We start from the raw sequence: 72,089 nt of genomic DNA, 5'->3' as shown, positions 1-72,089 counted from the left end.
CAGAGTTCATAGCCCCCAGCTTCTCCTAGTAACACGTTATTGTCAGTTTGCGCGCACCATTAGGTTAGAGGTCCCGGCTCCTTAGGTAGCCCCCTCCATGTTTCCGCCCCATTTATGACATATTCTGTAACGTTTGCATCACATGTCTATGTATACGCCCCTGTTACACCCATTTTCACCCTTATCTTTCGCGACTGCTATTGACCACACCCACTGCTCCGCCTACTGTAATTCATTGTAATGTAACTGTTTTAGTATACATATTTGTGCACTGTTATTAAATGTTATGCCGATTCTGATCCTGCCCCCGGCAGCGCTGCCATCCTGTTCCCGTGCAGGTTGTCCTGTTCCTGTCCTTTATGCTGTATTAAACCTGCAAACTCCTACTACCTCGAATCTTGACTCTTATTTATTGAGCTATCTGTTATTGCTATGTCCAGTAAAACCTAGATCCGGTATTATTTATTTATATACCACAGTAGCCACAGGGCCATTTCTGCCCTTACCCTTACTTGGCATATAGCTTCTTTTAAACAATAGTGTTTTTGTAGCTTAATTTAGATTAGTGTAGTTACAGGTATAGTGTAGAGATAGTGATTTTAGGGGTTATTTTAGGAGTGGGTCGCTTTATTTAGTATGTAGGGGTCCTTTCGTTTAATTGTTGGTGAGAGGTTGATGTGTTTAGATGTGAAATAAAAAAAAAATCATGAAATAATTCCAAAAAAGTATATGATTGTTTAGATTAATATGTGTAAGAATAAGAATATATATGTGTAGGTAGTTGATGTTTATGTGTAGTTCCTGTTGTCCTCGTGTGAAGACATGACTTAAGGGGGGATTGAGGTTTATTATGTTGTGCTAAATGTGTAGAGTAAGATAAGTTAAGATCATTTTTTATTTAGTAGATAGGCTAGAATAGTGTAGGATAGGATAGGTAGTTAGTATAGGGTAGATAGTTTTTTTCATATTCAACTTTTCTATTTGCATACATTTTTATTGTTTGCTACATACAGGTGTGTGTGAGTTAGCATGTGAGCTCAGGTAAGGTTTTGTATGTGTCTGAGTCTTTGTCTGCAGTGTCTGGCAGCATGTGTGAGTAGTTTTCCTTTCTATGGACAGGAATCTGTCTGTCTGGCTATACCTTTACAGCATCTTACAATGAAACATTGTTGAGCAGTGGATCTGGCAAACATGAATGTTGACACTGTGCTATTCATCTGTTCACATACAATGTCTATGTGTGGTTTGCTAATGCAACAGGATTCGGAGAGATGTTGTAGTCTCAATCATTTGCCCCATTAATTTGCCACATTATTAGTTTTTTGTAATCATACACTGAAGGATGCCCCAGACCCTCTCACACTTGCAGCATTTACTTGTCAGGCCAATGTGGTATGCTTACAGTAGACATGGGTGGACCGTGCATTCGGTTAAACTTGATACTAGCAAAATTGATTAAGCACTTGCTAGTCATCACGTAAATAAGCATAGTAATTTATGTTACACTCTCACAGCCTAGCGTTGTCCCGGGATCAACGAGTCATGTGGTCCTTTGGCAAGTAGTTGTTGTAGTTGCCTCCCAGAATGGGCACTGGTCAACGTGGTCCGGACTCCTAGAGACACACAACACACAGGTAGTAAATATTAGTGTTTTTATTTACAAGTGCAAATTTTTAAGTGGCTCCCAACAAAAGGCTATAAACAACAACCCCAAAGGATGCTGAGAGCCAGTGGATGTCTTGACAGAGTCCATGTGGGGAACATGTCATGGTTTGTCAGGAGGATAACATAACATAACATGTGTATTTGTAAAGCGCACGTACACCCAGAAGGTGTCCTGGTGCTGAATAATAGAGTTTTTTTTGTTACCCAACTCAATGGATAACCACAATGTCATTAGGGAGGATGAACCACATAGACAGTCCACAAAAGGTCAAGGTGAACAGGGCGATGTCAAAATGAGGACAGTGACAGCAGATGTTCCCTGGCATGTAGATCAGCATAGGGTTAAGGTTACACTGGCTATGTGGCACAGATGCATGCTACCGCAGACTTGTGCGATGGAAAGAGGTACCTTCCACATCTTTCTCTTCTCTTGTGTGTGGTGTCTTCGGTGAAGGTAGTGTTGTAGATGTAACAGCTGAGGGAGGCACTCACACATCAGGAGCTGAAGATACGGATCCCATGCCTTAAGCAATGTTTATCAGTGCCAAAATGTGAGACATCACTGCAGCGAGGAGGAACTGCTGGCTTTGCAACACAGCAGCAACTTTGTGGTGGCAGGCAGCTATGGCAGCCATGTGGGAGTCCTGCTTCTACTCCATGTACTCCATGATGGCTCTGAATGCCCCTAACTCTTTGGCCACATTGCTGGTGCCACTTTGGTAGTGCAGTTGTTGATGCCTCTACCTCATGACACCAGAAATGTCCGTCAGGGACTGCCTGGAGGCCACAGAGCAGAGAGTAGGTGCCTCTGATGGCAGTAGTGTTGTCCCTTTTGTGAATTAGGCACCCACAGACTCCCTCTACAGTGGCTGCCACAGTCTCTATCCCCACCCGCAGCTGATCTTCCAACTCCCACTGGACTCCTATCGCAGAACGTTGAAAGGAAATGGTTGGGTCCTTGAAGACCAGGGTTTAAGGAGGGGTGGCAGGTGCTGCCTGTGAATTGTTAGACAGGGTATGTGGAGATGCCACAATGCTGCTGACTCTCCCCATGTCCTGGTCAATGGTATCCCAATGGAGTCAAGGAGTGTTAGACCTGTAGGCCCTTTGGGTGGTCCCCCCTCATGGTTTTTTTTGCCCCTTTTTGCCTCCTAATGCTTTTCCTTTTTATGTTCACTGAAATTTTTGGTATTGTCCAAGGGGGTTAGGTGCTACCTTGACCCTATATATATATTTTTCTTTTTGAGGCCTAGTCCTCCTCTTGAAATGGTGAAACCAGAGTCACAAAATGGTGGCTGGGAACTGCCACATTCTTTTTACCTCAGAGACTTACACCATAGGACTACACTGGGAAGGCTCTAGAACCTTCCAGCTGATTCTGAAACTCAGGGCCAGTCTATAAAAGGGTCAGACCCAGGGCGGCCATTTTGTTGGAGTGAGAAGTGACCAGAGAGAGGTTGGGGTGGAACTGGCGAGGAGAGAGGCGACTTAGTGAGGAGGATAACGCACTATAAAGGGGTTCGATCAACCTGTGGGCCGACTGCTTTTCTGTACTGACGTGACCCCTCTTGAGTTGACCAATCCCCGCCTTTGCAGAATTACCTCTTATCTTCTAGAGACCCCCGTTTTACTTCAATCCTTCTGGGACCTCTAACCGTGTTGCTACTGGAGAGCTGAAGAGAATTAGCTCTGAAGGGACATCTATTGCAGCAATAAGTCTAAATTGCCCCTTTGAATTGTTGTGGGGAATTAGTCAGCAGCGCTGTGAGCCCAAGCTATTGTAATCGCGACGCGTGAGGGAAAAAGGACTCACCGTGTAGAGAAATTCTGGAGCCAGCTGACGACCCTTCTGCGAGGAGGTGCCTACCCTGGCGTGAATTCCTTCCGCTGTGACAGAGGTAGCGGGGCCCGGCGGGGTCTTGTTGAACCCTGGAGAGAACCTGAGGTGACGTCAGAGAAGGTGGACCAGCAGTGAGGGAGGCCGGACGAAGGCGGAGGCTTGGAGCAGGGAGCCAGCGGCAGCGACGGAGAAGGTGAACCAGAGCTGGAGGAGGCTGGCCGAAGGCGGAGCTTATCACGGGCGGAGCCAGCGAGGGAAGGTCTGCGGAAGTTCGTTCACACGCCGCTGCCGGATCACAGAGAGAAGAACGCCTGAACCCCGCTTCGTGAGAGGAAGAAGGCAAGAGAAACCAACCCTCAGCGGAGCTTCTCCAGGTTCAAAAACACAGACCGGGGGCTGCCTAGAACTCGAGTGACCACACGCCAGTACTGAAGTAAGCCGGGAGTTTACTCGGGGAGAGGGTGGAAGCAAGAACGATCGGACCTTGGCTTTAGTGGGTGACGAGCTGGGAACTTAAGCCGTGACATTCATGCCTGAGGTGCTGAAGAACGGTTCAACAGCAACGTATTCAGCATTCCATAGGAATTCGACCTAATCAATCCTGGAACTGCCGTACTTGAAGAGTGGGAGAGTTTCAGTTAGGCTGTGCAATTACTGGAGTGCGGGACCAAAGGGCTAAAGCAGAGATGAGGGAATACCCTTATGTTGAATATACCGAGCACAGAAATGTTCGTATGGTAGACAGGTCATCCTCTGCAAGAGTAAAATATCTCATGTGGAAAAAGGGAAATGTGTGAATAACCTGCCTGTTTTCTTCTAGATGTGCAGCTGAGTGAGCTAGTGGCAAAAGAGGAAAAGGGGAAAAGGTGCTAGGCAACTGTAATCTCTAGCCTTTGTTGACCCTGTATACACGAGGGTAATGTATGAATCAGTTCCTCTTAGGAGAGCTCTATTCTGAATGTCCTCCGCATTTGTACTGTGGTATTAATTCTGAAACAGGGAGGTATAACCCTTCCTCTTGAATAAGAAGAGATAACAAGAGATGCGATGTGAAACCTTTTAAATGTCAATACATGATTGAAGAATTATTTGTTGCACTGAATTGAAGAAATCTGGTATAAAACAAAGCGAAACTGAAGAGAGTTTTATAAAACTGACCGTATTTTTCTAAACTGGTGTAGAGTCTTACTTTTTGGTGGATGGGCGCTGAGTTACTGCACCCAGTGTAATGCAAGCTTAACACAAATTGCCTCGGAGTTTAGTCTTACCCCCTCTGTGCCAGGCTACCCTATGTAGACTGGTTGACCCAGGTCTAACAAGGAGCTTTTGTAGGGTGTCCTGGTCAATGGTTGGTAGGTTGTCATCATCGCCATGATCACTGATGTCCGGGACAGGGTGCTTGCCAGGAGTTAAGGGTTCATCGTCTGCAAGAAGATGTGGAATTGCTATTGGTGATGTCTCCTACATGTTGATATGGTTAAAACAGTTGACCACCAAAGTGCCTCACATGACACTTTCTGTTCCTCATTTTTGCATAGAAGAACTGATACACTAGGGTATGGATTGCAAATAGCACTGTACTTCCCTTTCAGATGACTGGATCTCAGCATTACCACTATGTTCCTACTCAGAGAAGATGGGCCCTGTCACAGTAATCAGATTCCAATCACTGATGTTTATTCCATTTCCTCATGACCTGAGTTGGTTTTCTGCAGTGTGTCACACATCATTTTCATCAGACCCATTAACTAGTATGTGTACCTGCCCTCTTTGGCTGTTCCAAATTTGGTCCTGGCAGCCAACATTACTGCCACACATTGCTGGGACCTTGATCATACATTGACTTTCATGTGCCTACAGCACCTACATTATGCGTGGCTGTCTTCAATGAGCTGACATGGCAGACTGTTATGCAATGACATGTGTCATGCAGCATCCCTGATCGTAGTAGTGCTGAGAATTGTGACATGTATCTACCGAGGGACATGTTCACATAGAAATGGCACAACACAGGAGTGCTAGCAATTTAGCTGTGCGACCCTGCGTCGTACCACAAACAAAGGACAGCACTGTATTCACAAGGATAGGGTGCACTTTGTGTTTTCCCTTGCAATGGCACCGATAATGATAGCAAAGCACCAACACAAACACCATTGTGCCATGTCGCAGGGATGCCTGCATTGGCACAAAACTGTTCTTTTTGCAGCGGCATGGAGTTGGCATGGTGAGCAAAAGAAGCAATGGACTTAACCCAGATCTATTCATTGGGAGTGAATGTTTGGTTTGCTCTGCATTCTGTCCGTCATCTATGTGTCTTTTGATTTCTCACCCTAAGTGCACAGGGTATGCCAGACGTGGGTCCCTGGCACACTGTGTCACTGGATTCAAGCTAAGCTGGCTGATGAGGGGTGATGCCCAAAAACCGGTCCCAGGATGCTGGGATCCGGTCCAGGGAGGACCGGGCTTGGCAGTTCGGGCTGCACTGTTCCAATGAGGCACGGGGTCCAGACTGATTTGCATATGATTGGGTCCAAACTGGCGTGGCATGGTGAGCAGAAGTATGATGGATTTCACCCAGATCTATCGACTGGGGTGAATGTTTGATTTGCTCTGCATTCCGTCCATCATCTGTCTGTCTTTTGTTTTCTCACCCTAATTGCGCTGGGTATGTCCAGAAGAGGGTCCCAGGCTCACTGTGTCACTGGATTGAAGAAAGCCTGGCAGATGAGGGGTGATATCCTGAAACTGGTCCTAGGATGCTTGTTTCCGGTCCATGGAGTACCTGGCTTGGCATTTTGGGCTGGACTGTTCCCATGAGGCATAGGGTCAAGACGGATTTGCATATGGCTGGGTCCACACTGGGGTGGCATGTTAAGCAAAAGAATGATGGATTTGACCCAGATCTATTTACTGGGTGTGAATGTTTGAGTTGCTCTAAATTCCATCCATCATCTGTGTGTCTTTTGTTTTCTCACCCTAAGTACGCTGGGTATGCCCAGACATGGGTCCTGGGCTCACTGTGTCACTGGATTCAAGCTAGCCTGTCTGATGAGGGGCGAAACCAGTCCCAGGATACGTGTTCCCAGTCCGGGAAGGACCTGGCTTGGCAGTTTGGGCTGGACTGTTCCTATGAGGCACAGGGTCAAGACTGATTTACATATGACTGGGTCCAAACTGGAGTGGCATGGTGAGCAAAAGAATGATGGATTTAATCCAGATCTATTGACTGGGGCGGAATGTTTGATTTGCTCTGCATTCCTTCCATCATCTGTGTGTCTTTTGTTTTCTCTCCCTTTAAGTGTGCTGGGTATGCCCAGACATGGGTTTTGGGCTCACTGTGTCACTGGATTCAAGTTAGCCTGACTGATGAGGGGTGATGCCCCAAAAACGGTCCCAGGATGCTTGTTTCCCGTCCAGGGAGGATCTGGCTTGGCAGTTCGGGCTGGCTGTTCCCATGAGACACAGGTTCAAGACTGATTGGCTTATGGCTGGGTCCAAGCTGGGGTGGCATGGTGAGCAAAAGAACGATAGATGTATCCCAGATCTATTGACTGGGGGTGAATATTTGATTTGCTCTGCATTCCGTCCATCATCTGTGTGTCTTTTGCATTCTTTTTGCAGCAGCACAGGAGTGCGCACAAGTGTGGTACATATTTCTGTAATATATGTCCCATCCGTGCATTCATGAAATTATGCCACTCTGTGCTACTGATTTGTTAACATCGACATCCTGCACCTTTTGACTTTAAATATGCCCGATAGTCCGCTGCTGTACATAACTTGCATTCACCCGCTCAGCAAGTCATATATATGTATATATAAATGAGAGAAATTCATGTAGTCCCTAACATTGCAGCTGACATCTGTGTGCTCTGAGCCTGCATGCCAGGACAGCTACCTACCATGCAGTTTATTATATGGAAATATGGACTTGAGCCTTAAAATTTCCCTGTTTGTAGCTACTATCCATGGCCATATATCCCCCACCCCTCAGGTATGTTGTTTCTCCTGTGAGATACCAATTGTTTGCTAGTGGTTTGGAGTCTAGGTTAATATGGATGGGCCCAGAGGAGTCAGAGTGGCATCTTTCATAGACATGTGGTGCAGCACACTTAAGCATCTTGCTGCACCAAGCTGTGTGAATAGGAAAGTGCAGGGTTGCACTGTGTTTAGGACAATGCAACGCATCCTAGTTCTTTCCTTTCTGCTGGTGCACATTCATCTGGCTTGTACCAACCCAGGTACCTCTGCACCATGGTGCAGGGGTGCCAGCTTTGGTGTACATCTGCTGTTTGTGCACCAGCGTAGACAATTAATACAGGAATGCACCGTATGTTGTAGAAACTGCACATTACTGCCCTTTCGTTATGAGGTAGAATATCCCAGCTAGAAGGCTTGCAACACTGCTCTATGCCGACATATGATCAAAATGCCTATGAGCCTTCCATTGATGTCATGTTTGAACCTAGATGAGTCAGGTGACTACTGTTTGTCCTACCGACAGTGCATCAGAGCGCTGGGACACAGCTGCCTAGACCGCACAACATTAAATGTCCCCCCCATTGCCCCTTGTTGGGACTTATGCTATTGGTGTTGTAGTTGGTCATAGTCAACACTGTCCTCTCCCTCAACTTCAAGCACTGACTCCTCACAGATGAAAGGGACACCTGCTCCTCCAAGGGATACAGCACTTTCTGGGATGCTGGACTACCACCTCCAGTCTGAAATGCTACCTGTAGATTGGATGGCTGTTTCTCCTTAGTTTTACACTTGGCATTGTGCCAGCGTTTCGTACAATCCCTTACTGTCCGCATGACTTCAACAACTCTGTTCACAGTGTTCACTATGGACTGCCATACGGTCCTTTTCTTCTCCAATGACACTTTGGAGCTGACAAAGAGCTGGTGTTGGTGCTTAGTCACTTCCACAATCAAGATCTCATTCTCCTGACTGAACTTTCACTTCCTCTTCCCCTGGGACTCTGGCTGGTCACCCTGGCTGGTAATGTCGCATCGCAGTGGTCTAATTTTTGCAGCGAAACAGCGGAGCACCATTTCTTGTACATATACCCCATTATCTTTTGTGATCTAATTAATGAACAGTAGGCCCTTGATGAGAAGTAAACTTAGTTGTGCATACTACTAATTTAAGCAATGGCCTACATTATATTGATTATCACGACGTACATTGCTAACTTTCACAGAGTTATTTAAACTGATACTAATAATGGTTTGCCTTTATATGTGTTTTGCAATCTCTAAACTGTGTACATACCATTTTTTTTTTAAGTTTCAAAAGCTTTATTGAGTAAATAAAGACAATGTAAAACATCAGTACAACTGCAAAAAGATAAAATACAGTATAAGAAGAAACAAAAGTAAACCTTGCGTGTATAAATAAAAACCTCAAAGAGGTAAAGAATATACCAAGGGAAAATGCTTTTATAAATTTTAGAATTTTGGGGAGGGAAAAGAAAGAAGAAGGAAAAGAGAGAGAGGGGAAGGAGGAAAGGGATGGGAAAGAAACATCAATAATAGAGCAATAATAAAGCTAATACATAATATAATTATATTAATAGTATGTAAAAAAAAAAAACATCATATAGCAGACAAATGAATATGAAGCTAAATGGCACATCTGGATAGGTAATCTGTTAAAGGGGACCATAATAAATCACGTTTAATCAGAAGGGAGGTAGAAGAGGCACAGGCACGATCTAATCTATGGTGATGACAAATTAAATTCCACCATGCAGCATATTCGACATTCTTGGTATCTTTCCAATTGGTAGTAATGATTTGAAAAGCAATAGCAATACATAAGTCCGCTCCTTTTCCTCGTCCTCTACTCTTCACTTGAATACCCCATTGTGGTACAATAAATCTCTTAAATTTCGTAACCGTGCCCTTTTTTGGAAGGAATGGATTGATAAAGGAATCCTTACTTATAGTCATCTTCTTCTTAATAATTCTCTAGCGACTTTTCAGGTACTTTGTGATTCTTTTGGTATCTCCAATAAATTCTCTTCACAGTTTCTCACACTTATTCCTTCATACCATTTTTTTCATTAAAGAAAAGCTCAATTTCCTTCATAAATATTGCCCTATTGTAAGTCACAGTCACATGGCTAATCCTGAAAACATGGATTGCACTGGATGCTAAGGAGGCTAGAAACCTTCTATTTCAGTCCCGTGAAGTAGAAATATATGTATATACATCGTTTTTGGGATATGTTTACATTTTTAGTGCATTTAGCGCCACGAAGGGCCGCCTTGAGGCCGCTTCAGGGTGCAGTGCGAGTGTTCAAGATGCACTTCGACAAAGAGGTTCTTAAGCAACATACTTAGAAGTATACGATTTTAATTTGTCAGTTTATTCCACAAAGATCCTGGTCACAGCACGTGCGTCACCAGGATTCCGTGTTTTTATAGATCATAGGTAAAGACGGGGCAGCGCTGATAGGAGAGATTGCTTATAGGATTCCTGGACAAGACATGCTTTGAACGTTCTCCAGTAAGGTAAAAGATATCTTTTGGCAGAGTTAGCTGTTTGTTTTGTGAACGAACAGGGCCAATTACGGCCTCCAGTTTCCTTCATTAACTCAGTGCACCCCTTTTTAAAGTCTATGTAATTTAGACATGCATGCGGCACCGGACTGTAATTAATTTATATTATTGCTGAGTAGATTGGCTAGCTCGCGCCTCAGCTGCTTACAGGCCACCTGAAAGGAAGACAAATGTTACCATAAACACCATTACTACCTGTCTCATCCTGGTATTGATCTCAACGTGTTTCCAGAACGTGTCCGCTTCCATTCAATAACGCTACCTGTATCTATAGATGCGTTTTATTGTTTAATCAGTTAATGGGTGTACTCTCCAATCTCCAGCCTTCACTTGACAAATTGCCGCTGCCAGGCACGCGGTGTACGCCGTGATTACAGAACAATCTTTGCAAACCCAGGAAACTTATTCCAACAGGTTATTCTCCAAAATAGACAATTACAACAAACGAACTGCTTGACAACCTATCGATTTTCTGCGGTTTTTATTGCATTAAAGATGAAATAATAAACAGGCAGTCTGCGTGTATGGACATAGAGTGCACTTTCTGAAATTGCTCGTAGCCTGCATACTCGGCGCTGTAATGAGATTGATTATTTTCAATCTCCCTCTGGCACGCGGCCGGGCTGGTTGCTAGGCAAGCACGGCCGAGCTTTCGGTGAATGATAATGCAACAGCGATGGTTCCAGCCGGGATGCTGCCTTCCGAGGTCGGTGGAGTGATGCGCCTCTCAGGGGAAGTTGGTATTTGAAAATAGGAGGGAGTCGGAAAGTTGGGTATTAATTTGGGGGCGGGGGGAGGGGGCGGGGGCCTTACCAACTTTCTGAAGAAGCACTGGTTATGTCTCAGCACGAGTCTCAAGGAAACTCGACTGAACTGGTAGCTATGGTGTACTCAAATGTGCGTTAAGTTCAAGCGTAACAACAGTTCTAAACGCAAGAAAACAGCAGCAACATTTCCAAAACAGTATAAAAAAAGAGAAAAATTTAATAAATATAACATCACAAAGATAATTAACATCAGATGAGGAGTAGGAGAGACATCATTGTCACATTTTTTTAAGGCACGTGCTACTAGAAATAGAAATGTGTAATTGAAAACACCAGTTTGTGGTTGACCGAGATGTAGGCACAATTGCATACCAACCTTGGTGGGGAGGAGATCGGATACAAAAAGGTGTTCACTCCAAAGTTGTTACCTTTGGAATTAATCTTGCAAGCAGAGCCACTAGTTCCAGCTAGAAATGTGTTTTGACCTCCCGATGTGTGTGCTTGACAGAACTGATTTTAAGCTAGCACTGGCGCAGGCAGTCCAAGTACTTGTCATACAATCTGCTCACTTGCAAGTCAGTAGCCTGCAAGTACTTATTACCAAAGAGAAAAATATTTTTGTGACACAGAATCAGACACAAGTGGATGCCGCAGCACCCCAATGTGCACAGAGCCAGCTAAGGAGAGGTAAGGCATAGACTTATATATATCTATACTAATATAATAAAGAGAGAACCCAAACCTTTGAGGTGGGTAATCTCAGGAACCACAGCACCAATCACAACACCCAATACAGCGTTGGAAAGGGCAGTTGCTGCAGAAGGACATAGGCTATGCAGACGCCCACCATATACATTTAAAAGGTAAAAGAACCGTGCCAGCAAAGTAGTCCCTTGTGGGCTTGTCTGCGTTGTGCTGGGAGCGTGACAAACGCTGGGGGCGTGTGGTACGTTCCGCCCTTCATGCATTGTCTCATATTGTGTGCTAATTCCACCCTGCTCCCTTTAAATACCCCTGAACACCATAATCATAACCCACCCTTACTCCTTAAAATACCCCAACACCCTTAAACACTAACCCATCTTAACCCTATAAATATACCCTGTACCCCAAAACCAAAACCTATCCCTAAACCCTAAAAATACCCCTGTACCCCAAAACCCAAACCTAGCCCTGAACGCTATAAATACCCCTGTACCTCAAAACCAAAACCTACCCCTGAACCCTAAAAATACCCCTGTACCCCAAAACCCAAACCTAGCCCTGAACCCTAAAAATACCACTGCACCCCAAACCCACCCCTGAACCCTAAAATACCCCTGTACCCCAAAACCCAAACCTTGCCCTGAACCCTTAAAATACCCATGTACCCCAAAACCCAAACCCACCCCTGAACCCTAAAAATACCCCTGTACCCCAAAACCCAAACCTAGCCCTGAACCCTAAAAATAACCCTGTACCCCAAAACCCAAACCTACCCCTGAACCCTAAAATACCCCTGTGCCCCAAAACCCACATCTAGCCCTGAACCCTAAAAATACTCCTGTACCCCAAAACCCAAACCTAGCCCTGAACCCTTAAAATACCCCTGTACCCCAAAACCCATACTGACCCCTGAACCCTAAAAATACCCCTATACCCCAAAACCCAAACCTAGCCCTGAACCCTAAAAATACCCCTGTACCCTAAAACCCATACCTATCCCTAAACCCTAAAACTACCCCTGTACCCCATAACCCAAAACTATATCTGAACCCTTAAAATACCCAAACACCCCAAAACATATACCTCAGTACCCCAAAACATATACCCCTATACCCATACTTACCTTATCCAAACATAAAAAAAACATGCTTTTACCATTCATGCATTTACAACGAATTTCGTTGTAAATGTATGCGTGGTAAAACCATATAAAATGTAATGCCATGCGTTATAATGGCATTGCGGAGTCATGGTACTTTCGTAATGAAAGTATGTGGAGTGATGGTATGCGGAAAGAAAGTTGCGGAATAATGTGTGTTTACCCTCCCCCGGTAAGTACATTGGTGGCACGGCGTCCCACATCTCCAGCAACATACTCATATTTTTTCACCACCCATTTGAAAAATGCACAGGTCTCTCTTATTGATGGCCAGCGCCGACATGCACTTTTAGACACACCTCCGCCACAAGTTCTAGAATTGCGAACTTTAGAACTGGGGAGCTACGTTCGAATCTCGGCATCAGCTCAACATCCTGTGATTCCAGGCAAATCGCTTTGTCTCCCGGTGCCTACCACAAATTAATGTGTTCTTCTGTAATGTAAATTGTGCTCATGCCATGTTGTGGAGTTCGCGCTATATAATATTGCAAGGAAAAATAAAGTAGGGAAACTCGAGTTCACACACTACTGAACGTGCACTCTTAAGTGCATCAGCAGTGCACTGTGAATCGGAGCGTTTCACAGACCTGTCACAGATAAGAAATGCTATCAAAACGAAATCCTACAAAACAATATACTACTGGCCGGCAGCAATTCATACCCGGACAACATCGGGACGGGCTGCTAGTATACACATAAAGGACTTCAATGGAGATCATGCTTTGAAACTGAAGCAAAAACATTGCAGCTATCTGAAGTCAAGGGAGAATTTTCCGATGACCGTAAAACAAAGACAGTAATGCAAACTTTCAGTGCTGAGCACGCTATTCAGAATTTCTCGTTTAAGGTGCCGAACATGGTAATAAAGCTTTTCATGCCAGATACAAGTGCAACTTGATGCATTGATTAGCATGCAGGACAAAAAGGCACTAGCATTTAAATGTAATCTAGGGGAACATTTTTTAAATTTCACTGTCCCTCCTATTTTTTTTCAAATTTATATTTATAAAATTTTGTTTGCTCAGTAATAACAAACAAGCAAGATAATACATTTTACAAAGATCTTCAGATATTGCTTTCATGCGGCTAATTCGTAGTTACAGGGTCATTCAAGAGATTCGTCAACATCTTCAGAATTATCATATTTCTCCAACACGGACTAGAGTTGGTGGCTGTATCACATAGCACAACACCCTGTACCCTTCCTTGACGGAGGTGTGACAGTGTAGACATTGTTTCTGATAGTTTAACGGCACAACGTGTAGCCTATACCATTAGCGTAAACATTTAGGCCACCTTTCTGCTTGTGACCATTAGCAAATTAAACCCTGCCAACGTGGAGGGTAACACACCCCTAAATAAAGAAAACCCTCTCCCTCCCCCTATAACCAAAAGAAAAGAGAATGGTGGTGGTGTCAAGTGTGCATTGTATTGGACTTGTAGGTCAGTTTGGAGCGAAGATACACACTTCCCTATGGGTGGTGTCTATCTTCTCCAGGGAGCCAGCGGGTGTGCCCCGTAGAGCATTGTTGTAGTGTTGGTGATCTATGAACTAGAACTGAAAGAGATGCATATCTCTGGTGAAGGGCAGGCACACTGCAAGGGGTAGTCCCTGAGTCAGATAGGAAACTAGAGGATCCCATTAATATTCAAAATTTTTGTAGTCATCTCCGAAGATATTCGCAACTCTCTCTAGACAGAGTATTCTCCAGAGCCGCACTTGCCACATCAAAAGGGTGGGGCCACTGTCTTCTTCCAAGCCACTGCAATGGCGATTTTGCCTCGATCAAGTAGGACCATAGAATGGCTTTGCCCGCCTTGGTCTGGTGTGTCAGAGATGGGTCCCTGATGCCCAGAGGCACCCCCTCAATAGTAGTTGGTGTGGGATAGCCAATATAGTTTTGATATGGGCTAGTACCTCCTCCCAGAAGGGTCTAAGAACAGGGCAGTCCCACCAACTGTGTTGGAGTCGCCAAGAAGACCACAGCCCCACCAGCACATATCAGATGTGTTTGGGAATATTCTTTTAAGCTTGGTTGGGTAAAGGTATCAATCCATCATGGTTTTCAGGTGAGCCTCCCGCAGTTCCAGAGAGTGGCTGAATTTAGCTGTGTCTGACCACACCCCAGCACTTTACCCTTCGGTTATGTCTCTCTGAGTTATTCCTTCTCACATTGCCATATATCTCGGTCTCGGTGAGGGGGTGGAAGTAAGTAGAATCTTATATAGAAAAGAGATTGCCCCCTTCATAAAGATAGCCTTTTGAACGAATGTTTTAAATTGAGTCTTCTCTCGTGTGGCAACTTCATGGATCTGAGGTGTGAGATCCCAATGCTTGAGTTGAAGGTAGTGATAGTGTTTCTCGGGGCCTAAGTGAAGTTCTCTCTCGCAAGTCTCAAAGGTTAAGATATCATAGTTGTGAAATAGATCTTGTAACATGAGGCATCCTCCCTCCTTCCAAACATCAAAGGGCCCCTCATTAAGAGCTGGTGGAAATGCCGGGTTGAAGTGTATTGGCGTGTGTGGTGAGGAAAATGTAGTCCATTCAGCTCCCCCAGAAATGGAGTCCCAAACCCTTGAAATGGTGCGTGTGAGGGTGCTAATATAAGCATTGGCTGGCCTTTCCTTTTTGGGTTTCCATAATAAATCCCATATCAACCTCCCGGCGATGGCCCTATCCATATATAACCAATGTTTTTCCGATGCCCGTTTGGACCATTCCGTCGCTATCTGGAGTTGCGCGGCCTTGTAGTAGAGGCCAAGGTCGGGTAGTCCTACACCTCCCTTGCCTCTTGGTCATCGAAACATGTGAAACGGTAAGTGTGCTCGTCCGCCATGCCAGACAAAGTGGGTAATTAGGGACCGCAATTTAGGGAAGAGATCCATGTCAAGTTGTGTAGGCAGCGATTGGAAAAGATATAAGAATTTTGGGAGCACCGTCATTTTGATTACGTGTATGCAGCCTAGCCAGGAAATGAACATTGCTTCCATCGGCTAAGTTCACCCTGGAGTTGGTGGAGGAGACGAGGGAAATAGGCCTTATAAAGACCCTCTACGGTCGGGGTCAACTGTACTCCCAAATATTGAAGAGAAATCTTCGCCCATTCTTCAATGTCTCTACCTCAGGTATTGGTAATGTAAGGTTAAGGATAAAGGATTAGTCAACATTAATTATGAAACCCGCTACTTGTTAAAATATAGTCAATTCTAATTGTAATGCCGGGAGAGAGAACAATGGTTTGGTTAGATATAAAAGGATATTATCTGCAAAGAGTGATAGTTTGTGATCGTCCCCTCCAAAGGGAAAAGCCCCTTTATCTCGGGGTTCTCCCCTATATACATTGCGAGTGGCTCAATACTCAGGGCAAACAGTAAAGGCGACAGCGGACACCCTTGTCTCGTCCCTCTAGTAAGGGGGAAAAAGTCAGACAATGTACTGTTAACCTGGAGTTGAGAGTGGGGCTCAGCAAAATTGGCTCTGAGCATATTGATACATTTATCTGCAAAGCCAAAGCGCTTAAGAGTGGTAAAAAGGAATGCCCAGGCCACCCTGTCGAAGGCCTTTTTGGCATCTAGCCCTTCTCTCACTGCCTGTATAGTAGTTTGGACGCCTTCTCAATCAGGTGGAACGTCCGTCGAATGTTGTCGTAGGTTTGCCTGCCTTTTATAAAACCTGCTTGGTCTGGGTGGATTATGTCTGGCAGTAGTTAATTCAATTTCAATTTTAAAGTACTTTATTCGGTTTACTTTATAAGAAACCATAAAAGTTGCACATTACAAAATACAATACAATCAAAAGTTAAGAACACAGTGTACGCGTTCCCCAGGTTAAAAACAGTAGTGGTAATCTAATAACGGCATTAACATGGTAAAGAGGGGATCTTAGATGGCCATTTGATCATAATAAATAAAGAATAAAACCATAAAAACACTATATCCATTTAAAAATCCAGACATTTTCTGTATTTCATTGTACATTTCAGAAATCCGGCCACAAAAGGGGTACAGTCAGGTTTTAGTAATTGCAAATAAAAAAGAGCTGGACGTACTTGCACAAAGTTTAACTTTTTAAAAATAGGTTTTAAATATAAAGTCCTGAGCATTTCATAGTATTTACAGAAGAACGTATAGTGAAGCAAATCCTGAGGAGACTTATTGTCGCAGCCACAGGGTGCTAACACTTTCCCTTTGTAACTGCCCCTTGGTACTGCTAAAAAAATATGCAAAAGGTTTAGTCTAAACCGGATTAATAAAAAACGCTCGTAAGCTGGTAGCGGCGATGATAGATATGGTTCCATATCTGGGGAGGATTTAAGCATCAGATGTACCCGCATGCTAGGCTTCAACAGTTCTTTCTCCTCTCTTTCAATTTTTTTAGTTAGAATAAAGGAGTGCTTTACGAGCGCCACATCCTTTCTGGTAATACCTTCAGGTTTTAAAAACAAGTCCAAACGTCCCATCTCACGAAAACAAGTTTTTAAATATTTAATCCATGGGATGTTGATCATGTGGTCTAGGCCTAAAACCTCTTTTAAAAGGTTATGTGTTAAACCCAGATGCTTATTGAGCCAACATTGTAACCAAAAAGTAAGGGGCCGCAGGGCCAAGGTGTCACTTAAATAAGGCATACAGGTTTCTTCATGTACTGACAGGTTCGCAGTCCCCTTTGGGACGCTCAATAATTGTTTAAAAAATTACTTTCTATTACCTGAAGACCATCGAGGCCAGAGTATCCCCATAGGTCACTCCCATATCTAGCTATAGATAAGCATTTGGCCCGATAAACTTTTAGCATAGCTGCCACAGGTCGATTACCCATTTTGGCTGCAAATCCAAATAACGCAGAATTTGCCCTACTGGCCTCACCCCTTTTTTATTTAAAAGTGCGACCCAATTGAGCTTGTGATCTAGAAGGACACCCAGATAGGAAAAAGTTATACAATTTGGCACCCTGACTCCGTTCACCACAAAAGGGTACTGTCTATTGGGACGCGGACCTACCTGCATCACATAAGATTTGGTGTTATTTATGGACAGATCTCGCTTAGCCATAAAACCATGGAATGCATCAAGTAGGGTTTGTAGCCCTATTGGGGTGCGGGCCAAGAGGACTGCGTCGTCCGCATATAGGACGGGCAGTCCTCGCCGTCCCACATATGGATAATCGGCCCCTGTATCCAGCAATGAACCTTCTAGATCGTTAATATAAAGGTTAAAAAGGAATGGGGCTAATATGCACCCCTGCCGAACCCCCCTTTCAATGTCAAAATTCCTGGATACCTTCAAGTCAGTGGTGTATCTGATATTGGCCTTAGTATCTCTATGAAGATCCCTCAGAAAGTCCACCAAACTTCGCTCAACTCCCATGGCCCCCATGGACTGCCACAAATTTCTCCGGTTGACACAATCAAACGCGGATGAAAGGTCCATGAAGGCCATATAGATGGTCCCGGGCGAGCGATGGTGTACTTTCGTAAGATCAAGTAGAGATTTAGGCACTGAGCCATGATCGAGTGACCTGGGCGGAACCCATACTGGATATCCGAGATGATCTTGTTCTCCTCCGCCCATGTACACAACATCTTTAAAATGACTCCCCCTATAACCTTTCGACTGAGTCAATCAGAGAGATTGGCCTGTAATTCATCGTACAGTTACGATCCCCTTTTTTGTGAACTGGTACGATTGTTGAAACTCCCCAGGATGCTGGGCAACCTTCCTTGGCTGCAGCATTACCCACTGCGGTCAGGATCCAAGACCAGAAATAGGATTAAAAAGGTCCGGGGGGATACCATCCGGGCCTGGGGCCTTTTTATTTGTAAGGTTATTAATACCCTCCTCTATTTCGTTAACAGAAAACACCACTACTTCCATGCCTGTAATCTTATCAGGTAAATCTGACGGGGTAGACGTGTTTTTAAATATACTAACAAAATGGGACACCCATTCATCTTCTGTGATATTGGAGCCCACTTCTCTGACCCCTTCCGCTAAAAAGGTGATCGATTAATGGTGCTCCAAAATCTAGAGCTACTAGATAGTGTCACAGGATCTAAGAGCTCCCTCCATAATACTTCTTTCATTTCCACCTTGCGTTTAGCCAAGACATTTTTGTGATTTTTTCGAAGGATGCTAATCGAGGATCTATCCCTGGGTGTTGTTTTCAAACCTGCCTTGAGTTCTCTTGCAGCTTTTGAACATAGGCGACAGAACCATTTTGGTTCGCTAAACATACTAGATCTCCCTTGGGCAAGTAACATGCCTCCCACTTTAAATGCAATCCCTTAAAAGGATTTTAGAATTCCTGTGGCTAAGGATTCATTGTTAAGGCAACAGGAACATTCTGCCTCGCAATCAACCTTAAGTGTATCATGAAAGAGGGACGGGATTACTTGACTCCATTTAATCCGCCGCCCTCCATCAATGGGTTGTAAGTTATTACTACCTTGTGCTTTGCCCTTTTTCTTCATGATACTCCCTCCTATAGTCACACAGACAGGGTTATGGTCGCTATGTGCGCTTGGAATAATAGAAAAACCCTGAAGGAGAGGTAAGATGGTTCTAGATAGTAATATGTGATCTATAAAAGATCCATGGCCTCTGCCCTTAAACGTTGGTTCCCTTTGTTTGCTGAGTGGTGGGGCAAAACTCAGTGCAGAGGATAAGTCTTGCTCATCAAGCATATCATTGAGGGCGTTACCCTGTTTGGTATGCTCAAAGTGAAGTCCCGATATCAGTGGACAACCCAATGTCTCCAGGGCATTTGACTTAGGGTCGCCACATGGATGGACATTGAAATCTCCTACGATGAGCAAATTCTTCATGTGAGAACCACAGCCTTGTTTAACATAAGTGTTCAACTCAGCAATCCCACAACCATCTTTTTTGTGGATAGCATTATAAAAATGTATCACATGGAGAGTGCTATCTTTTTGGCCCAGGGAGATGACCTGCATGTTTCTATTGTCTAGGGGAATAACCCTGATACTACATCTTAAGGCCAACAATGCAAAAATTGCCAGACCTCCCATAGCTCTACTGCTGATTACTATACCCTTCCAGTGCAATATTGCAGTTGACAACCCACGTCTCTTGAAGACAGATTAATGAATATTTGCTGACAAACTGCACCCATATGAGGTCTGTAACCTTTCCTGCCAACCCCTCGATATTCCATGAGAGTACGTTGTGATCTTGATGGTTCTCCTTAGTGCCCAAAGTGACCTCCCATGGGTGCTCAGACAATATTATTTCAGAGGAATTTTCTTCCCGAAGCCCATCAACTGGGTTAGAAACAAGCTTATCTGTTTTAGCCACCACAGGTACAGGCTCAAGCACTGGGCTGTCTGCTAAAACGAGGCCGAATTTGGGTGAGGTATTACTGTTGGAGATGTTGGGGGTTATGTGTTTCCCACAGTCATTGAGACCGGAGAGAACTGCTTATCGGTTTGGTTCCTCAAAAGAAGGGGGAAACCTATATCCACCCCAAATGGGTTCCCTTAATGGCCTCCACAATGATGGGCCCATTCCCTGTTCTCCTCTGTAGTGGGGTGTCCTATCGTGGTATCCCCCATTCCGGGTTTCTGGTCGGACTCGGGTCATTGTCCTATAAAATAAACCTAAAGGCAGTATCTCTATGCCCTGACCCCTAAACTCCCCTCCTTGCTCCACTTCCCTGAATATCCTTTCTACTATTACTGGGCTGTTAAAATTTACCACTATGCAGTCGCCATTTCTGGATTTTCTCGAACTGCTTAACCAGGACACACGTCAAACCATGATGACATTATGCCCTACCGAGTGTCCCTCTGTAGTGTTACAAGACAGCTAGTGGGTAACCTTATTTTTCAATTGGCTGTGTTCCTCTTTAGTTCCCTCGGGGAGGGGTGGTACATTACCCAGTACTTACACCAACGGTGTTGATAGCGGGGGTAAGTCAATGACAGGGAGATCGTCCACATATCTAAATAATTTATCTATGTTTTTTGTTCCCTCAGCCTGTGTTGATTGTGGAATGTTATTTTTGCAGAGCTTCTTGTTATCACCTACAGCACAAATTTTACCTGTGACCCCCAGTGTGTTGGTTCTTCCTTCCTCGGTCCCATACTCTTTACTGGTTATGTTCCATCGCTCATCATCTATGATGATTGGGGCCGGACAAGACATTGATGATGGGTTAATAGTCTGTTTGCTGGGATATGTCGAAGGGCCCCCTGTTTTGAAGCTGGCAGATAAACTTTCCAGCATTTGAGTATTTTCTGAAGTTGCCTGTTATAACTTTCCCATGTTCTGGTGTATTATCTTCAGTCTCTCAATAAGTGGGAGCATTAATGACTTTAACAGCTGTTCCACTTGTGCTATAAAACCTTCAACATCACTAGGTACAGATGTAACGCTTGTAGAGGGCTGAGGTGTGACATTAGATGTGGTTTTTGGCAATACTTTTGTTGGGGAAATAGGTGCGTTGGCTGGTGTGTTATCTTGGGGGGAAATAATTTTACTGTTTTATTTATCGTCTTGGGTACTTTTGATCTTCTACCCATTTGTCGACCCCCACCCCTTTTCCTTTTACCCGTTAGTTTGGGGCATAAAACTATTAATTTCGGGATGTCGACAACATTGGTCTTCTTAGTGATTTTTACAGTGGGCCGACTTTCTTCGTATGATGAGATGCTATCTAGTGAGGTGTTCAGGGAGGTGATGGTGTTACACCCATCTGGTCCTATACTTATATTTCTCGGGCTAATCCCACTGGTCCTCGGGGTGTCTAATTGATCTGGCGTCACAGCACTCTTAATTTTGCCCAGAGAAGACTGCTTTGAGCCCAAAAGTTCAGTAGTTCATTCAGTCGTTCTGCAAGTATGGCTGAGTATAGTTTTGTGTCTAAATTTAAAAGAGCAATAGGGCGATAGGAAGTGCATAAGTGTTTTTTGTCCTAGACTTAGGGATCACTGTGATGACCGCCTCCACCGTCGTGGGAGTGACCTGTACATCCTCTGCCATTTTATTGAAGAGGTTTGTAAGGTGGCGGATGATTTCAGCCGTGAAAGTTTTCTAAAAAAGGTCTGTTAGGCCATCGGGCCCTGGTGCTTTATTGGGCTTAAGCAATTTAATTGCTTTACACACCTGGTCACGCATGATGGGGGTCGTAAGTGTGTCATTATGGCTTTGAATGACCTGTGGAAAAGTCAGTGCCTGCACATAATTATGCTGTGCTGTGGGATCTAGTCTGTCCCCTGTATATAAATGCTCATAGAACTTTCTAAAAATATTGGCCTTTCCTGCATCTTTAGACTCCAATCCGCCCTCGATATCGTGTATATTTCCAATGAACTCCCGTTCCCGCTTTTCCCTTAGTTGCCTCGCAGGTGTGTGCCGATCTTGTTTCCCTGTGTGTAGGATATTTGACGGAGCTGCAAAAGGGTGTATTCTGCTCTGTTATTATAGATCACTTTAAGTTTCCTTCTTAAGGCCGTGAGTTTGTGTTCTGTTACCCTAGTAGGGCTATCCTTGTGTGCCTTCTCCACTACGTCTAGTTCCGCTCCAGGTTCATTCGTTCCTTGGTTCTCTGTTTGTTAAGTGTAGCGTTAAGCTATAGGTATTTGCCCCATAAAATTGCTTTGAATGCATCCCAATTACAAAAGATAGTTGTGTCCTGTGGGAAGATGAGGTTAACAAATTCCATAATGGAGGTTCTCAGGGCATCCCGCATCAGCCTATCTCTTGTGAGGGAAGCCGGAAAGTACCATTTAGCTGTCTTGGGCGATGCGTTATTCCATCTAAGGCAGATTAATACTGGGCAGTGATCTGAGATAGAAAGCAGAAAGATTTTTTAATCCTGGAGAGAACCCAAAATGCTCTGGCTAGTAAAAATATAGTCTAGCCTGGAGTAGGTGCGGTGAACATGACAAAAAAAGGTGTAATCTTTAGTCAAGGGGTAAAGTGTGCACCAAGCGTCCCTGAGACCTAGGTCGTGCATTGTCTGGTTCGCTGCTGTAGGGAAGGAGCTCGTCAAGGCTCTATGGGTATGTGTACTGTCTAGGTCTGCCTGCCAGGTGAGATTAAAGTCCCCCATGAGAATTGCCAGGCCTTCTGCAAATTCTCCGACATGTTTTAAGAGGGTAGTTAAGAAGGCTGGTTGGCCCATATTGGGGGCGTATGCTGTTATAGAAGTGCATAGCTTTCCCTTCAGTTTGCCTTTACCATGATAAGACACCCATCTTTGTCGGCGTGAACCACCTCTGGTTGGAATTTGGTAATTGTATGAAAATGTAGGGCCACCCTCAGTTGCTTCGTCCCGCTGAGGATCTATAAATATGGGGGTATTATTTGTGTCGCAGCTTCATCTCTTCGTACCTTTTTAAATGTGTCTCTAAAAGGGCGACAATGTCAAAGTGGTGATCAGTAATATATTTCCATACCTTTTGACGCTTAAGTGTCAAGTTCAGCCCCTTAACATTCCATGAAGCTACTGTGATCACCATAACTCCATGACTCCCCTCCTCCCTCCGTGCTCAGGTCTGCTCCACGTCAGAGCCCGCCCATGGTTCATGGTTCAGATTGCTAGTGTAGACTGCGCCCCACCCCCTCAGCCTCCTTGCTATCTCATATGCATGTCTAATGCCTGATTCTCACCATCCACTATTCGAACAGAAAAACACCCCCCTTCCCCATGTGAAGCAAAAAGAAAAACCAAAACAATACCAACATTAGTGAGAGTCAGGTAGATGTTAGGCTCTGACTGTAAACGGTGTTGCACTTCTGGGCTTGTCGGTGGAGATCGGAGCCGAAGTCCCTCTCCACGTCTTTCTTGAGTGTTCAAAAAGAAAGTTCACCATCTTCACATAGTCTACAAGAAGTGTGCGGATGCTCTCATCCCTAATGTGTAAAGTCACTAACCTCTGTTCTGCAATGTTCAGGTGGGCCATGCTCTGACCTTGTGGTATGGGGACGTGCTCCCTTAATGGCTAGGCAAATTTAGTTCGGTGGGTGCCATCTCTAAAGTCATTTGTGAGCTCTCCTCAAGCTCGTAGCCCATTGGGACCTTCTTGTAGCTCCAGCGTCCTTTCCCCCTGGTGGCCCCGGCGGGCAATGCTCCCAGACTGGGGGAAGGCCTAACAGACGTAGACCCTCGTTGATCTCAGTGACATGGCGGGGTTTATTGTCGTGTTCAAAGCTCAAGCCAAACAGATAGGTCCATTTATGTTTCACATGAGCCTATCGAAGTTTTGTTGTTAGTGGTCCAAATTGGTGCCTTCGTGCCAACTTTGCTGGTGCTAAGTCCACAGAGTGCATTTGTGCCCTTGGAATGAAACGTCTCCCTTCTTCCTGGCCTCTTGTAAGACTATTCCTTTGACCTTGAAGGAGTGAAATTTAACTGGCCGCGTTCCAATTTAATCTTGAGCTGGCGCGGGCTAACAATCTCGGCGAAAAGACCTTCGAGGAAAGCCTCAAGGTTCGACCCCTCCGTTCCGTCTGCTAGGTCTCAAATCTATATGTTGTCGGGCCGAGCCTTGTTTTCAAGGTCTTCGGTTTTCAACTGGGCCAGAGGGAGTTGTTGTTGAAGCTCTTGTAGCTTTTCGCATGCTTCCATTGCATGTTTTTCCAATCCCTTGGTATGTGTTTCCAGGTCCACCACTCTTGTGCCCACCAAATCAACATCTTGCTGTAGCGTGGTCATACGTGTGGATAGATCCGCCCAGAGCTGTTCGATGGAGGCTTTCATGTCTTGGTTCAGCTCAGAGCAAAGCTTAGCCTTAAAATCGCGCAGGGAGGACAGTAGTTCATCTTTGGTGAGGGCCATGCCAGTCGTGGGCTCTCCCTGGTCAGGTGGCTGCCATTTGACTGAGGGGTGGAAGAACTGGGTGGTGGTAGTGCTTTCTTAGGTGGCATAGGTGCAGGCTCCCCGGTGCCCTTTGCGTAGTGGATTGTAGCATTGGTTATGGAGGGTAGGGGTCTCTATATAAACCGTATTGGCGATATTGAGGCTCCTCAAGTTTTTCCTTCCCTTTTTAGCGACATATCATGGCACTATGAGAGTGGGGGAGCCCCTACTGAAGGAAGCGCAGGTTATACAGGGCCACATCCGGGGGTTCACTTGTCCCAGGAAGGTACCTGCAGATTGGTGGAGCCATGATAGAGGGGCGTGTTCTAGAGTTGTGTGCTTTGGGGAGCCATCAGCAGTTTGCACCTTTCAGCAGCTTGGTCTTTGGGGAACAACCATCTTAGGGGCAGGCAGGAGGAGGTTTGTGGCTTCCCTTATTGGGCCTCGTCCGTGGGTCTCACTCCCCGGGGGGACAGCATCCTTCACTTTGTGCGTCTCCTCTAGCGCTGGTCTCAGTGCTCACTGCGCATCTGTAGCGCTATGTAATTAGGAGGTTTGCTCACCTCTGTTAAAGCCAGGAGTTGCAAGATGCCCATAAGGTCGTGGGTGAGTTGGGGAGATGCAGCTGGTCCACAGTGGAGGAGCGTCCGCGGTCGATCGCAGTTGCCAATTACCTGAGGAGGCCGCCTTTTTGTTTGGCCGCGTGATCAGCATCGGCAGATCTCAAAGAGACTCACTGTAGCGTGAAATCGGTGTTGTGGAGCCTCCACTAGTGGATCTTGTCTATTGGGAGTCAGTCATTTTTAAAAAAAAATTACGCTGCCATATGTTTTTCTTTTGCTCACTTTTCTGATTATCTGTTTCATTTTTAGGTCATTTTACAAGACGCGGTTGGGAGCCGTGTTTCGTTGGTTACGGTAAGTTTGATTTATTTTACTTTTAAGGTAGTTTCAGGGTAGGGGCAAGTTAGTAGTAGTGTAGTTAGATTTGTTAGGACTTTAATTGTTCATTTTTGGTGTAGTTAGGTGTTGTTTTGGTAGGTTAGTGTTTTAGGTGTTTGACATAGTGTTGGATAGAAGTAGAGTGTTATGAAGTGTTAGTTATGTGTTGTTTCATTATGTTATGTTGTGTTTAATGTTTCGTGAATGGATGGTGTTGACAACGCTTTTATTTAATATTTTTCTTTTAAACAAGTATATTCTTTACATTTTCTTTTATTTTTTGGTTTTGGTGTAGCGTTTTATTTTTTTAAGCAAATTTTTGGGTTCATGAGGGGTTTGGTATTAAGAGGATTGCATCATTGGAGCCTTTTTTCTAAAGTTGTATTTTTGCATTTTTTGGGCTTACTTTTCAAATGGACTCGTCTTTCGATTTATCTTCTATGGATTTCTTCATTTTCGAGGACCGTCAACTGCAACATAACTTCAACTTTATGATTATTATGGGTTGTAAATGTTTTTAGTTTGTTTTTTTCTTTTTTCTTTTAATATTTATATTATGTCAGATATTAATATGTACGTTTTTAATTTTTAAATATCATATTTATAATTATTAATTCAAAAAGAGTAGGTTTGTGTAGTTTAGCTGTTTTGTGATTTTAAAATGCTTATGATATTTAGGATTGTTTTTGGTTTATTGTCTCAATTTAGCAATCATTTCTAAGTATTCTAGCCCTTTGGTGTTCAGAAACAGTCGAGTTTTATGTTATAGGTACATTGTTTTTGTTTGTTTACTGAGTGTCGGGCTGGTTTTAGTTAGAGATTGCTCTAGCCTTAGCTCTTGATAGCTCTGTTCTTTTTCCTATGGCTTCTATTAGTTTCTGTAAGGTTGGTTGTCCTCTTACTATTGTGGTTTTAAGGGTATTGCTCCATCCTTCCACTGCGTTATTCATTTTAGCTTATTGAGCTAGAGTGGTATCATAGACATTCCATTAGGGGATTTGGTACTTTGGTTGTCTACGGTGCCCTGACCAATGTAGCCTTCCCAACCAAGTGTCTTCAAAGTAGTCTAGGAAGGGAGTTAGTTTTGTTTCGTTTGCTTGGTAGAAAGGGCTTTCAAGAAGTATGTTAGACTGGTTGGCCACTTCAGTTGTTGGTACATAGACCAGGGCTATTATTTCTTTTAGTTGATAGGCAAGGTTGCAATTGGTGGCATGATCTATACTTAGAGTAGATTTCTGTAGGTGTTTCCAGATACTTTCGCTGAAGGGATGATAGCAACCTTGTATTGCAGTGTGTGGGTATATTTTTTAAATTGACTGAATCATTGCTTGCTCAAAGTCAATGATTATTTTTTGTGGAAAGTAGTTGTCGGTGTATTGTTTTATTATAGTAAGGATCTCTATGTAGGCGGTATTTTGCCTATTAGGGAGTAGTGCATATATGAAGGGGATGTTAGTGTCTTCATATTCGCCGTGGATGGTATATAGTTGGTAAAAAGGCTTGGGGCAAACTTTGAATGTGCATCCACCATCCATGTTTCGCAGTTTTTCAGTTTTTGTATGTTGTTGGTGGTAAAGATGATAATTAGTTCTTCATGACTGTTGTTGTCATGAAGAATGAATTTCTCATCTTTTTGGGTGACCTTGTATTCTGGTAAGATTTCTATTTCTGCAGAAGTTTGGGGAGTGGGAGGTGTTTGAGCAGTAGCTTTTTTATTTCTGGCTATTAATCTTTTTAGAATGGGGATGGATGGCAGTTGTCCTGTCACATGTTCAGGGACCCTAGTTAATATGTTTTTTAGTATTTGGGTACTGGTATCGTGGAAGCTGATGCTTGCTTCTCTGATTTTCTAGAGCATCTCTGACCTTCATTTCTCTCACACTGGGGGAATGATTGTATTCCCTGACCTTAACTACATTTATTTCTACTGTTAACTACATTTATTTCTACTGACTTAGAGTAGTATTTACTAAATTTCCAATGGGTTTTGTTTTCGTTTTAAAAAAAACGTTTTATTAGTTTTGGTTTAATACAAACATGGGACTACGGGCTATATGTATGAAGCTGTTATGCGATCGCAAACACTGCGAATCGCAAGAAAACAGCTTTTGTGATCGCCAAACAGAGTCTCCCCATGTGAGAAGGGGATCCGTCACGCAAATGTGGGAATTGCAAGTTTAGCCATTACCAATTCTGCGATTCAAGAATTCTGCGAATAAATATGCGAACCTGCAATCTACTAGACGTTACTTATGATAATCGCAAATAACCTTCTTGCAATTTGCGAATTCGCAAAACAATATGCATAAAAAATCGCAAATTGCGATTTTGCTAAATTCGATATTTTGCTCATCGCAATTACCACCAACTCAGAGCAGGTGGTAACCAGGTGCAACCCATGAAAATCGGCCCACAATGCTACAGGGTGTTCCACAATGGATGGGCTGTATGTGATAGCCAGGAGACTTAGAATCAGAGCTGCTGCACAGAGAAGGAGACGCCAGGAAAGGATCTTCAGAGCGCGCATTACACTGTTCCAGCAGACAGAAAAGGAGACCCATGTGAACAACAGGCTGGACACATACAGCATCCTGGACTTCTTAGAGGAGCTCAAACCCATACTAGAACAACCCACACACATGGCACACACCATTCCAACCCATGCACAGGTCCTGTGCTCACTGCACTTACTGGCATCAGGGAGTTTTCAGGGGGTGATAGCCACAGCAGGAGGGGTCTCACAGAGTGCACTGTTGCGCTTCTTCCACGCTTTCCTTGCTGCAATGGTACAGAGGATGCATCACCACCTCCAATTCCCCAGCAAATAACAGGCACTATATCAAACCAAACAGGAATTCTACCAGATAGCCCAATTCCCCCACTAAATCGGCTGCATAGATGGGACCCATGTCGCACTAGCCCCACCCTCACAGAATGAGTATGTGTTGAGGAAGCGCACGTCCTATCATTCCCTGAACATACAGGTAGTGTGCAATGCCAAACATATCATCACTGACATAGTTGCAAAATACCCAGGCAACACACATGACTCATTCATCTTTCGCCACAGTGGAATAAATCACCGACTCCAGGAGTGTCTGGACAGTGTGTAAACTAATTCTTGTCACTTTCCAGGTGACAGTACGTATGCTGTATGTGACTACATCCTGACTCCATACCTGAATCCTGCCACTGCAGGGGAGCGCCCACAGAGCCACACACTGTACTATTGAGAGAACATTTGGAATCCTTAAGAGCCATTTCTGCTGCCTCCATAAACGTGGAGGAGCACTACAGTACAGCCCTGAGACATGCTGAAAAATATTGATCGCCTGTGCCATGCTACACAAGATCGCTACCAAGAAAGGCACCCCGGTGAGGCTCACAGATACAGAGCCATCAGATGAGGAGGGACCATCTCCACATCGTAGGCCAGCAGGTGGTGCCGGAGTGGCTGCCAGGCGCCATAGACAAGATGAGATCACACATAACTATTTCTAGTTGAGTAATAAGAACATAATGCTACAGATTGGTGCTAAACCGTGTTATTTATTTCCTTTGGTGCAGAAATATAACTGTCACACAGCCTGACTTTATTACAATTGTTTGCACATGTTCATGCCACAGTTCAAGGATGGCCGTTATCTGCTCAGTCAAGATGCAATGTGTTGCTTCACACATTGTCACATGCCCCTGAAGTCACTTTACCTCCTGCGAGCACGGCCTGTTGCCCCTCGCTCAGGGTACCCACTGCACTCCATGGAATCTTCAGCTGGTCTCCCCTTCTGCACACTCCAGCGTCTCTCTGCTGGAATTAGTGGAGTGATGCAGCTCCTGATGGACTTGCTCAGCAGTGTCCAAGCTGCTCAGAGGTCCTATGCCACCTGTGGCAGATGCCAGCATCTGGTCCATGGCATTTCTGACCTGCACCAGGCCCCTGGCCACATCCAGGCATCCAACAGCTCTAGTGTATATGTCCAGATGCTGTCTCTCCCTGCGCCTGGCTGTCCGGTACCACCTTAAATCTTTGCACATTCCTTCCAGTGCACCTTTCATGCCCATTGCACCATCCCACATCTCAGTCATGTTATGATTATGTGCTGCAAACTGGCACTGAAATGACTTTTTTGCCTTCGCTTGCAGGCACTGGGCTTTGAGCATGCTGCCTTCAAGCCCGGAGAAAACTGTGTCTTCGCCTACAGAAGCAGTGCTGGTGGACGGCCGTGCCCTGCGTCTCGACCCACTCCCTTCACCGGGATCGACAGGGGACGGTGATGTATGCTGACCTGCACGCTGGCTCTGGACTTGCTGAGCCTCTCCTGCTGTGTCTGTTGGCCCTGCCTCCAGCAGTGGTAGTAGTGGCACTATGATGCGCTGTCTGCCAGGCACAGGGATTTCTGGTCTGACATCACCCTGCTCCTCCTGCCCTGCCTCGTCCTCATTTTCAGATGTGTTGTCCCCTCCTGCAATGGATTTCTGTGTTTTAGGTGCTGCTGTGAATGTAAATGCACACATTAATTTTGTCTCCTTCCTCTCAGTGTCAATGCAATACAGTTGACATATTTTGAGTTACATGAGTACAATCTGTCTTCTTTTTGCGTTTCCTGGATGACTCATCCCTATTCCACCTTGCTGTATCTCACTGCTCCAGGTTTTGGTGCAGGTGACTACATCTCCCATAATGCATTGCTGGGTGTGTTTGTTCAAATGTGCAGGAGTTGTAGTCATGTTTGGTTTCTGGGGGTTTCCTGAGTGTGTTAGTGGGTTGGGGATGTATCAGGGGGGTTACGGCACGCATCTTACCTTGTCTGGGGTCTGGGGGTTCGGAGCTGTCCAGGTCAGCCGTGCCACTCACACTCTCGGGGCTGAAGGGTGCCCTCCACAAACTCCTCCAGGGTTGTCGAATCACTTGCAGTGGACGTCCCACCACCTGTCTTTTTTGCCTCGGCCAATCTTGCTGCCACCTTCTCCTTGGATCTTTGCCGCATGTCATACCACCTTTTCCTGAGGTCTTCAACGGTGTGGTGGGTGACACCAATGTCATTGACTTTCTCTTGTATGTCAGTCCATATCTTCTTTTTGAGTGCCTCTGGGACACGTAGGGATTTTTCCCCAAACAGGAGCTTATGACTGATGGACATTTCCTAGATGAGGACCTCCAGCTCACTCTTACTGAATTTCTGTTTCCTCTTTCTGATATTTTCCTCCTGCTGCTTCCCTGCTCCATGGGACTCCATTTCTCTCTCTCTCAGTTGCATAGCACACATTTCTCAGCTTTCCTCACAGCCTCTCACTCAGCTGCTGGAAATCAGGTGCAGCATGGGCAGTCACACTTTCTGGTTGTGATGTCATCATTCTGCACCTGAATTGCCAATTCTCAGATATGTGATTCCTTATTTTCGGATTTGCATATAAGGAATCGCATAATAGGTATTCCCATTAATATTCCGCACATTTTTGTGAATCTCTAAAATTTGGCGATATTTTATTTACATCAGATTTTGCGATTCTCAAAATGTGATTCGCAAAAAATCGCATTTTGAGAATCGCAAAATATGGATTTTGCTACATATGGCCTTTAGTCTATTGGCATGGCAATAACAGTGACAAATATTTATCGCATAACATACAACATATCTCCAAAAGTTATCAGACATAGCATATCACGTGGCAGTTTATTAGCAGAGCACACCTCCCACCACCCCATCTTGAACTTTCCAGCCTTGCATTCCCCCATAATACCATCATGTAGGTGTCATACGAATAGAGCCCACACAGTATCAATATGATAACCTTCTGACATTTTACGTGAACCATGTGGGCCACTAGTCAGTGAGGTCGGTCCCACTTAATTCCTGAGTTTCAGCTTCCGTGGGTGTAGTGCCCCCTCCCTAGTGGCCATATATGTTTTGTACATTGCACAAAAATTCTTAGGCATACTACGTGGCGGGAGGAGGTCACAAAAATTCTCCGTTTGTGTGCTGCAATACAACATGTTGTTCGACCACTGTGCTATCATAGGGGTAGGGCCTCGCAACCAACACATCGATACTCTATGCCTAGCTAGCAGCAATCCCATATCCACCTCTGAGCCCCTTTTGGTATCTCATTGGAGTAGCCCAATAGTGCCAGCGCCGGCTCTGTGGAAAGCACCAGATCAACCACCCAGTCCCAGTTCCTTAAACACTAAGGGCTCCATTACGATATCGGGCGGATTGCCTCCGCCAGGGTGGCGGTGGCCACCGCCACCCTGGCGGAGGCAATCCGCCCGACAACCACTCTCGTTTTCCCCTCCGCCTGATTAGGATGGCGGAGGGGACAATGGCGGACGGAAAGACCATCCGCCGCTTTACCGCCGCGGTCGCCCTGCGACCGCGGCGGTAATAGATTAATATGGTGGCGGTGTCCAATGGACAATATGGCAATATGTAGAGGCCTTTCCGTGGCGGCAATGCCGCCACGGAAAGGCAGGCGGAGATTGGTGCGGGCCCCCTGCAGGGCCCCCAGGTTGCCACCACTGTCGGGGGGCACATGGGGGGTACCTATGGTACCCCCCCACATTTTCATATGCAAAGCGGCAGGCACCGCGCAGTGCCTGCCGCTTTGCATATGCAAATGCAAAAAAGCATTTTTCACATTGTGGCGGGCGGTGCAGAGTGCACCGCCCGCCACAATGCTACAACTACAGGATGTGCCCGCCACTGTGGCGGGTACATCCTTATTCCCCCCACGGGACCCCCGCCTTTATGGCGGGCGGTCCCGTTCTGCCAAAGGGTGGCGGGCGGACAATGTCCGCCCGTCATCCTAATGGAGCCCTAAGTCCCAAAATTTGGCGAGTTTGGGGCAAAACCATGCCAAGTGTATTTAAACAGCTATCTGTTCGCTGCAGCGTTCACACTCTGCCCCATCCCTCAGACCATATCTATTCAATCTCTTTGGGGTGTGATATACCGTATTTAAATATTTGAATCTGTGTCTACCATTTAAAGATATGCGCTTCATACTAGTACAGTAAAATCTCCACATATCGTCATCTATATCCCTACCCACATCCCTTTGCCAAGCCAGCCGGGCCTTAGTGTAATGGTTTTTACCTGTAGGCCATGGACAGCCTGTACATCTTTGACACTATCTGGAGTGGCGATTCAGCTTTGATAACATAGGATAAGGAGTTAAGTTCCGGGGGGGTTCGACAAGTCCCCAACCAGTATGTTTAACAATGGATGCCGTGTTCTGTGGTACTGAAATTTAGTAAGGGGGAATGCTACTGCATGTCCAGACACCAGCTCCTCCCGGCTCTTTGCCGTAACCCCCTCAAACAAATTCCCAACATCTCTCACTCCTCTTGAGTTGAGCGTATGTCTAACCCCCCTTTCCCTGCAAGGGGCAGCCAGTGGCACCACTCCAGCGGTATGTGTGGGGAGTAAAATATGGCACCCACCTGTAACTTCAGGAGGTAGTGCCAAGCATGCAGTGTAGCATTCACTGAATTTAATATCCAGGTCCTACGATCTGGAGGTTTAAATAGTAATACTGGCATGAGTAGAGGGGAGGCCACAACTTTCTCTATACACAAGTGTGGAGTGTCCGGCGAGCCGTGCATCCAGTGGTAAGCATGTGCGCTCTGTGCTGCCCTGTAGTACAGATCCAAATCCGGTGCACCCAGTCCCCCCATATGGTATGGTAATGTAAGTACATCCCATCTGACTCGTGCCTGCTTGCCAGCCCAAGCCAACTTAATCATTAATGCTGTGAGTCTCCGAAAGAAGGAGCAACGGAGAACCAAGGGAATATTAATGAAAAGGAACAAAAATCAGGGGAGTATCACCATTTTCATGATGGAAATTCTGCCCAATATGGACAGTGTCAAACAAATCCAGCCTTCTACATCATCTTCTAGTTTGTTTATTGCCAACCCGTAGTTATCCCTGAACACTACTTCCGAGTCCATGTGTATCTTGATCCCTAGGTATCGCACCTACTCTGTTGTCCATTGCAGTGGATAGTCAGGTTCAAATGGGGTCGTCACCTGTGTGAGGGGAAATATAGATTTTGGCCAATTAACACAGAGTCCGACACAGCTCCAAATCTCACCACTTCACGCAAGACTGAGGTGAGGTGTCGATCTGGGTCAAGTACATACAATATCGTATCATCCGCATAGGTGGAAACAATCAGCTCGTAACTCGGAAATCTTATACCCTTATGTCTGTGGTATTCCTGGAGCGCGCAGCCATGGGCTGAGCCACCAATTTATATAATATAGGGGACAGTGGGCAGCACTGCCGTGTACCCCTAGTGATGTGTATAGCATCCGTCACCATGTTGCCAAGTTTAATTATAGCAGTGGGTGCGATGTATAATATCCAAATCAATTTCAAAAAGACGGCCCTAACCCCATCCTTATGAAGACCTGCCACATAGAGGGCCATTCAACCGAGTCGAAGGCTTTCTCCATGTTGAGAAATACAGCTACCACCTGTGTCTCCTGTTAAGTGTGTTGAATCGCTCAAAACACTGTTCTCAAATTGTACGTAAAATTTCTACTTGGTACAAAACCTGCCTGTTCCGGCGCCACCAATATCGGGACAAGCGGAACAAGCCATTTGGCTAAGATCTTCGCAAAGATTTTTGTATCTACATTAAGCAGGGAAAGCGGGTGATAGGAAGGGCACACATCCGGGGGCTTGCCCAGCTTCAAAATAAGCAAAAATAATTGCCTCATTCATCGAAGGTGGCATAGTATCAGTGACACACATATTATTAAAGAGAGTAATTAAATGCGGGATCAGTAAGTCCGTGAATGCCGTGTAAAATGCTACTGTCAGACCATCTACTCCCGGCGCGCTCCCCGATTTCATACCTGACAAAGCCAGTATAATTTTGTCTTTCTCCAAAGGCCACATGAGGAATTCTCAGTGCATGTTTTTTTTTTTATTTATTTTTATTTCAAAAGGAATCAACATAGTACATACAATGTCCAACATTGAGGCTTATCCGCCCCATACAACAGAACTGCATTACAACACTCCATATCCATTAGGGTACTTTTCACTACATACATATTATGTCACATCTAAAACAGTCTACCTCAATGTTGTTCCAACTGTTCGACCAATCCTGATAGATAATCCACTAGATAATGCCAATAGTCTTTAGGTCGTGCTCGTAGCGGAAGCTCTTCCTCATACAGCTTGATAGTGTCCTTACAATATACCATATCACTTACCCATTGTTTTATTTGTGGCGTCTTCTTACCACCCCAACATAGTGCTGTGGTACGTTTGGCCAGTAGCAGTGCTAGTACACAAAATGTGTGTTTTCCCGCTTTAACATTTTGTAGTAGACTTAGAAGGCACGATCGTATATTACATTGTATCTCAGTTCCCACCATCTTACCCAGCATTTCTGTAACCACTACCCAAAATTGAGCCACCTCTCCACAATACCATGCCATATGTATAAAATTTGCATCTTCCATCCCACATCGTTGACATCTAGAGTCCTCTCGCAGGCCGAATTTGTGTAGGCGTTGAGGTGTGTGGTAGGTGTTGTGTAGGTATCTAATGTGTATGAGCCTTAGGTTCCCGTTTGGAGGTAGTATTTCAGTAATCGTGCCTGCTGCACTCCATTCTTTATCAGTTAGCGGTGCTTCTAAGCACAGATTCCATTTCTGAATCGCTTTACACGCAGTATCTCCTATTTCAGCTTGCAATGCAGTGTACAATCTAGATACTAGGTGCCTTGGGTTAGACGAAGTGATGAGCAGTTGCAGTGTCAATAGAATGTCAGGTTCTGCTGGGTAGGTGGGATAGTGTGCCCTTAGTGCACACTGTAGTCTATAGTACGTAAATTTAAATAGCAAGGATTGATTTTGTATGTATGCCAGATCTTCTAATTTTTTAACTGTACCTTCATGATATAGATTCCTTAGTGTGTCAAATCCCACTTTTTTAAGTAGTTCCATACCCACCGTCCCTTGCGTAACCGATAGTGCCGGGTGATGGTGCAGTGGCATTTCTGGTGTGTAAAGTGGTTGTTTGTTCACTTTTTTTGCTATGATCTGCCATGCTGCCGATGTAGCATCCACTGTATTAATATCTTTTTTGTGTAATGGCGGCCGTACGTGCGTCAGAACTGCATCTAGTGGTATAGGTAGGGCGTCTCCTTCTTCTACCGCTACATGTGTGAGGAATGGGATGGGGTGATACCAAAAGTGTGCATATTGTGCTTGAGCGCATAGATAGTACAGTAGAAAATCTGGGACTTTAAATCCCTCTTTTGCATACGGCAATGTCAGAGTGTGGAGTAAGCATGGGCGGATCTAGCGGATCTCGCGTACGCGAATTTGCGTATTTACGGATTCGCAATCCGCAAAATCCGCGAACTCTCGCGGATTAGCGGATTTTTATGTTTTTTGTGTTGGCGAGCGTTCGCGAGGATTTGTGGACCATTTCACAATTGCGAACTTACTTTTCGCATCGCAACGGCCGCGACTATGTTGTTTCTACGTCTGGTTTATCATCACAGGTTCACAGCACCCTCTGTTTCACCACTGCCACCCTCTGGTACACCCATGCCACCCTCTGGTACATCCTCACTGCCACCCATTAGGTTTGTTTATCACTGTAGATTATGGGGGTGAAAAAAAGCAAGCACACCTGCCCTGCTTCAACTGCCATGAATTAATTTGGGGTTGATTGATGTGTCACTTATTTTTAAACTTCCAGTCTGGCTGGCACCTGCTTCCTTCCTTATCTGTAATTTGCTTTCTGTTGCAGTGAAAGCAAGCACACCTGCCCTTCTTCAACTGCCATGAATTAATTAGGGGGTGATTAATGTGTCAGTAATTTTGAAACTTCCAGTCTGGCTGGCACCTGCTTCCTTCCTTATCTGTAATTTGCTTTCTGTTGCAGTGCAATTTTTTTTCACAGGACCTTTATGGTCTACTTGTAGCTATTCTATGAGCCTGCTGTTTGGGTCATAGCAGGGTCATGGAATAGTTGCAAATAGGCAACTGAACTCTGGAGGGGCCCCTCAGGAAGCACTAGAGTGAATGGTTACTAATGTTAAGTTTGAACTTTTGCACCTGCTGATTGCTTTCAGTTTAGCAAAAATCGTTTTTCTGCAATTTCGCGCGATTTGCGGGGCGCGAATCCGTGCGAGATCGATTTCGGAAGCCGCGAATGCGTGCGAATACACTATTTTTTTTTTTGCGGCGTGTATGTTCGCGTGATTTTTTGCGTGTTCGCAAGGCGCTTGTAGCTATACGTTTGCGAAGTTACCCTAGCGGTCGTACACGGGCGCGGCCATCTTGTTTGCGTGACGTAATTCCGTTTCTGGCCGCTATGTGTAATCTCGCAAAGTGTGCTGCTCGCTAGTACAATTTCGCACGTGATCGCGACGAAAATCTCGCGCGAACTTACCCACGCGGTCGTGAATGGGCGCGGCCATCTTGTTTCTCATTCATTGCTATGGTTCTGGGCATGCTTTCTGTATCATCTCTGAATCTCTGCCATCCTTTGCTTGTTTGAAGTTTATTTGATCTATTTTACTTATTATCTATCCCTCTATTTTTCTAGCTCTATATTTTTGTGTTTTCTGCTACTTTTTGTTAATTTTAAACTACTTTTTTAAACTCTTTTCTTTTCTTCTTCCCTATTCTATTTCTTCTTTATTATTTAACTCATTTCTGCCCAGACCATGGTAAAGGGAGCCGGGAAGCACCCTGAGAAGGGGAAGGGTCCCGCACCCCGTGCCCGGCTCCCGTGTGGGCGTTTGAGGGGGGAGCTAGTGATGCCACGGGAGATCTTTAGCGCGGAGGAGGTGGCCGCACTCATCTTCCACGTCCAGCGCCCCCTCCCCAAGACCATCCTGGGAGGCGGCAAGATCACAACCGGCTATGGCATCCGGGAGCGCCGGAAGCGGTGGGAGAAGGTGTGCCGGGCCATGTTTAAGCTCTCTGGGGTCCGGCGCACCTATAACCAGGCCACCCACCGCTGGACGGATGTCATGGACCGGGAACAAGACTTGCTGGACGCGCTCGGCGTAGAGGTCCCCGGGCTTGGTGAGTAGTAGTAGCTATTTCTAGCTATTTCATCACTAATCTGTTTTATCCGGCTCTGTTATTTGCAAATCTTTGTTCTTTACCAAGAGCAATAATGCTGCCGATTACATTGTAGGTAAATTATATTTCAAAATCTTCTATGCATTTCAGGTGCACTGCTCTCCTTCTCAGTAGCCTTGCTTGCTACTATGCTTATTTGTTTGTATTTTGTGTTCATTTCATTGGCCTGAGAAATTATGTATGAGTGTAGTGTAAAGAACTGCGTAATGCTAGACACTAAGGGTCATATTTTCAATTACCGGCGCATCCCTGCAAAGTAGCAGGGATGCGGCAGTAATTGTGCGCCATGCCATCACCACCCATTGGCCCAAAACGTCACAGAAGCCTTACGCATCTGTGCCGTAAAGGCGGCGCATTGCTGGAGTTGCGTGACAACGAGGGCGCAGCTCCAGCAATGCTCTGGGGTGCCCTATCTCCCCAATGCTGCATCAAGCCGTACGTCGGCTTCAAGCAGGCGCAGGGTTTGAGTCACGCATCATTGTCCTAAAAATGACTGATTGACATCTTGTAGATTTCCCTCAGCCACTTTTAGGATTTGTTCCTGCGCAGGAACGCCCTCCCTTGCGCCGGAACGCCCCCTGATGGCGCAGGGCTTTACAACGTGATGCATCTCCCATATGCGTCATTTTTTTTTTGATATACGCCGCACCATGGCGCCTCTTTTGTTCTGCCGCTGCGTCACAAAAGTCACGCAACAATGGAGGAAAATGAGCCGCAAGGGACTTCTAAATCAGCCCCAACAGACTGAAGTCCAGTACTTCCTTTAGACACATGGCTATAAGAAGAAATAGTGGTGGTGGTCGGTGGATTGATAGTTTGAGTATTCACTGATCTGCAAGCACGATGGACTTTGTCTGTCACTGCGCGTGCTGCGGACTGCTGCCTGCCAGGCCTAGGCAAACCTTTTTAGTAGTCTGTTTAGTGAGTTACATAGGAACTTTCAAAGTCAACGGTCCGCAAATCAGGCAATACGAATAACGTAGTATACCACATGAGTTAGGTCAATATATCCCGTGGAATAGTTGTCTATCTATTTGCTATTTCTCCAAAATATTTTGTTATTGTTCTTTTGAAATGTTTGATTTGGTTGACAAATCTCATCCATGTTTTCTGGTCTTTCTTTCTTTCATGTTGTACATCAGCTACCCCCAAGGGCAAGAGGACACAGGAGGAGGAGGAGGAGGAGGGTGCTGTTCAGGAGGATGCAGGCCAGGATCGGGCAGGCGAGGGCTCCTTTGCTGGCCCCAGTAAGTTTTAATTTTAATATAGAGTACCTATTTTTTCCTAGCGTTCCTCCTTCGATTTTTTCTAAATCGTCTTTGATCTTCTTGCCTCGACTATGACTCCCTGTGGTATTACTAGATTATTCTTATTAGTCTGTCTGTGTAGCTAACTAAGATTGCACATTTGGCAAATCCATTGGACTCCCATTCTAGTCATCAATAGCTCTATGCACTGAGTGCAGTCCTCTGGGATTGTCCATAATGTCTTTTCAAGTCTTCTAAATGTTTATGCTTTGACAATTGCCAACAATAAAAAGGTGAATGACCACCAAGAAAGAATAAGATACTACTTTACTTTTGGTTTGGATAGGAGGACAATCCATTCTACTACTGTTGCAGGGACAAATCTGCACAAACCGAACTATGAACACTAAATAGTGCATTGTTTATCAATTATAATAGGCGCAGGTAGACTTTCTTTCCACATACCTCAGTGATATCAGACTTTGAAGAACCCCCAATCTCATTACTGACTAGATAGTGTGGCAGAGTCATTTAGCTCCCAAAGTCACCGATGATTGATCCCCAATGATCATTAGATTATCCAACGCAGGACAAGAGTGCGGAGTCAGAGTCAAGAAGTCCCAGAGGCACTCATGCTTGCAAAAATTCCAAAACCTTTAGCTCATCCACTCTAGTCTGGAGGACCAAAAACCACAGAGTCTATTTAAGTTTAAAAGCTTTATTAAAAGTAAACACATTTATTAAAATCAAATTTGTCATAAAAGTAAACGTTTAACTGAAAATGGAAAAGTGCTTAGTGCTAACGATTAATTGGACACATTTCTTGTAGAAAAAGGGACATTTTTACTTTAGAGTAGACAGTTACAAATTATTACATTGTATTTCGTTTTTTTAACATTTGTTTATTCCTCCTAGACCAAATATTATATAGTAGTGAGTGGTGTATTCTAACATTCTTAAATGTACTTTGTAGGTGGAACATCTGGTGGCGGGGCCAGCGCGGAGGTGGTGGTGTTGGGCGAGGACTCTGGGGAGGAGGCGGTGCAAGGGCCGGACGTTCCTGTGAGGGTTCGCACGGTGGTGGCGGAAAGAGGTAAGCTATATATTCCTTACTTATTGAGATTGAAGACTGCATAGTGTGCTTTCTGCAGGGGTGTATTATAAATCAACCAGGTAGTAGCCTCCTCTAAATGTACTTCGACTTAGCTGTGAAGTTTTTGGTGAGAAGAATCCCAATAAGATCTTAGATGAACTTGATGGATGGGATGAACGAAAAGCGAAAGAAGGGTGTAAGTAAGTGTGGAAGGACGAGAAATTTTATGATGGCTGGCAAAGAAGAATGATATGTGTTTGCTTGGCCCCCGAGGTGGCTGGGAAGGAAAGAATATGGTATGGTGCATGGCTGGGTCAATGATGAAGCAAGGATGGGTGGAAGGACAACAGCCTGGGTGGGTGAAACAGAAACTGTATGTGTGCATATACTTTGAATGGATGGATGCCTGGAGCATGGTATTATCTGACTCTTAGATAGCACATGTGTATCTAGAGAGAGTAGATGGTCACTGGATGAACTAAGTGTTACCCTGAAGAGCATGTAACACCGCACCCGCACGTCCGTTCCAGTGTAGGGAAGGCAAGGAAAAGAAATTGTAAATTTGTCCAATACTACCATGAATAGTAGCAGTAGTTTGTATTGCAACTGCAAGCACAGCATATATCCGGTTATTACGGTGGACACTCCGTACCTCTCTTAATAACATTAGTTTAGTAGTAGTACGTCATGTGTGGGTGTATCACTGTTCACTCAATAATAAGCAAAGCACCTAAAGTCATCCCATATGTCATCAAATACATCCCATGTGAAGTGATAGATAATCAAATTATTTAGCTTCTTCATTTTCCTTTTCTAGTACTCATTTGCACTGTAGGGTGAAAGGTAAATAATTAAGCAGTAGCCCTTGTAACAGAGTATTCTCAGTGCCACCCGTAATAGAAAAGTAATAGCTTCACCACCTGCATGTACTGGACCGGTACAGTAACGCAAGTCTGTCTCACTCATCATGGTGTGCGTCTGTTTTTCTCGGGTGCAAGTTCACTGCGCTGGCATTCTGCCGGCTTGCATAAGATAACGTACCAATTTTCCTAAACAAGAGAGAAGAATAAGAATAAGACTGGTGTACTGTCATAGTCGACTGTAATGGAAGTCCCACTAATGTTAGAGCAAGGATGCAGAAGTGGGAGGTTAGATAGATACTGTCCTCAATAGTTATGTACTGTGCTTTCAATTTGCTACTTGTACTGTGACACAACTTTCGGCTCAATCACTTTGTGTTATTAATGTTAAGGAGCATTGGTTACAGACTATGTCTTTCTTTCTTCATATAGTTGCTCCTTCCAAATCGACATCACGGAGGGAACAGGCTCGAATGGCCCGGCAACGGAGGCTGGATGCCACTGTCGCCGAATATCGGCGGCTGGTGGCCCTGGAGGAGGAGGACACGCAGTCAACCGGTGGAACCACAACATCCTCCACTGGGACAGCTGCATCCTCCTCCGTGCCCCCACGGGCTGCCAGCCAGCGCAGTGCTCCAGCGGTACGGAGCCGGGCTAACAAAGCCAACCGCCACCGCCAAGCAGCAAAAAGACCAGCTGCCCCCCACAGGAGTTGCAAGGCACGCCAGCGCCGCTTAGGGCTCAGAGTGTCGTACCTGGAGCAGGAGGTCCATAACTATAAGAACTTGGTGGAGGGCCTCCGCTTCGACCATGCCACCCTCCGCAAGGAGTATGATGCCCTGGCCGCAAAATTCACCAGCACCCTCCAGTAGTGGAGTGTCCCTTGCCCTTTTTTAAGAGACTTTTGGGGGGTGGGATTTGGGAGTTGGGTTCTTTTTGGGACTTTTGAAAGACAATCGTTGGGGTTAGGGAGGGTCTTGAGGGAGATTATTTTGTTAGGGCTACATAAATATACTTTTTTAAACTTTATCTGACCATACCTGTTTTTTACTGCTTTTCAGTCTGGTGGGTGGGGGTTTAACAGTAAGTTTGTTTTCCTGAAGAGTCCTAGGACTTTAGTAGTACTACCGTCAATCTCTCATCTAGTCCTAATACTCCATTATACTACCTCCCACCAAACGCTTATCTTACCTGTAATTTGTGTTAGAAATTAGGGCTAGGCCCAGGGCTGGCTCCACGGGAAATGGGGATTAAGGTTGGCAATCCTGGGCGGATTAAATTTCCTCGTTGCGGTGGTACTAGTGGTGTGACATAGTGGCAGTTGCATGCCTATGGAAAAAAAGAAAACGAAACCTGGTTTGTCCTTACTGTAGCATTACAACGGTTACGGTACGATAGAGAATATAGCAGGTGACAGTACACTAGAACAGTGCCACAATGTAGCCTAACAAATGGTAAAGTATTGCAAGTATAACTAGTACTTGCGTTGAATTTATTTGACATTGGCTCCTACTACTACAAGAAATAGTACTGAAGCTGAGTAAGTCTAGAATATATCCTCGTATTCCTTCACCAGCCTGTTGCTATGCCCTTATCCTCCCCAGCAAGTGTGTGGAATTATTGATGTCATTTAGTCAGACATCAAGCAAAACCACACAGCCCGGGGGAAGAGGGTTAGGGTTTGGAAAATGGATGGGAATGGGGGTTTCTTTTTGGGTAGGTTTTGTTGAGAGAAGAAAAAAAAAGCACAGCATGGACATACAATAATTGAAGATAAAGAAATCTTTGGGTACAAACTAAAGCTAACCACATGCAGTCACACTCATAGAAGAAAACAATGGATACTGTATCTGTATTCTGAATGTTGTTGGAGTTGTCCTGTTGAATTTGGTAAGTAAGTTGCATGCAGCAAACAATTCCTCTTATTAGCGGCACTCCTCCATTCCAGCTGACGCTTCGTCCATCAATGTTGGTGACCACTGACAGAAGACACCCTGTCCACTGCCTGCCTGGCGGATGTTGACTGAAACCCGGCCTGTAATTATTGAACGGAAAACAGGAAGTGCTATTACAATACCACTGATAAATAAATTTAAGGTATGTACGCTGTGTGGTGCAAAAAGTCACACTTTGATTTCCCTAATAGACAGTACAATATTTTTGAAATTGCGTACTCTGTCTGAGTCACCTTTTTAAGGATAAATAAGTATGGCCAAAATATTATAGCGGATCTTTCCCCTCAAGGTAGGTGTACTGTAAACTGTGTTTTAGAACAAAATTTGACCTTCCCAGCAATGCTCCCACCAAGACCCTTACTAAAGCCAGTCGCAAATGTAGAAGACCCCCAATCAGATCTCAAAAAACGAGGCCTAGCAGAAAAATGGTGACAAAACGTACTTTAAAAGTAAAAGTATGCCCAAATACACCCTTACCCACCGTGGATTGTATTCAAACCACTTGCAAGCAAGCAAAAGTATCCATAGCCAGCATCGCTCCAAGAGTGCTCTAAAACCCCAGAACTGAGTTGCAATAGAACACCCCGAAACACATGCAATCCTGCTGCTAGGGCTAACCCTAACGAACCCTAAGTTACAAAAAGTGCCAAAAGTTTTTGCCTTATGGATTTTGTCCAAAACACTTCTATCCGGTATTAGACCTTCCCAGGAATGCCCCAAGACCCGCCAACCCACCCACAAAAAAGCACGCGACAACACCCCCAAACAGCCAAAAAGCAAAATCTCATACTTACAATATCTCTCGGCCTTCGGTCCAAACGCGCTGTGCAGCTAGGTCATCATCATCATAACTCCTGTTTTCCACCACGGATTTCCTGAAAAGGAAATGCAATCAAGAATAGACTGTCGCAGCAGTGCTTCGACAGAGACCCCGCAACCCACCCACAAACACCAGGAAGCCCCCCAAAACGCTACATTGAGCAAGATGTCAGAAGAAATAGCAAAAAAATGGCTTTTCCTTATGGATTTTGTCCAAACCACTTCTATCCGGTATTAGACCTTCACAGGAATGCCCCAAGAGACCCGCCAACCCACCCGCAAAAAAGCACGCGTCAACACCCCCAAACAGCCAAAAAGCAAAATCTCATACTTACAATATCTCTCGGCCTTCGGTCCAAACGCGCTGTGCAGCTAGGTCATCATCATCATAACTCCTGTTTTCCACCACGGATTTCCTGAAAAGCAAATGCAATCAAGATTAGACTGTCGCAGCAGTGCTTCGACAGAGACCCCGCAACCCACCCACAAACACCAGGAAGCCCCCCAAAACGCTACATTGAGCAAGATGTCAGAAGAAATAGCAAAAAAAAGGCTTTTCCTTATGGATTTTATCCAAAACACTTCTATCCGGTATTAGACCTTCCCAGGAATGCCCCAAGACCCGCCAACCCACCCGCAAAAAAGGACGCGACAACACCCCCAAACAGCCAAAAAGCAAAATCTCATACTTACAATATCTCTCGGCCTTCGGTCCAAACGCGCTGTGCAGCTAGGTCATCATCATCATAACTCCTGTTTTCCACCACGGATTTCCTGAAAAGCAAATGCAATCAAGATTAGACTGTCGCAGCAGTGCTCCCAGACCCCAAAACTCACCCACAAACACCCGGAACCCCGCCAAAGAGCACCTCAAAGGCAAGCAAGTCAGCAAAAACGGCAAGAAATTTCCGCCTCATATTTGGTCCAAAACACTTTTATCCGTTATTAGAGCTTCACAGCAATGGGCCCAGAGCCGTCAACTCACCCGCAAAGAAGTAGAACACCCCCACAAGTGCTGAGTCTTTCTAGATTGGGCGTAATTCAGCCCTCTGCTTTGAGGGAAATAGGAGGAGGAGGATAGAGGAGCATGTTCTTCTGAACTTGTGAACCTGAGGAATGTAGACTGCGGCACCTTCAAATCAATAAGCAAACAAGTGAAGACAGTTCTGCTGGTGGGCTTGTTTTTGGGATTAGGTGATTAAAGTTTGAATTAAATTAACTGTGCAAAACAAAGAAAGACAGACACACAGGAATAAAAGGGAATAAGGACGAAAAAGAAAGTTATTGATTCATTGTCTCATTTTCAGGGCTCGGTGTCAGGGAATAAGAAGAAGATTTCGTCATCATACTCTGCGAATTCAGGCAGGATGAGGTCAGCGTCACCGAACAGAGAACAAATCCCCTCATCTACGTTGCCGTCCTCCTCGTCTTCATGTGGCGTGCTTTCTCGTACTTTGTAATCTGGTGGTATGAGGTGCTGATTCATCTTGATCATTGTTAGCCTCTCCACATTTTTGGGCGAGAGGCGGCTCCGTTTGGGAGTTACAATGCCACCAGCAGCACTGAAAACACGTTCAGAAGACACACTTGCGAGTGGGCAAGACAAATAGTTTATAGCCAGGTTGGAGAGCTGTGGCCACAATTGTTTTTTCCCATGCCAATACTGCAATGGCTCATCATTAAGAAAGACCTCTGTTGAGTCATTCAGATAGTCCTGCACCATCGACTCAAGGTCCTCAACGGTTCCTCCACTTTGCTTACTTTTTGCTGTGCCTGTGACCTTTTTTTGAGAACCATACCCAAGCAAAGTTAGCCAATCCGCTTCAGCAGCCACTGTTACTCTTGTGTGTGGTGCAGATGATCCGGTTGCCGGTGTCTTTAACGGCTGAGAGGTCACTTGTGCCACAGCCACAGGTGCAGAGGTGGATTCTTTTGACTGGGGATGGCCTGCTGATGCTGATGCTGATGTACTGCCTTCTCCTTCAATATCCTGCCGTTCTTTTTCAAACCTCTTGGCTGACCAGGCTAGCCAACGTTTGTACTTTTTAACATCTTCATCAGCAAAAGGAAAGAATGCTTGGCCTGCCAGCGCCTTTTTGTAGCGTGGATCCAGAATAGTAGCACAAATGTAATGCTGTTCTGAGTTGATCTTTTTAAGACGTTCATCACCACGTAGGCGCTCTAATAATTTCTCCGACAAAAGAAAAGGGTCTTTGTTTTTTTCATCTTTTTCTAACTCAGAAGACACCGCCTTCAGTTGGTGCTCCAGCATGCACAACAATGGGATAGCTTTTCCCAAATTACAGTCCTCCTGGCTGACTGCACGCGTGAAGAACTCAAAAGGACGAAGCATGTCTGTCAGGCTTTTAACTATGTCCCATTGCGCCGCACCCATCCGCAGGTCCTTCTGAGCTGTACCCTCTTTTAAGAAATAGTGATCGAGTACCGTATACTGCTCATACAGACGCTCAAGCATGTAGAAGGTTGAGTTCCAACGTGTTACCACCTCCTGGATGAGTGCTTTCACTGGCATTCGACGTTCAAGTAGCAGGCTCCTCAGATGCTTCCGGGCCTTAAAAGAATGGCTGAAATGGTTGCACATTTTGCGGCAGGTGGCCATTACCTCGCACGCTGGACTGTCTTTATCACTCAAGAATTTTTGAACTACCAGGTTGATACAGTGCGCCAAACACGGCACTCTGAAATAGTCACCCAGCGCCATGGCCTTAACTACATTGGCGCCGCTATCCGTGGAAACATAACCAATCTTGCGTTTTTTTGGGGACAGCCAGTGAAAGACCTTTTTGTTAAACTCGTCCAAAATGTTTTGTGATGTGTGACTTTTCTCCAAGCCAAACATGGCTAGTGTTGCATGTTTACAAGCAGCTTTAAAAACTTGGTCCGGGTCAACACCTGCGTTTAGCTTTGCTTTAACACCTGAAAAAGAGACCCAGTGTGCAGTGATGCACATGTAATCAGCGCCTGCGCCACTGGTCCACATGTCTGTTGTCAGATGTATTGTGTGAACAGCACTCTTCTGCAAAGCTGCCCCAATCGCCTCCAGCACATCTTCATGTAGTGCTGGAACCGCAACTCTGGCAAAATAGAACCGGCTAGGAACCTTCCATTTAGGGCAGAGCGTTGCCACTAATTCTAGAAAACCTACCGCTTCTACAAAAGAAAAAGGGAGACGGTCCACAGCTAGCATTTTAGCCAGCTTAGTGTTATACAGACACGTCAGTGGGTGGTTGCGTTCATATGGCGCGTCTGAAGAAAACATGGTTCTAATGTTGCCCTGGACCAAGTATTTACGGGATGATAATGACTTCGTTGACCCAATTATGCTCGCTGGTGAACTTTTGCGCGTTGGTGTCTCACTCGCTCCAACACTCTTAGTGTGCCTCACATGGGGGGTGCTGCTGACAGGGGTACTGGGTGTAAGTGAAGTGTTTGACACGTCTTCTTCCTCCTCGTCATCATCAGATGCAACATCAACGTTTTCTTGACTTCCAATTCGGGCTTCCTTGATCGCCTTTAGGTGCGCAAACCATTGGACAGTGTGCTGTCTCCTAAGATGACCTCTCTGGCATCCGGTACCATAGTTGGTACCAAACTTACCACGACGAACTGCAACCTTACAAATGGTACAAATGGCGAACTTTTCCCTTTTTGGGCAAACAGTAAAGAAGTCCCAAACTGGGGACTTGAAGTGTCTGTGGGGGCCGGAGGAGGCGGCGATACTGGTGGTGGTGGTCATGCTGCTAATGCCAGATGAAGTGGAGGATCTGGATTGCCCAACTTTTGTACGTTGTGCACTTTCACCGCCACTAATTTAGGTCGAGGTGGATGGAGGTCCCTTCTTGTGAGAAAGAAATATGGAAGCGGTACGAGTTGGTGTACTACTTAACTCCAATGATTGTGGTGTTTCCACTGCCTCCTCGTCGACAACATCATCATCATCACGCTCAGCAGCTTTTCAGGCAAGGGTCAAAATGTCTGTTTGCTGCATGCCCGCTGGGGCTGCAGTGACCTTTATGATGACTGGGTCGTCGTTGTCAGAGCCTTCATCAGCAGCAGTATCCGCCACTTCTTGTTGAGCCTCATCATCACACTCCATAACTCTGAGACTTTGGACGAGCTTCCTTTTACGCTTAACTACCTTTGTCAGATCATGTGCCTCACTCTCAGACGGCAGTGGTGCTGGTTCCCAATTTTGATCCGTATCATCAGAAGGAGGTGTGCTTGAAGAAGATGTAGACACCACCCTTGATCTCTTCCTTGGTAGGGGTGTGGAAGACAATGAATGATCATCAGGAGGAGTGTCTTCCTCAAATGATACCTCGCCTTGATTGTCGATTTCCTGATGTGCCCCTACTTCGGGAGGTACAACTATTGTGGGCACTTGTGACCCTCCATGCACCTCTGCTTGCGCATCTCCTTGCGCTGCCTCTCCTTCCACATGTACTTGGGCTTGTACTTGCACATGTGGTTTTTGTTGCGGCTGTGGTTGTTCAACACTCGTCAGATGAGTTACAACAACCTGTGTTGATTGAGGGACATTGCTGCTACTTTCTTGCGATGAGCCAACATCACTGGTCGATGGTGATTGAACAACTAGACTAAGTGCCTCTGCAGCACTGAAGGGCTTGGACTTAAGTTGGCGTGGTGGTGGTGGTGGCACTGAGCCCAATGGAGCGGGGGTGCTGCTCCCAGCTTGGTCCCCAGCAGATCCCGCTGCTGCTGCAGGCATACTTTTTTGTTTACTCCCAAAAAAAGGGGCGGCCGGCACACCAGTCTCCTTGGTAACTTGCTTCTTCTGCTCCTTACTGGCAACTTTCTTGCTAGAGGAGATACGGGTAACTTTTTTTGGGGCCATCTTCTTCAGAACAGCAGGCAGCAGTTGCACGAGTTGCAGAGTTGTCTGTGTCCAGACGTGACGTCGTGTGACGTTATGCTGCACACACACACCGCTGCAGGACTTCTTCCTGGCACTGGTGGTTCTCTAGAGTCTTGTGCACCTAAAAGCAATGGAAGACAGAGGAACATCAGTTCAGTTATACACCCCAAAAAATGGAAAAACACAGAAAAATAAGCACAATCCCATGCCATCCATGATGTTTACATTCAAGACACCACACAGAAAGACTAGGCCCATGCAACACTCACTACCCCTGGGGATAATGGATGAAAAGTAGGCTAAATAAGTGCAGGCCTCAGACACTGCCTCTCTTCAAAATGGCCCCTTGCACCCCAAGCACATGTTGCCTGTACCAGCCAGCACTCAAGATGGCCACCACCACCACCCACATGGCCAGTCCACATCAACAGTACACCCCAAAAAAACAGAAAAACACCCAAAAATCACCACAATCCAATGCCATCCAGGATGTTTACCTTAAAGAGAGTGAGACCCCACAGGCACACTCAGTCCATGCACCACTACCCCTGGGCAAAAGGCCACACCAGCAGCCCGCAAAAAACGACAAAAAACACATAAAACAGCACAATCCCAGCCCATCCATGGCCTCAATGGTGTTTAAATTCAAGAGGACACCCCACAGAAAGACTGGGCCCATGCAACACTCACCACCCCTGGGCAAAGGGCCCCACCAGCAGCCCCAGAAAATGACAAAAACCACAAAATTCAGCACAATCCTAGCCCATCCATGCCCTCAATGGTGTTTTAATTCAAGAAGACACCCCACAGAAAGACTAGGCCCATGCAACACTCACTACCCCTGGGGATAATGGATGAAAAGTAGGCTAAATAAGTGCAGGCCTCAGACACTGCCTCTCTTCAAAATGGTCCCTTGCACCCCAAGCACATGTTGCCTGTACCAGCCAGCACTCAAGATGGCCACCACCACCACCCACATGGCCAGTCCACATCAACAGTACACCCCAAAAAAACAGAAAAACACCCAAAAATCACCACAATCCAATGCCATCCAGGATGTTTACCTTAAAGAGAGTGAGACCCCACAGGCACACTCAGTCCATGCACCACTACCCCATGGCAAAAGGCCACACCAGCAGCCCCCAAAAAACGACAATAAACACAAAAAACAGCACAATCCCAGCCCATCCATGGCCTCAATGGTGGTTAAATTCAAGAGGACATCCCACAGAAAGACTGGGCCCATGCAACACTCACCACCCCTGGGCAAAGGGCCCCACCAGCAGCCCCAAAAAACGACAAAAAACACAAAATTCAGCACAATCCTAGCCCATCCATGCCCTCAATGGTGTTTAAATTCAAGAAGACACCCCACAGAAAGACTAGGCCCATGCAACACTCACTACCCCTGGGGATAATGGATGAAAAGTAGGCTAAATAAGTGCAGGCCTCAGACACTGCCTCTCTTCAAAATGGCCCCTTGCACCCCAAGCACATGTTGCCTGTACCAGCCAGCACTCAAGATGGCCCCCACCACCACCCACATGGCCAGTCCACATCAACAGTACACCCCAAAAAAACAGAAAAACACCCAAAAATCACCACAATCCAATGCCATCCAGGATGTTTACCTTAAAGAGAGTGAGACCCCACAGGCACACTCAGTCCATGCACCACTACCCCTGGGCAAAAGGCCACACCAGCAGCCCCAAAAAAATGACAAAAAACAGCACAATCCCAGCCCATCCATGGCCTCAATGGTGTTTAAATTCAAGAGGACACCCCACTGAAAGACTGGGCCCATGCAACACTCACCACCCCTGGGCAAAGGGCCCCACCAGCAGCCCCAAAAAACGACAAAAACCACAGAATTCAGCACAATCCTAGCCCATCCATGCCCTCAATGGTGTTTAAATTCAAGAAGACACCCCACAGAAAGACTAGGCCCATGCAACACTCACTACCCCTGGGGATAATGGATGAAAAGTAGGCTAAATAAGTGCAGGCCTCAGACACTGCCTCTCTTCAAAATGGCCCCTTGCACCCCAAGCACATGTTGCCTGTACCAGCCAGCACTCAAGATGGCCACCACCACCACCCACATGGCCAGTCCACATCAACAGTACACCCCAAAAAAACCAGAAAAACACCCAAAAATCACCACAATCCAATGCCATCCAGGATGTTTACCTTAAAGAGAGTGAGACCCCACAGGCACACTCAGTCCATGCACCACTACCCCTGGGCAAAAGGCCACACCAGCAGCCCCAATAAAACGACAAAAAACACAAAAAACAGCACAATCCCAGCCCATCCATGGCCTCAATGGTGTTTAAATTCAAGAGGACACCCCACAGAAAGACTGGGCCCATGCAACACTCACCACCCCTGGGCAAAGGGCCCCACCAGCAGCCCCAAAAAACGACAAAAACAACAAAAATCAGCACAATCCAAGCCCACCCATGGCCTCAATGGTGTTTAAATTCAACAAAACAGTTGTATCATGCACCCATAACCAACACTGGTCCTACTGGATACTGTGGCTACCCACAATATATTTTATTTAATGTTCTGAAAAAGTTCCAAAATTGTAGTTGCAGCAACTGTAATGCCCCAAACAAACTTACTTGTGAAAGTTGATTTCTAATCCAAAAGTGATCCAAAGAAAGTCAAAAAGGCCTCAAATCCAAATATCCAGCAGCACCCACAAAAAGTAATCCTTCCAGGTCAAGGTCCAAATGAAAGTGACCAGCACATGAAGAAAGCACTGGGAGGAGCCTGCTGGACAGGAACAGGAAGTTGGAGACTGTGGGGCACTTCCTTCCCCCCCCCCCAAAAATGGACTCCTTGCAAAAAAAAGGCCATGCAAATGTCAACCTGAGGAGTGATTCTGATAAAAATCATCATTTTCTGAAGGTTTATCCTGTTTGCTGGTGGATTTCTTGTGCAGAATTGCTAAATCTCTATTTCGCGAGTGCGAGATTGTTCCTTTCCCCCGCAACTACGTGTTCGCAATTGCGAACTCTCGCGAGGCGTGCTGTGCAAGGTGGCAAGCCGCGATTACGTATTCGCGGGCACCAAACTCCCGCGGGATCCCGCAGCAAGATCCAAAATGGCGCAGCACTCGCAAAATATGATCGAGAAAAACAACTCGGCAAACGCTGAATGACGGAAAGTGAACGCCGTGAACCACGCCGCGCGCCGCAATATTGTATCACCAAGCAAAAAATCCGCCGTGAGCGAATTCACGGATTTTCGACAAATTCGCGAGAGTTCGCGGATTGCGAATTTGCCGAAAATCCGAAAAATCCGCGAGCGGAGCGGATTTTACGCCCATGCTTAGTGTGGAGGTCTATTCTAGCCGTCTTTCCTGCCCAAATCAATTTTAGGGTTGCTGATTTCATCGCCTGGAATGCAAGCTTCGGTGGCTTTATTGGGATATTGTTAAATAGATAAAGTAGTTTTGGTAGTAGCACCATTTTAACTATTGCTATCCTATCCGCCATAGATAATGGCAATTGTATCCACCTATCTATTTTCTGTTCCAGTCCCGCTAACACTCTGCCGTAATTTGTGCGGATCACCTCTTCAGGCTCTCTATGGAACCATACTCCCAAGTATCTTACTGGGTCCGTTTGCCAGTCCAAGGGGTAATCTAGTTGGAAGGTAAGAGTGCTATCAGTGAGGGGTATGATCGTAGATTTCATCCAGTTGATATTAAGCCCAGAGTGGTATCCAAATTTGACAAATTCCCTTAGGAGCGGGTTAAAATTTTCTTTCGGATCTCGTACATACAACAGCAGATCGTCCGCGTAAAGCGAGATGTGAAGTGGTCTTTGGGGGAACTGCAATGCCGAGTGATGATACTCCTGTCTAATTTTGCATGCTAGTGGTTCTATTGCTATGGCAAATAAGAGGGGGGAGAGTGGGCACCCTTGCCGTATGACCCTTTCTATATCTATAGAGTCTGAAACATATTTGTTAACTCTAATTCGCGCTACAGGTTTTGTACAGAGGAGCGCCACCCATTTCAGGAACATTGGTGGGAAACCCATTCTACTCAATATCGTGCGCAGATATACCCAAGCAATGGTGTCAAATGCTTTTGCAGTGTCTAATAGTACCGCTGCCGTTTTCGTCTTTGGGGTCAAATAGTGAGACAGTGCAAACAGGGTTCTCGTGTTGTGGGAAGTCGATCTAGTGGGGATAAAGCCCGATTGGTCCGGAAGGATTAGTCTCGTCATTAAAATTTGCAGTCTCGTCGCTAGGATCTTAGAAAGTATTTTGGTGTCAACATTGATAAGCGATAGCGGCCTGTAAGAGTCGCACATCGCCGGGTCCTTGTCTGGTTTCAACAGCGCTATAATCATAGCCTCACACATGGAAGCCGGCAGTGTACCCTTCTCATGTGCATCACCTAGCATAGCCACCACATGAGGGGCCAGCAAGTCCACAAAGGCTTTATAAAACTCCCCCGTGAACCCGTCCGGGCCGGGTGCTTTGCCGTTCGGTAGTGCCTTTATTATCTCCGTCACCTCCTCTACTGTGACTGGTTGGGAAAGGTATTGCCTCTGAGCATCCGATAGCCAAGCTAGTGCCACCGTGTCACAGTATTGCGCTATTTCATCCGCCGGAGCGGTCTTGTCAGCTTCATATAGCTGTCCAAATGTACGCCAGAATGCCTCCAATATGCCCTTCGTGTCATGTTACAGCACCCCTTATTTATCTCCCACCGCCTCTACGACTTGTGGCGGCTTCTGCACACAAATTTTAGCTGCCAATGTAGCCCCAGGTCTTCCTGCCTCCCCATATCTCCTTGCCATCTGCCATTTGTGCACATAATTTAGTTCTGGTTCTGCAGTTTTTTGATATTCTGTCAGCTCAAGTCGAATTTTACCCAAGATGCCTGGGTCTTGTGACTCAGCATACTCTAATTTCAGTCTCCTTATGTCAGCTTCTCTTTTCTCCAATTGCTGCCTTAGGTCTTTTAATATACCCGCATTAGTGCTAATACAGACCCCCCTAATTGTGGACTTATAGGCCTCCCACAGGAGTCCTGGATCGTCCATGGTAGCCTCATTCAGTTCAAAATAATCCGTTATTGCTTTACTGATCGTGTTACTATAACATGGGTCTTGTAGGGCTTTCTCGTTGACTTGCCAACTGAAAGGGGGCGCATATAGTTAGGCATCATAAGTGTAAGCAGCACCGGGTTGTGGTCAGACAGCGTCCTTGGAAGGTGGGTGGCTTCCACCATCCATTGTAGCACCTCTGGTGACCCAATCCAGTAATCTATCCGTGACCAGCTGCCATAGGCCGCTGTCGTGTGTGTAGCCTCACATTTGTTTGGGTTTTTTATACGCCACAGATCCACTAGGTGCCTATCTATCATTATGTCATGTAGTATTTGCAACGCTTTTTTGTGTGTCTCTGTTGATGCCTCCGATCTGTCAACATCATCATTTAGAGCCATGTTAAAGTCCCCTCCCCAAAGCACTGGGATATCTGGCAGTTCAGACAATTTCGTCCAGATAGTTCTATAAAATTGAGGGTCGTCTACATTTGGGGCATATACGTTCAGTAGGTGGAGTCTGTGTCCCCTGAGGCTGCCTGTGACAATTACATATCTCCCTTCACTGTCTGTATGCACTTGCTCCATTTTGAAATTTAACCTGCGCCGTATCAATATGAGTACTCCTCTTGAATATGAGGAGTAGGCTGCACTATATGATACTTCCGCCCACCGAATACCAATGCGTGTCTGTGCACGTGGGTCAATGTGCGTCTCTTGAAGATAGGCTATGTCAATGTGCAATCGTGTTAGGTATGCCAGTATTTGCCTAATTTTCTTGGGGTTTTTTAAGCCACGTACGTTCCATGTTATCAGCTTTAAATTACTGGCGTGCTTGTCCTCCATCATATCTTATCTCTAATACTAACATTTGCAAAGTGTTAACAGCAGTCTGGGATGTGATATGTGACATCTGTAGCATATACAACGTACAAATCAGTACATGTCTCCCATGGATTTTGGCAGTGCTTCTCAAATACAGTTCTACAAACCAACTTTCCCCAACTCTTCCCCACCGCCCCGCCCACTTCAGCACCCCAATCATGCCAAAGACATACCCTAAGTTTAACAGCAAACAAACCAGTACCATTGTAGGGGGACACCCTATGGGGGGGTCCGCTTGGGTCACACGACTGCATCCAGCATAGTGGATGTGGCCAGAGTACCGTGTGTAGAGCAGGTATACCTGTGCGCACAGTTGGTTATGCCTAGTAACGGTGAGTGGCCACAGCACTAGCCCATTGCATTTCCCACCTGTATACCTCCCGTAAGAAACAGCTCTGGCTAAAGTCAGACAGTCCTGAAAGGCTACCATTGGCCCGTGCAGGGTATCTAAGCAGTGTGCCCCTCCATCTCTACATTTCCCAGACATTGTGTTATCAATTGCGCGTCTCAGGAATGGGTTTACTACGTTACCACTCTTCACCGATTTTTCCCAATCCTTCCGGGCACAGTGCGATATAGCACCATCCCACCACAGCGGCAATCGTCATCAGCCATTGCAGCAAGAAACAGTCCAGTAATATGCTGCACAGCCCCCGCCGCGCATATTGATGAGTACTAAATGTACGACTCACCAGTGGGATGACTGTAGTTCAATCTTCCATCTGACAGTTTATTCCCTACATCACATATGGCATACAATTTAGTTCCGCATTCTGTGCGTACCATGTCGTGGGCAAGGTCGTTACCGATACAGCTCGATTCTCGCTGTCTCCCTTTACTCAGTCAGAGTCATGATTTTGCTCCTGACGCCTTTGTTCCCTTCTACGTTGTCCCAACCGTTTAATATAGTCGTTTGCTTCCTAAGGAGTTTGGCATATCACTGATTTACCATCTTTGGTTATTTTCAACCTAGCTGTTTATAGCATCGCATAGGTGATCTCCATCTCCCTCAGTTTCTGTTTCGCCGACGCGAATTCTTTCCGCGTCATCTGTACATTGATGGTGAAGTCTGGGTAGAATTGTAGCTTGTTACCCTGATGTTCAATCTCTTGTTTATCCCTTGCTAGTTTCAGTAGTACGTCCCAATCTCTATAGTTGAGCAGACATGCCACTATTGGGCGTGGAGGGGCTCCTGGTTTTGGTCTCGGCGCCAGCGTTCTGTGTGCGCGCTCGACAATAAACACTGTTTACAGTTGGTCCGTCCCAAAGATCGTTTTCAGCAAGTCCTCCACATACGACTCCATCTTCCCAGTGTTGGTCGATTCAGGGACCCCCGTTATGCGTATATTATTGCGGCGGGATCTCACCTCTAACTCCTCGGACTTGTTTTTAATGACCTCCATCACTCTGTCCATCTCAGAGCATTTCTGTGTCATCGCGTGGGACTCATCTTCTACGGCTGACAACCTTGTCTCGGCTTCTTCTAGTCGCTCCCCATGCTTGTCGAGTTTCGCAGCCAGGTTATCGACTCTCTGCGTGATGGAATCCAATTTACTATGCACGTCTTGCAAGCTTTTGTGGATGGCTCTCAGAGTTGTTTCCATGTTATTTCGCGCCTCTGCGTCCGTGTCCATGTCAGCGTCTGCTGGCGTCGTGGCCCCTTTCGTAGCCTTTTTATTGTCAAAGGGCAGTTTGGTTTGTACTTTCTCTGGTTTACCCATGTTGCCTGACAAAGATATAACAGCGATCTTTAATTTCTATACGTTAGGACGTGTGTGGGGGCCGTTTCTAGACACTACTCACTTTCCAAACTCCGCTTTTGCACTGCTAGCCCAGACGTTTGCGATCGTAGCGGTGTCCTGCAGTCAGATCGCTTCACTCACTCACAGAACGGTATGTATTGCAGTACATTAACGTCCAGCCAGATACAACAATGGTAGTTATTTGAGAATTACTCCGTTAGGAGTCGTGACAGTATGCCCCTCAAGATCGCAGCTCCAAGCCCCGCTGTCCAGCCTGGTATTGTCTCACGCGGGACGCATGTTATCTATGGGTGCCGTTTAGTTTCTGCAAGTCTTCGGCGTTTTTATTTTTTATTAAAATTTTTTTTTGTCTTCCCCCTTCGTTGCTCCACCACCCTGTTTCGCGCCATTTTGGGGCATTGCCTGCCTCGATGACACCACCTGATAACTGCCAGACACCCCGCAGCCGGGGCCCGCTCTGCATGAGCCGTGCTGTCCGACGCAAGACCTCACCGCCGGTCGCCTCCACTGTTGCACCCCGCTACCGCCCTGCTTCCTCCGCACCTTACCACACTGTGGGCGCCGCCATCTTGTGCCGCCAGGTCGCTCACCGTCACAGTGCAGCTGCACCCCAAGGAACGCGTTTCACCAGCTGATTTCAGGTATTGAGACTCTTTGTTCCATAGTACGCCCGACAGCAGAGGAGAAGTAAAGCCGCGGCAGCGCTGGGATCTCGTCTATATTGTAAGGGCAGCGCAGATTCCAATTACGTGCGCTTCACTTATACCTCTCAGACCCTGCCAGTTAATTACGCGCTTTTACACGTTATGCCACCTCTCAGTCACGAGCCACATAGACCGCCAGGGGTCTCCACTTCGCACAGCGTTACCCGATATTGACTTGTGTTGTCCCGCACTACGGTTCCTCACAGGCGGATACTTCGGCCGATCTCTCCTCCCATTGATTTCACGGGGCCGCCATCTTGTCCGAAGTCAATCTCCAGCCACTCCGGTCTCAAGGGCCGATTTCAGGAACACCAGCGGTCGGTTCAGCTATATTTGTGAGCCAGCAAGTTCTCCACACCTTCCGACTGCGTTATATGCCGTTTTCGGTAGTGGTACCACCAGCTGCACGCTATTGTTTCCCGTTAGTTGTCTCCAGCCGGCGGAGCTGTCGCAAGAGGCAGCCATTCCGCAGTGCGCCCTCTAGCGCCCCCCTCAGTGCATGTTTGTTAACCATGGGAGCATTTTATGTTCAGTGCCACTACTGCAAGTGGAATAAAGCTCTGAGTAATATTGTCAGAACCTCTCTGCTATAGCCGCCTCTTCTAACAGTGCGTCCCCCTCCGCAGATTAGACCTTCGCTACTATTGTTTTCTCCCACCTCTTTTTGAGGAGCTGAGCCAAGACAGCGCCCAGCCTTTCACCCTCACCATATATGCGAGCCGTGGCATATTTATCCAGATGTTTAATTTCTGCATCTGCTGCGTTGTGGTATTCCCCTAATTGTGCGTTAAACTTCTGCGTGACGTCATCGTCTGCTCTATCCAAGAGCCGCTTCTCAAGGTTGGTGTTGAAAGTAAATAGCTCACAGGAGTCCAAGTAGTTGTTCCAAGTGAGTATCTTTATTGAAGTTGAAGTACAAAGGTGGTAAGGAGGTAAGTCAGGGTAGTTGCTAGGCCAAGATGTAAGATGGTATGAAGGCCCCACCAGGAGCTGTTTCCTTGAGCTCAGCCTGGAGTCAACTGTCACACATCAGTCACAGCACATTCTATGACATCAAAGAGCATTCTAAATGTTCCCAGGCTGAACAAGAAAGGAAGACTGGGTGAACAGGATAAAGAGAAGGAAAGACCTAATTACAGTTGGCTAATGAACCCTCCAGATCCGCCTATCTTTTGCGGATCATTCTGAGGACTCTTGAGTGCTTGGTCATCGTAATACCTCGGATATATACTTTAAACGTTTCCCAAATGACTTGAAAGCTATCCACCGACCCTAACGTTTGTGACCCAAAAAATTTCAATTGCTTCCAGCAGTTGCTCCTTCAATACGGTGTCCAGCAAAGAGTAGGCTGGGAACCTCCACTGGAAGGGGGGGATGTTTTTCTGTGGGGCGTCAAATACCAGCAAGATCGGGGAATGTTCAGAAAGTGTACAGGGGTATACCTCGCAGGTCCAGACCCTCTCCTGGAGCCGTCTGGCGGCCAGCCAATAATCTATGCAGGTATGTAAATCATGGTACGCCGAATAGTGCATATATCCCCCTTCTCTGGATACCTCTGCCGCCACACATCACATAGGTCAAGCTGTATCATCACATCAGCAACTGTGCGGGCAGACGCCTTGATTGGTCTATTCGCCCCCCCCAACCAGTCCCTCTGTGGGTTCATAACTAGATTGAAATCGCCGCCCCAAACCTGTTCCCCCTCCCCGCACCCATGCACTGTCTCCAACAGGGAGGTATAAAAACTGGGGTTGTCAAAATTCGGGCCGTACACATTAACTAGGAGTAATTACATTCCCTTGCCCCTACATCTCGAAATCACAAAGCGCCCACCCTGGTCTGTGTATATTGGCTCTAGTTTGAGAGAGGCCCTTGAATTCACCCATGTTAGCACTCCACCCGCATGTGTCGTGAAACCACCTGCATGTATGTTGCCAAGCAAACCCCTACTGCACAGCATAGGACTATTGGGGGGAGGTGTGTCTCTTGTAGGAGAGCAATATCCACTATGTGTTTCACTAAGTAAGCCAGGACCTTTCTGAGTTTCCTACGGTCATTGAGGCCTCGCACATTCCACATGAGTGCTCTGATTGTGCAAGTATTGACAGTAGTACTGGACATATTAGGGGCTGTCATGGGGGCGTGTAGTGTCTGTAACTCTCAAGCTTGCCACTCAGATCTGAAATATATGCATGTGGTAAATATCAACCTGTCGCCGACAGAATAACTGCCATAAGTCTCAAACCCCCCCCACCCATGCCAGGCATACCCCAATTTTGCCTTGACGAGATACCACAAAAAATTCCCCCTTCGCCATCGGAGCGTTCTGAAACCCAACCTATGTGAGAATTAAATAAAGAAACCTTCCCACCTTAGTAGTACTCCCAGGGTGTGTGATACACTCGTGGGCAGATGTTGCCCGACTAGTTGGTAAATACAACTGAACCAGACCAGGTTCCTCCTCAGGTCGCCATCCAACCTTTACAAAGCATACGCAATAGGAGTCCCCCTTACCCCATCCTTACCCAACTTCCCACACCCAAAGTGTCATGATGCATCTCTCAGTAAGAGCTAACCACTCTGCGAGTAATTCTATAGCCCAACCATTCTGTGGTACTTTCCGATTAACTGTCACACATTAAAACAAGGCAACTCTCTTGCAGTCCCACATTCCCCTGTACCTTTTCTCACCAACCTCCCCCAAGTTTGACCCTCTTATCTGTAACACTTGTAGTCCAGGGTTCAGTCCTGATCACCCAAGCTGCCCCCGACCGCCCCCTCCAGGGTACTCCACTCCAGACTACAGCGCTTCTTCCTAGACCTCTCCTTCAGGGCCTTCTGAAGTGTCTAGGTTGAGGTAGCTGGCACTTCCTCGGTGCAAATTGTTTGCACGCTTCCTGCACCCGAATCGTGAAATCCGTATACAAAGATATGTTGGATCCCTCATACTGCAACAACTGTTTTTCTGTAGCTGCCTTCAGCACCGCATCCCTGTTGCATTAATTCAGTAATTTCACTATTATCTGCCTCGGGGGAGCACCAGGGACTGGGCACAGTCCCAATTGGCGGTGCACCATCTCCACCATGAAGATGGGAGAGAATGTTTCACTTTCAAGTAGTGTTACCAACAACTTTTCCATGAATTTTTCCATGCTGCTGGTTTAGGTCGACTCCGGAATGCTCGTTATCTGTAAATATCCTGAGGGACCTTGCTTCAAGGTCCTCTGTCTTGTCTTGCAGGTTTTGCAGCACCCTCCCCATTTGCTTGTGATTAGTGTCCATTGTCGTCTGTGCTTCTTCCACCTCTGTTATCCAACGTTCCGACATATCCAGCTGTTCAGCATGCTTGTCCATACATTCTGAAATCATGTTCATTTGGTATGAGAAGGAATCCAATTTTGTCCCCAAAGTAGAGAGGCTATTCTGCAGACCTTTTTCCATTGCGACAAGCATAGTGCAAATGTCCCCTTCCGCTTCCTCTGGAGCTTGGTCTTGCACATTGTCCCCATCTTACGGGGCATTGTCCCTTCCCTTGGCTTTCTTTGGATCAAATGTAAGCTGTAGTTTACAGGGGCGCTGCCTGCACAGCAACGGAGAGTGCCACAGCTGCCTGCAGCCCCATCAAGCCTCGCCTTTATCGCCTTAGCCCCAGCAGCACCCACGGACCGTACAGCCATCTACATCCGCTGCGTCTTCTCCACTGCAGTCCAGGGATGTCGGCCTAGCGGAGAAGATCCTCCTTCCAATGCTCTCTGCTCACTCGTTACTGGGCGTGAAAGGCACTAAGATGAGTCGTCTTGCTCCCGAGCCGTTCGGAAATCGCTGGCAGCACAATTTAGGGCAAGGAGAACCCGCAGACACAGGATTACTTCAGGATTGTTTGATGGCAACGCAGAGCTATCGGTTTAAGCAGCCTTCTTAGTAGTGAGCAAGCTCCGCCCCCCCATTTTCAGTTATTTTCTTTGGGTATAAGTGTAGCGCATGTAGCACAGAAGTAGTTTTCCCTTTTGTGATGTGACAAATTTTGCTCCTTCTGCCATTTATTTGTCTATCTGTGAATATATGTATGTATATTTATTCATTGTAAGGTTTTGAATAGTAAACATGTTTGTATAATTATTATATTTGAAAATAAACTCACATTTGTCCTGATTTAATTTTCTTTTTAGATATTTTATTGACGGATGTGGTTGATTCACTTGTTTCCTTTTCCTTTTGGTTTAAAAGCAAAATGTTGTTTTTATTAAAGTGTTACATTTAATTTGATTATTTAATTTATTTATTTACTATTTTTATTTATTTGGGATAAAAAAATACTTACTATTTTCAGTTGAAGAAGTTTATTTCATTGATGTTGTTGTATGTTCAAGTTTGTAGAAGCGGTGAAGAGAAAAGTATTTGTTAGTTATATTTTGCTTTTTTTATTTAATTTATTGTTTTTCTTAGTTTGCTCTATTTGTTGGTTAATTTATATAGTTACTTAGTTTTATATTTTTGTTGAATGTTGATTTTGTCCTTGATTTTGAAGTTAATTCTTGTTTTGAGTTTTTTAGGTGAAGTTTTAGTGAAGTGTAATCTGTGGAAAAGAAAATGTATTTAGTTCCAAAGTTTTGTTCTTACCTTTAGTAAGAGATTTTCTAAATAGTTGTTTGTGTTGTTCTTTTTCGTTCTGTTTTCTGTTACGTAAAGGTTTGTTTTTCCTCCCGTGTTTGTCTGTTATACCTTAAATTGTGTGTTAAATAATTGATTGTTTTTATAGAGTTTATTTAATTAGTTCGAGTTTTCTATTGGCTTGTGTTGGTGTAGTTTAAATGTATTTGTCGAGATACCTGTTTTGAATTTTTTAGCAGTTGGTTTTTAATTTGTTTAATATTTACTGTGTTTATTCAATGTTTGTATTTATTGTGTTTATTATTGTTATTTAAATGGATATGTAGATAAATGTGATTTTATTTTATATATGATATATTTTGTCTATTTTTGGTAGTTGTGATATTTTTTTATGTTGTATTGTTTGTTTGTGTATTTGTTTGTGTGGATCTTTAGTGTATTTGTTTTATTTAATTGTATTAATTTTGTACGTTTTTAGTGTATGTTTAAAATGTTTGGAAAATGTTTTTATTATATTGTTGAAAATAGTTTTTTTTTCTGTTAAAAAGTTTATTTTCGGTATAGGTTATATGCATTTTATCGATGTTTGTGTTGTGGATATTATTTATATCGATATTTTTGTTGTGTTTCATTTTATTTTAATGTTATCAATATATTTCTGATCTTTATTTATGTTATTGGTATTTTCGTCATCAATATTTTTTTTAACAATATTTTTTTATTGATATTTGTGATATTTCTGTTTTGTGTATTGGGTGTTGATATTTTTGTATACGATATTGTTGATCGATGTTATAAAAGTCAATGTTGTATCAGTGAACCGTCTTAACGGACTATGCCACTTGCTACACAGAGGCCATCCCACTGAGATCAGTGACTGCGTCTGTACTGGCTAGAGCTCTGATGGGGATCTTCACCCTTGTGGGTTCCCCAAGGAGGTAGTGTCTGACAGAGGCACTAACTTCATGTCTGCATACAGGAAGGGAAGACATGTGGGATGAATGTGGTGTAACATACAGATTCACAATACCCTATCACCCCCAAACCAATGGTCTTGTGGAGACATTCAACAACACCTTGAAGGGCATGATTATGGGCCTGCCTGAGTCCATGAGGCATAAGTGGGTTGTCCTCTTGCCATGCCTTCTCTTTTCCTACAGGGAGGTGACACAGAAAGGAGTAGACTTCAACTCTTTTGACCTCCTTTATGGCCACCCTGTTAGGGGACCTCTGAGCCATGTCAAGGAGGGGTGGGAGCAAGCTCCCAGAACACTCTCCTAGGATGTGGTCAGCTACATGCTGGCCTACCACAACCAGATGTATCTCCTCTGAAAGAAGGCAAAAAGCAATTTTGAGGCTAGTCAGGAGGGCATGAAGTTCTGGCACAACCAGAAGCCCAAGTGTAAATATCAACAACCCCCTGTAAAATTGATTTCACAATTCCTAGGGCAGGGCAATAATGCAAAAGAGAATATATTCCTAGGCTAAGAACAATTTTGCTAGTATCGACGTAATCATACAACACAAGTTTATAAAAGTTCTCAGTGTGACAACCATGAATTACATATATACAGCAATGTTTATTTTATTTTCAATTAAACAAGCTTTGACAGTATACAATCAATTTTGTAAAAAGGACCTCAAAATATTGACACCCTTATTTTCATAAAAAATGTATAGCTACATCCACAGTTACTCAAATTTTACAAAAATATCTCAATACAATAATACGTAAAATTACAATAAAACCGAATAATATTAATCCATGGCAAAGGATAAATATTCAAAGCGTTTATGCGCCCTTTCCGCCTTCGTCAGGAATGACACCATTTACCTAAAAACAATGATAAGAATCAATGCAAGTCACACTGAGATGTTCACTGTTTATACAATGAGTTAACTATATACTTTTTCAAAGGATTCAAGGGAGAGATCAATCTCAAGAGAAGAAAAATTCTCAGTTACAAAGAGAAAAGATAAAGATAAGAGTGATTTATCCAACTATAAAAACAATATGGATTATAATAAAGAGAAGTTTGGATAGTCCCTTTTCTAACTTCATGACGCCCCGTGAACAAGTTATTGATGCTTACTAAATGAATTTTATGGTTGGCTTTTTGTTCGATATGAGCCAAATAATGGGCATTGGTTTGCTTGGCAGATTCAATCTGTAACAACCCATACATTTTATGAGCACAGTTTCACGTGATCAGATGTGGAAAACAGATTTTATAAGGAGATATAATAATTACCATGAATCTTCCAGTTTTCGGATATATTATTACAATTATTTTCGGGTAACATTTTCTGTTTGAAATCTTTATTTCTATGTTAAGATGTTTTCCCAGTTGTTAGCTACATGGGTCTCTAGATGAACAAAAAATGGAAGAGCTATCGATTAAATCGATCATAATTGCTCTATAATATATGTCACAACCTATATATACAACCTGCAACACTCTAACATCTAAAATGCTTACCAAATATATTTTTAATCGAGTTGGCAATAATAGGCCCAATCACTTAAAAATGCTTCTTATTTTTCTTATAGAAAACGATTCTGTGAAAAGATGGGAAAAACAGGGAAAGGGAACATAGAGAGGTCATCAGGATCAACCTCTTGAATTTCAGCATTCTAAAGGCAGTCTCCATATCTAAGTTTCGCTTACCTCTTTTAACCTTGTTGGCGAGGTTGTCGTCCAAGACCAGTATTGAGCCCTTATTCATGGCATGTGCATTTTATCAAGGATCCCCACCTTGTCTACCATTTAAATATCGGTGGTTCTCTTCTTTTACCACTCAGCTGATGTTGACGGGCCGTAATGACATACTACCTATGTACGTTTCATCTGCAAGGAGTTTTCAGCTAAAAAACACTAGAATGCTAACTTCTTTTTGTGTGATTCTTACTTCCTGCTTTTGAATCTCTAACTTTATTGATTATTGTGTATATTGGTTATATTTTTTTGTTTATTCCTGTAATCCCTGATTTATATATCCTCTATTATCTTCTGTCTGTCATACAATTGTCGACTCATTTTCATTATAATACTAGAGGAAAGATCTCAAATAGTTAACACAGAATGCTATCAATAGTTTAAATAGTGTTTTCCCACCAACGAGAAGCCCACTCTGACCAGAAAATATGTGTCATGGTACCAGTAGAGCCCAGGGCTCTCCAGGCCCACTGGACTGGCCGAATACAAAATCAAGGAGCCTACTTGGTGGGACCCCAAACTCCCAGGAAGGGTGCTCCATGTGAACTCAGGTTCTGCGTGGAATACATAGAACTCAATTCCATTACAAGGAATGGCGCACACCTCATCCGCCAAGCTGATGAGCTCTATGACAGGCTGGGTGGTGGCAAATTCCTCAGTACCTTTGATTTGACATCAGGGTATTGGCAGATCGCTCTGCCTTAGGGGGCCGAAGAGAGGTCAGCATTTTCAACTACAAAGTGCCACTTCCAGTTTTGGGTGATGCCCTTTGGCTTGAAAAATATCCCTGCTACCTTCCAAAGGTTATTTAAAAGGGTCCTGGCTGGTAAGGAGGCCGTTTTTTCCTGCCGCCAAATGAGACGACATTGCAGTCTACCGTTCCAGCTGGGAGGAACACCTGCATCACCTCCAAGAGGTGCTTCAAGTCCTGCAACTGGCAGGCCTGACCATCAATGCCAGTAAATGCAAGTTGTGACAGGGTTCTGTGGTGTACCTGTGACACCTGTTAGGTGGGGGCAAGATGCAGCATCTCTAGGCCGCATACCCCTCTGTAGTGAGTGTGGAGCTAGAGCAGGCAGGGAAGACCTCTGTGTACTTCAAAAACCTGTCTTTGATGTTTCCCCCACCACAAAGGCACAACTGTTTATAAGTACTGGATCTCGGCACCACAACTTCAGTACATTTCTGGACCTGTGAAGAATCTGCAAGGAAGAAGGAGTACTGTGCTGCTGCAGGACTGCTACCCTGCTGCTTTGCTGGACTCCTGCCTTGTTGTGCGCTACCCTGCTGCCTGCAGTTTCCCTACCTGGGTGAGAGAAGGACGGGACCTGCATCACTTAAACCCAGAGTGACTCCCAGTGCTAGCTGGCTGGCCTCTTGATCTGAATTCTCAGGGACATAAAGGGCTTCCAATTTACCTGCTTCTACACCTGGACTGTGCCATCTGTGAGTCTGCCCTGCCAAGTGTTGCCATGTGGTGCCACCCCAGTCCTGGATCTTTGGAAGTGAGGCCCATTCGTAGGGACTTATTAAGTAAATTAACTTAGGGATGAGGCAATATTACCATGTTTAAGGGAGAGAGCACATGCACTTTAGAGATGGTTAGCAGTGATAAAGCCAGCAAAAATAAGTTCATAAATGAAGTTGCTTCAGAAAAACCCATGCACCCTCTGTCGAACCGGAGCATCGGCGCTGTTACTTGGATCAGAACCAGTGCATCGCCCGTGCATGGATCGCAACCGGTGCATTACCCCTGCTGCATGGATCAGAACCAGTGCATCGCTCTACTGCATGTATCAGTGATGATGCATCGCCTTTGGAATTCCCACTGCACAAGGTTTCCGCATCTCTGTCAAAGGCATCCTTGACGATGACCCTGAATCTTCACATTGCAGTTCTTTGCTCCTTAGAGCCAATGCATCGTCACTACTGCGCATTTCAGAACCAGCGTATTGCCCCCACTGCATAAATTGACACTGAGGCATCACTTTATCTGTGGCCTGCATTTTCGACGTAGACGCAGCCAGGATCAAGGTACTTTTGTTCAGTGGGTTTGACAGGGACCCAGTATCTGGCCTGATTTCCATTGCAATTGACCTAAACATTTTACTTTGTCTCGGTCTGGTGCTACCAGGTATTACAAGTAAGCGCTTATTGCTCCTAAGCACTATTTTACTGTTTATTCTGTAAAAAATTTCATATCTCAAGTTTTACGTATTGAATTTTTGTCATTTTCATCTTGGTTTATTTATTAAATTGATCTCTATTTTTCTAACCTGATGTGGCATCATTTTGTGTGGGGGTTTCACTGTTTTACTGTTTGATGTTTTGCACAAATACTTTACACATTGCATCTTAGTTAAGTCTCAATGCTCTGTTGCCAAGCTACCAGAGGATGAGCACATGTTATTTTAGGTTTTGCCTGCTTCATACCCTAGCTAGGATTGTGCTTGCTGCTTGACTAGGGCTCATACCCCAGTAACGCTTCAACCAAATTTCTACAACTGCCGTTTGACCACTTGTATGAAGAGGTCCTTTGCCCAGATTATTGCATAGAATTCTGCCAGAAAGTGGTCTCACCTCCTGCCAGTGCACTTCAAAGATGCTATATCTCGCACTGTGCTGATAAAGCAGAGTTCCTGAGTGCCGTTATCACAGTATGTGTTTGCCCTTTGCAGAGAAGACTGTCTTTACAGATAACAACAGCACTTGCCTTCAACAAGGTATACAGTGCATCTCTTCTCCCTAAGAAACTCTAGACTGAAAGTTGCTCTACTATCCATGCTCTTTACATGTAGCACATAGAAGTAGGTTTTAAGATGATAAGTTCTAGACGACATTCTAAACATGTTAGAAATGTTCATTCTATTCTTGTAGCTTGCAACATGCCTTCTTGCTGTTTTTATGCTATCCTATGTAGTTGTTTGAGACATGCTGAGAAACAACTTATTCCTTTCATAATAAATGCTTTTATTTAAAAATGTCTATCCTTCTTAGTACGCTGCATGTGTGATACTGTGAATGATGGTCTGTTTCTGTTTTCATTGTGCCCCTAATTGCCTTATAGAGATTGTTAGTAACCCAAAAGCAACAACTCTACTTCAACAATGTATTGGGTAGGGTTCTGCTGGGCTACAATAACCTGTGTTTCACATTCAGTGCTGGTGCATTGAAACAAGTTCACCTGTGTCACCTGTGAATAGGAAAGCAAAGCTCGTAGAATATCACCAAAGTTGGCACCCAACGTGGAACTCACATCTTACAGTAAGCCTTGAGTAGTTGTTCACTATTCACAAACATTAACCATTATTAGATCATTATGGAGACGTCCATGGTAATCATGGCTACCTCCTACTGGGAAAAGGGAGCACCTATTTCCGTAGGTTTGACAAGCATGACACATCAAAGGTTATTCCCATTCTGTGGATTTTCTAATTCTTAGATTCCAAATTCAATTGAATCTGTTCACAATGGCGTCACCAATTGTGATAGGGCCCGTTACAGGGAAGCAGTTACTCAGCATATGGGTGGGGGCAGTTACTTTTGTAACAGCTTCACACAAGGTATATGTCTTTGAATCATTTTACTCATGGGTGAGTTAGAGCCTATCTATGCTGCCTCAGGGCAGTTTAGTGCCTACACAGTTGTAGACATACCAAGATTTTAAAATCGATCCAGGAACATTATAACTGGTCTGCTGGCCAATTGGCACACATGCACAGAAATGCCCAGTGAGGGCCTCTGAGGAATGAAGGACCTATGCGGCCAGTCTTAGATGGTTACATGCCCATTCCTTGCCCAATAACCTAACACTTGCTGAGGTAGTTGGAATTTTAGTCTTAGATAGAATACTTCTACAATTTCTACAACAAAATCTGAGCTCCGGACCTGCTTTCATAGGATGACCTGCTGTCCCTACATAAGTGCAAACTATTAGTCCCCAAACTACTAATGCAATCCTGGGAAAAGCACCTATGAAGTGTGACGAAATTGCCTTCTTGACTGCTCTCAAAACTAACCAGGTAGCGGTAGTATACTTGCACATTTGTCTCAAGACAAACAAAGCCTACTGAATAGGTGTCTTCCTCTTGGCATGGTGCCCCCGTACAGAAATGTAATATCTGGAGAAGCAGATTTGCACTAGCACGCTTGGCATGCCTTCATTGGCCATTCTCCCTGATGTGCTTTAGCAGGTGCAAAATGAACATGGAGCTGCACAAGATCCGGATTTAGGAATGGAGTTATTGAGGAACTTCTCCACAGTTTCCTCTATAATACTAAGCAATTAAGGGAGAAGCTGCAGTTCTGATAATACGCCAAAGACTGGAAGTGAAACCAGTTCAAGAGCATGAACCAAAACTACCAAAATCAATCGCAAAGGTTTATACCCCAGTGGGTAGAGATACCTTGGGTATTCGACCAGTTAAACCACACTTACAACCTAAGGTCGACACTGAGGGTTCCTTTACGGAGAAATCTGTAATGGAAGAAGAAACAAAAAAAAACTGACTGGATCAACCCTTTCTCTGGAGTCCATTAAGGTTGGTTACAATTTTAGAGTTTGCGAAAAAATTAAAAAACCTGAATGGTATCAGAATTCTTGCACTTTTCAGGACACTGACAGTAAAGGAACAGACAGGAGGGGCTGATCCGAGCACCAAAGAAAAGAGGAGTACAATAGGAAAAGTGAAGTAGGGCATGAGACTGACTTCAGTTTAAAAAGGGGGAGAATGGACTCGACTCTAAAACCCTATTATAGAAGAAGAAAGCAGCAGGACTTTCTAAAAAATATGCTAATACAGCTACGGGTCCCCCTGCAAAACAATAATTGGGCAAGGGCGCTTCTTGGCAGCAAAGCAGAAGTCACAATAGTGCATCAGATGCTTTAGAGGTTTCTGGCGGCAAATACAACTGATGTTTTTATACTAGTCAAGACTTCGAATACATATTTAAATTCTTTTGACAGAATTTACAATTTAAAATACAAATTGAAGGTGCTATCCTATGCAGCATTCAAGCAGTCTTCTGAACACAATTGTCCGGTGAATATGATCGTTTTTATTTCAGTCTATTATGAAAGCGTCCTGAGAGGGAAAAAGTCCTAAGGGTGGCTTTTTCTCCCAATGTGCCTGAAGAAATCAGTGAAATCTACACCAGTGAATGGGCGGTAAGACATGTTCCAGCCTTATACAGAGATAAAATGGGGTGGGGAAAACCCTCAAATCCACATGTCATTCCCTTATGGAGCAAACTTCAACCATAAGCACAATATCCTTTAAAGCCAGAACCAAAACATGGTATAAAAGCAATATTAGATCCATTGCAATATGATGACATAATAGCTGATTTTCTGTCACCAATGAACACGCCCCTTTTTTCCAGTCTCTAAATCAGATGGCTGCTATAGAATAGTTTTACACTACAGGAATCTGCATGCACGAACCTATGCGGTACAAAACACGCATAACACAGGTTAAATGACCAACCTGGTGCAGAAAAAACCTCAAAACACCCCGGATATTTCCAATGGGGTTTTTAGTCAAAATATAGCATGTAGTAAAATTTGTATTTAACCCCCTTCAGTTATGATGGGATGCAGTTCTGGTTCTGATGCTTGGCTATGTGCTATTAGAACAGACTTGGTTTATTTTCAGGCTGCATCACTGAGATCCTACAACCTGATCCCAAGATATAGTCATACTGATGATGTCTAGCTTACCAATGATGATTTATATCTACACCTAACTAGGTGGAGGGAGTGGTGCACATAATACCATCACATGGTTACAAAATCAATTTAAGGAATTGTAGATTGTCTACCTGATGGTGACCTTACTAGGCTATGAGTTAACTAGTGCTAGCAAGGGTCTAGCTTCCAAATTCCTTTAGAAGTGTGCTACCTTGCAGCCTCCCAATTCACTAAAAGGTTGCAATCCCTGCTGGGGTTTCTCAGCTTTGGACGTACTATAAGCAGACATGTAGATTATATATTTACAGACTAAGGATAATAAAACTAACCTGATAATCAGAGTCATATCTAGTCACTATGGTTATTCTTATGTGACTTACAATAAAGGGCAGACTGTTCCTATCGCTTACAAGTCCCACTTGTATTCTTTAGCTGAAGCCTGCATTTCTTCCATTGAAAACATCCTTACAGCTTTACAAACAGCTATTTTGAATGAGTGCCCTTCGGTGCAGAGAAAACATATTATTGTTGTTGTTCACGTACTAGCATTAGAGGCAGCCAACAAGGCAAGCATTACCAATCCGAATGCACTATACCCGAGGTGGGTGCAGGGGATCTCTTCTTTAAGTGCAGTGAATGTAAAGTTTCAGTGTGATCCCAGTCTTCGTACACAAGCTTTTGTTCAATATGGGCAACATGTTGCTCCAATTTGATTTAATCAAAGAAGCTCACAAGGAATTGGCATCTTCACCTGTAGGGGTTAACACAACCATTACAATGCTACAGCAAGGCTACTGGTTGCCTGATTTATACAAACAGACTAGGGTAGTGTGATATTTATCAGCAGATTAAACCCTCCCTTGCCACCTCCCCTCACCATTTATATCATTCACTTTCAGGTGATTTATTTGGAACAAATTAGTCTCCTTCACTCAACCAATCAATATAAGTATATATTGGTGGGAATCAATTCATGTTTTTGATTCCTTTGGGTGTGTCTACAGAGAAATGCAAGTGCTTCAACAATAGTAAAGGATTTGCAGTGTCTAGTAATGATTGGGGAAGTTCATTCATTTAATCTAGATAACGGTTGTGCGTTCAGCTCCAACTCTTACAGGGTTTCAGTGTCTGCTCCCCGAATTTGTCTGCAATTCAGCAAACCATTCAAAGCTGAATGGGTGTTTTTGAATGTGTAATGGCCTGATTAAACAAGCCATTAGCGACCTGCCTGATTAAACAAGCCACGAGCAACCTCTGACCCTGCTTGCAGGCCAGGTCGCTCCCCTGCTGCCACACAGCCCCACCTGTGCGCCAGTGCCTCCCACGCTGCCGCTGCCTCCCTGCCCACGAGTTCGTTCCTGCCATTTACCCCGTGGTAGAGTATCTCTGGTTTTTTCTGTCCCTGTAATTCTGTGATTCTGCATTCTTGCACTCTTTTTTTACTTTGTGCTAGCCTCGTGTTTGGCCTCATTTCCCCCCTGCCCCCTCTTTTGCCTTCTGCTCCCCTGAACCGTTTCCCACCGCCCGCTCCCCTGCCGCCCCCCCTTGCCGCCCCCTCCCACCTCCCAGCTGACCCTCCCTCCCTCTACGCCTTAAATGTCAGCCGCTGCGCGGCTGCACTGCTGGCGCGCCAGAGGCAAGCCCGTCTGTGCTCGTCCGCGACTGGACCGCGCCCAGAGCAACAATCCCTGGACCCCGCGAACACCACAACGCCAGACTCCGCTATGATGCCAGCACCCTCTACACACTCAACCTCGGCCGAAACCACACCTGCTTCCAAGCCACCCCGAAACGGACTCACGGACCTTTCTCCTGCCACACCTGCAGCTTCACCTGCGACAGAGCCACCAAACCTCCAAGGACTGGACCCAACCACCTCCGCTGCATACTCCTAAACACACGCTCCGCATGCAAACACGCCATCGAGCTCTGGGACCTGCTCAACACTACTGCCCCAGATGTGGCCTTCCTAAGTGAGACCTGGTGGGATGACTCCTCTGTGCCCAACATCGCCATAGCCATCCCGGACAGCTACAAGATCACCCGCAGGGATCGCACCAACGGAATCAGAGGAGGAATAGCCATTGTCCACAAGTCCACCCTCAAAGTCACCACCCACGCAGACGACACCCTCAACACCGCCGAACACCTGCACTTCCAGATCCACACTGACCCCAACACCAC

This window comes from Lissotriton helveticus, chromosome 7, assembly GCF_964261635.1.
Source record: "Lissotriton helveticus chromosome 7, aLisHel1.1, whole genome shotgun sequence".
Classification (NCBI taxonomy): Eukaryota; Metazoa; Chordata; class Amphibia; order Caudata; family Salamandridae; genus Lissotriton; species Lissotriton helveticus.
Note: the sequence above shows the minus strand (reverse complement) of the source record.